Below are 72,089 nucleotides of genomic sequence, written 5' to 3'. Positions count from 1 at the left end.
ATCACCTTATCCAGTATGTATCCACGAGCTGCTCCACTAAACTGCATTGTAATTATCTCATTGAAATTACACATTTGCACTTCAGTGACGAATACGGGAAGACCGTGCGACTACACGGTAACTTGTATTAGAGTACAGGCAAACATCAGTGGAGCAAGAAAGAAAAATTTGTGAAAACCAGTAGAGGCTGGTCGCTTATGAAATATGTTCAAGGTTCTAGTCAAAATTTCAGATTTGTTGGTTCGATGATAATTAGCGTACGCGGATATGATACGTCTTCAAAATTCTAACCTCAGAGAAATATGAAACGAAGTACGTAAGTCATTGGGCTTGAAGCTTGAAGAATTTGAGCAATCGCTCTGAATGTTTGATGACTTTGAACACGCAGTCGAGCTTGGTATTAACAACGTTAAAGTTGGGTGATCTATTTTTGGTGCAAGACAAGAGAAAGATAGTAATTGTGACACGAATGATTTGGTGAAAGGCGCTGCTAAAATTGCACTTAATAAAGCCTGAGGAAATCATCCGTATTATTTTAACGGGGATTCCACTATGTAATGTTGCTACAGCAAATTCTGGATTTAACCTCATCTGTAATTGTTTTCAATTACTTCTCATTTTTTTGCTTCGATATTGCAACAAAAATGACAAGTTAGTTTGACATTACAACGACAATCATTTATGAAATTGTGCAATTTGTTTTAGCTCTTACTTTTCTAGCAAGTATTGGAATTTTGCGTTTATCAAAAACCGTATCGTACATAGCACACCATTCATTGCGACCTCATACTGTCCGTTCCTGTTGTGTTTTCCATTACCATTTACAGTACTTTTTCTAGGTCGTATTGTTCAATATTTGTTCGTTTTACCACAAAATTAAGTAACAGAGTGGTAAGAAGGTGGGATCGCATTAGAAAGGACTAGGGTTCAAATTTCCACGTTTGGGCTCTACGTGCTTCCCTAAGGTGTTTAAGTAAAATAGCTAGGATGCTCCTCCTGTAAAAAATACAGCCTGTTTCCTTACCTATGCTTCCACAGTTCTAGCTTCTGTTCCGTCTCTCATGAAATAGTCGTTGACGTGACATTAAATCTAATCTTCCATCCTTCTTTTCTTGTTAATATTCTTCTATATTACTCGCTTTTGTATCTCAACTTTGATATTTAATGTCCTATTATAATCAGGGATTTGATACAGTACGTGAATATGCTCCTAATATTCCTTAGGTGCACTTTCGATATCCAAAACAACCCAAATATTCCTTCGGATGTAATGATATCATGTACGGCGCAACACGAGTAGATTGCTCCAATTGTTTGTGGGATACTGGAAAGGACGAGGAATTTTGTCTTCTTTTTTTACGCAGGTCACATTGGCATAGTAATGCTCAACTATGAGGAGTGTGGGTGACACAGAAAACTTGTCTCACTCACATACCAATTAAATCACTACTAGATACTTAAAGCGTTGCTGATTTTGGTACTCATCTTGCATGCCTTAAGCAAATAACGGGACAATGACAGCTACTTTGATTTACACGTTCACTTAAATCAGTTTCACAGATTTTCAATGTTACCTTTACCAGCACAGTTCTTGTATGCCCGACTGGATTGTTTTTACCGTGCACACTATTGCAGAAACGGTACTTCGCAGTTAGAAGTATTTAATATGCGCTTCTGATGCCGTTCTTCTTGTGTAAAAGTGTACGGTCCAATTCCACGCACCATTGGCCGACGTTTCCTCACCGCTTCCTCTGATCTTGTGTTCCGCATTATCGTTCCGGGGCCTGTGGTTACACCAGAACAATAGTAATCAAAATTAATAATGTAATGGAAACTAGTAGACATTCATTTGTTAAGAAAAATTGTAAACGCTTTGGGATACTGTTATTTCCGCAGAGTGTGAGAGTCGTAAGCTTGCCTCTGATGTGATCAGACGTACTTTTGTATTTTTGTTTAATGGGAACAATAGATGGAAGAAGGAAGGAGGGGGGAGGGGCTAGATGTGTGCATGCCCGTAGTCGCTGTGATAATAATAAGCGGTTCGCAACAGTTCGTGTCGACGCCTGTGCTATGGTAGCTGCACGATCCGCCTTACAATACGTCAATCCTGGGGGGCATGTATGGGGCGTGGACGTCTAGAAACTCGTCTATGGGTATGATAATGTTCACGTTACCACTGACATCAGCATCGCTGCACAACTGACACAGCACGTCCCATTTGTCTGGTAACTTTCCATAAGGACCATCCCGTCACTAGGAAGACCACAATTTGACCCCATCCAGATCTCTCAGTTGGCTGTCGCAAGCACGAATGCATCTCCGTGGCATGGTCACATGCTTGCTTCATGTGTTTGCACCACACTGAGGGTTCTGGCTTTGAGCGTACCCTACTAAAGGGTGGACAAGATGGCGCTTTGGTAGCTGTGCTAGTACGCTATCTGTCGGAGGACGACGTTGAAACCATTATCAGCAGCTGTACTATCCCCCAGTTGGCGTATGCCGTCATCGGATCAAAACCGACGTAATTTTTTCATGTGAACAAATGCTTTTTTTTTTTTTGCAGTGTAGATGTCACAATATTAAATTGAAATGTAATAAAACTTTTTGGAATTTTGGTTTCTAATCCGGCTGACGCAAGGATGTTTCATAGGAAGGGTTTATATTAATGAAACTAAAGTGACTATTTGGCCAATAATAATGAGACAGAGATGTTTAGATATTTAGGGAAACATGAAACGATTACTTCCGTTATGGACCTCATGGCCTTCAGCGAAGAACTGAACACTTTTGCCGTGGATTGTATCGCTACTGCTTTAGGCACCAGTTAGGTATTCTTTTGTGTGTTTCTAAGGTATATGGAGGACCCGTGTTCAAATGCCGGTACTGCCGTGGATTTTTCCTGGGTGGGAAAACTGAAAAGGAATGCACTCGTACTAGTGATGCCAAGTGAGGGTTTACTTGAATGAGAAGTAGCTGCTCGAAGGTCTGGAAACTGCGGGGAGAGTGGTATGTTGACCGAAAGCACCCCCCCGCCCACGAATGACACGTAGGACCGGTCGGGACTAAATGGCCCGACACAGCCTGACGGACCTGGACGGGTGTTCTTGTTCGCGAACCTGTGACTCAGAGACGTTGGAAACGACGCCGGATACTTTCTCACTCGTTGGAAACATCTCAGAGACAGACATGTTTAATGGTCTGAGGTAATAAAATCACGACACATACAATTATTGTGATCTATTTCATTGAGCATTAATTCAATATAGCTGCCTCTCCGTTATCCTTATTATATTTTAAATCTTGTGCACGGCTGTGTTTCGATAAATTTGTGTAACTCATAAAAAAAGCAGACGTATATAGTGTGATAAATTGTACTGACGTGTGTTTTGTATTCCTCCTGGATAGGCGGTGCGTGAGTCTGTTCCTGTGAACTGCTTGTGTAATATAGGCCCAGAGTTTAGGAAGCGAGTAGGAGCAGGAGAGGTGAAGCACTTCGGTACTGCATGTAACTTTAACACTTTTAATAGAGTCAAAAACACAAGAAAATATCAAATGCATGTATAACTTCGGCTAGGATGAGCAAGAAGGTATGAAGTAGTAGTCCATGTCTAATTCTGCGAAGACAGGATGACTGTTCCGTATAATCTCAAAACTAACAAATACTCGTTGCTGTCCAGACTTTAACAGAACATAACTAATACACAGTCTCAGTAGCAAGCTACCCCACTCGGTAGTAGATGCGATACTTCCAGGCCGTCTGCTGTTGATGAAATGGAGCGAAATCAAGACGGCACTCCCTGAGCTCCACAACGTCGGCCAGAGGGTGCTGTGGTCGGCGTAATTAGTCTTCTCTCGTAGTGCAAACTTATGAGAGCGTGAACCTACGTTGGGGCATCGTAACTATCGACGCCACAGTATGTGAGTTATAATTTCTTTCAGGTGACGAATCTTACCATACTTTTGCATTAATATCCGTTGTAGAACTCAAGAGCATGTGAAAAATTAAATCTGCAGAAGCAATGTATTAATTGTGTACTTGAAGGAAGCAAGATTAGGGTTTAATGTCTCATGGACATCGAGGTCTTAAAGACGGAGCACAAGCTCGGAATATGAGGGCGTGCACAAATGTAATAATTCCGAATTTTTTTGCGTGTGAAAACTCTTAAAGTTTTTTAAGTAAGAGAAACGTTACTAACATTCGACATATTTATTCTTCATATTTAAATATTTGCAACACTCTGCCGCTAGAGGTCTCCGAAACGTGTAACATGTCAGTGTGTAACATAATTATGGCGATGTGTGAGAAACAGCGTGCTGTCTCGAGTTCAGATTTCGAAGAGTTCGTCCACGCATGAAGCACCCTATCCTTCAGTATGACAATGACGGATCACTCACGACCGCTGTGACTTCTGCAACAATCTGACGCCTTGGGTTCACCGTCATCGATCATCCTCTATAAGTCTATACAGTCCCGACTTGGCCCCATCGGATTTTCATCTGTTTCCAAAACATAAATATGGAAGTGGTGCAAGCAAATGTGTGGTTAAAGCACTGCCAATAAACATTGTACAGTGACTGTATCAACAGACTTGTCTCTTGCCGAGAGAAATGTGTTCGTCGCCAGGCTGACTATACTAAGAAATAAATACGTACATCGACATATATACTCCGCAAGCCACTGTACGGTGCATGGTGGAGGCTACCCTTTATCGTAACTAGTCATTTCCTTTCTTGTTCCAGATAGAGCCAGAGAAAACCAACTATCTATATGTTTCCGTATGAGCCCTGATTTCTCGTATCTCATCTTCGTGCTCCCTATGCTCAATGTATATGTGCGGCAGTAAATCGTTCTGTACTCGGCTTCAGATGCCGGTTCTCTAAACTTTTACCGAGGGAGGTGGCGCAGTGTTTAGCACACACGACTCGTATTCGGGAGGACGACGGTTCAATCCCGCGTCCGGTCATCCTGATTTAGGTTTTCCGTGATTTCCCTAAATTGCTTCAGGCAAATGCTGGGATGGTCCCTTTGTAAGGGCACGGCCGACTTCCTTCCCCAACCTTCCCTAATCCGATGAGACCAATCACCTCGCAGTTTAGTCTCCTCCCTCAAATCAATCAGCCAACCATCTAAACTATCTCAGTAGTGTTCTTCGAAGTGAATGTATTCTTCCCTCCAAGGATTCCAACTTCAGCTTCCGACGCATATCGGTAACACTTGCATGCTGATCGAACCTACCGCTTAGAAATCTAGCAGCCCGCCTCTGAATTGCTTCGATATCTTCTTTCAATCCGATCTGGTGCGTTTCCCAAACCCTCGAGCAGTACTCAAGAATAGGTCGCACTAGCGTCCTGTATGCGGTCCTTTAAAAATGAACCATATCTTCCTACAATTCTCCCAGTAAACGGAGGTCGACCACACCACGATCCTCACATGCTCCTTCCATTTCATATCACTTCGCAGCGTTACGCCCAGATATTTAAACGACGTGACCGTGTCAAGCAGGACGCTACTAATGCTGTATTCAAATAATACAGGTTTGTTTTACCTACTCATGCGCATTAACTTACATTTTTCTACATTAACAGCCAACTACCATTTATCACAACAACTAGAAATTTTGCCTAGGTCATCTTGTATCAACCCATAGTCACTTATCTTCGACATCTTCTTGTGCACCACAGCATCATCAGCGAATAACCACAGATTGTTGCCCGCCCTGTCTGCCAGATCATTTCTGTACACACATAAAAAAAAATGCATCACGCCGGTTGTGAGAGTTCCGGAACTCGTGCAAAAATTGGAATAGAGATCAACATAAACATCATTTCCGCCCTTTTTATTGCTCGTGAAAACCACACATTGCATATTGTACCACCATACAGCGAGACCTTCAGAGGTGGTGGTCCAGACCGCTGTACAAACCGCTACTTCTAATACCCAGTAGCAGTTCCTCTTAATGATACGTTCGTCGTGGCATACTATCCACAAGTTTATCAAGGCACTGTTGGTTCAGATTGTCTCACTCCTCAACGGCGATTCGGCGTAGATCCCTCAGAGTGGTTGGTGGGTCACGTCGTCCACAAACAGCCCTTATCAATCTATCCCAGGCATGTTCGACAGGTTTCATGTCTGGAGAACTTGCTGATCACTCTAGTCAAGCGATGACGTTATCCTGGAGGAAGTCATTCACAAGATGTGTACAATAGGGGCGCGAATTGTCGTCCATGAAGACGATTGCCTCGTCAATATGTTGCCGATATGATTGCACTGTCGGTCGGAGGATGGCATTCACGTATCGTACAGCCTTTACGGCGCCTTCCATGACCACCAGCGGCGTTCGTCGGCCCCGCACAATGCCACCCCAAAACAGCAGGGAACCTCCACCTTGCGGCACTCGCTGGGCAGTGTGCCTAAAGCGTTCAACCTGACCGGGTTGCCTCTAAACACGTCTCCGACGACTGTGTGGTTGAAGGCATATGCGACACTCATCGGTGAAGAGAACGTGATGGCAATCACGAGCGGTCCATTCGGCACGTTGTCGGGCCTATCTGTACCACACTGCATGGTGTCGTGATCGTAAAGATGGACCTCGCCATGGAGGTCGGGAGTGAAGTTGCGCATCGTGCATCGTATTGCGCACAGTTTGAGTCCTAACAGGACGTCCTATGGCTGCACGAAAAGCATTTTTCAACATGGTGGCGTAGCTGTCAGGGTTCATCCAAGCTATAATCCGTAGGTAGGTAGCGGTCTTCCACTGCAGTAGTAGCCTTTGGGCGGCTTTAGCGAGGAATGTCATTTACAGTCCTTCTGTATCTCCTCCGAACAACATCGCTTTGATTCACTCTGAGATGCCTGGACACTTCCCTTGTTGAGAGCCCTTCCCTGCACAATGTAACAATGCGGACGCGATCGAACCACGGTATTAACTGTCTAGGCATAGTTGAACTACAAACAACAAGAGCCGTGTACCTCCTTCCTGGTGAAATCACAGGAACCGATCGGCTGTTAGGCCCCTTCCGTGTAATAGGCGCTGCCCATGCATCTTTTTTTACATCTTTGGGGCGGTTTAGTGACGTCTCTGAACAGTCAAATGGACTATGTCTGTGATACAGTATCCACAGTGAACGTCTATTTTCAGGAGTTCTGGGAACCGGGGAGATGCAAAGCATTTTTTGATGTGTTACCCCAGTCTCCGATGAACATTCGCCGTGGAGGTCAGCATATTGGGTTCTGTTACTTAAGAAATCTTCGAGCCAGTCACATATCTATTCCGAATGCACGTACTTTCGTTAACAGTCTTCGGTGGATTACCTCGTCGACTTGAAGAACAAAGATATAGATTGTTAATAATGTTTGTTTTATTTATAAAGCCTTAAGAGCCTTCACATAAAAAATTCGGAGGCGTTACTTTTCAGCACACGCTTGTATTTCAAAAATGGGAAAGCAATCTAGAGTGACCTTCTAAAGAAACGCTCCAAGCATTTGCTTGGAGATATTTAGGATAGTCACACAAACCCTTTATTATGGATGGCCGGATGCGGATCTGATCAGCCGTTCTCCTGTAGGCGAGTAAATTTTGCTAATCACTGCATCATTTCAGTCAGTTTGTTTGCTTGCAAAAACAGAAACACACTTTAATTCATTGTTAAATATTAACTGACAACATTCAGCGTGGAATATTGTGGTTCCCCATTATTTAGTCTTCCCACTTTATATGAAGTTTTTACCAGATATTAATTACACGGGAATGGTTCCTATTTGGTATGTGAATTGCTCCCTGCATTAATTTCGTTCAAGAGCCCACGATGGCTCCTTACTGGGAAGTCGTACCGCCACAGGCGTTTAGCGGGCCTGCTAATGTGATGCATAATGCAGCCGCATCCATTATTTAGGCGGCGCAGCGCCGCGAACGGGCCCGGGGCGACACTGAATGCTATTAAGAATTTAGCTTGTAAATTGTCCGCACTCAGCGCTGGTCACGCCTTCCGGGGTCTTTGGCACTGCCGACCGCTCTTCCAATTTGCTACGCGCCGCCCGCTGCCATGGCAAGCTGTGCCCCACCCGGCCACGTACAAGGGCGCTAGGCAGGGTGTGTCACTCGCCGCAGCGGTCGGCCAGGTGCAGGTAGACAGGGGAAGCGTAGCTACAGACACTGTTCTCTACTGCCTAGGTGGGCGCAAAATTACCCTCTGCGTACAGAGCTCTGTTAATGTCACTGCGTCAGATCCACTCCAGAGACATGTATTTCCGGGCTTCATTAATTTCTCTTTTTCCTTTGTACTTACTAACTAAACTGTTTCCTTTTCCATTCCTTTCGTCTGAAAGACACTGCAGAGTGATTGAAATGATGGACTCGCATTCAGCAGCGTTCCTACCTCTCCTGATATTGGTAAGTTAGGGTTTCCGAGGCTTCTCTAAATTACACCTGATAACTTAAGACAGTGCCACTCAAATAGTAACGGTGAAATGACAGATATGAATGAGAATCGAGTGACGTGGAAAAGAATAAGGATGGGGAGTAAAAGGAACACGTGACAGAGGAAGTTAAACTGCTGGAAAGAATAGATCTGGAGTGATGGAGAGGAACGAATGTGGAGGGAGATACGAAGATAGCAAGCCAGAGAAGAGAGATCTGCGTCTAGAATGAGACGGAATAAGTAAAATGTAGATTCAGATGAATAAGGGGGAGAGAAATGGAATGGAGAGAGGTGGAAAATAAGAGATAGGCAGCAGGATACATAGGAAGTGGAAAAGACACAGGAGAACTGTAATCCAGTACACTCTTCACCTTCAAGTCTCTGATGGTGTCACAGCCAATGGAACGTTACACTCTATACTTCCTATCTTTCTTTTCTTGTATCCCCTCATTATTTCACTCTCACCCTCCCCATCTCCATCCCCCCTCCCAACCTCTCCCTCTCTCGCTCCCTTCCACTTTCTCCATCTTCTACATTTATCTTCTTCTTCTTTCACTTTCTCCCCTCTCTCCCTCTACATCTCTCCATCGCACCCCGCCCCACTCTTTTCTTGCTTGTCTTTTTGTTTCCCTCATTCCCTCTCTTTGGTTTCCAATTCCTACCTCCTATTCTCCATTTCAGTTCCATTCCCTGAATCACCTCTCTCTCTCTCTCTCTCTCTCTCTCTCTCTCTCTCTCTCTCTCTCTCTCCATATGTCACACTTCCCCTCCATTCTCCTCCAGCCATTGTTCTCCATTTTCGAATCCCTTCTCTCCAGCTCACCTCCATTTCTCCTTATTCATTGTTCTCATACTCCATCTCCTTCGTTTCTCTCATTTTCCATCTCTTCTCCCAATTTGGCACCCCCTCCACTTTTCTCTCTTTCTCTCCATCTCTCTTCTCTCTCCTCTGTCTCTCTCATGTACCCATTGTTTTATACAGATATCTAATGAGGATCTAACCTATAGAGTGCATCGGCAGTTCCATTTCTGCTTGTGTTATGAATATCTGCATGTCAATTTTTTCCAGGGATTTAATCAAGTTAAGTGAAAGGAAATAATTATTTATCATTCTTCGTGGTTAATCTGATCATCAAGAAAAAAATTACGATTAAAAGATATTACAATTTTCGAGCATTGATAGGAAATTAGAATAAGCATTACGCATGCTCTTTGTGAGAAAAAACTGAATTCATTTGTATATTTAGAGAAACTGTCGAAATAAACTAAGCTCCCAGAGAATACATTGATCAGCTGTTTGTTGAATTTCAGGAGCTTATGTGTGGCACAGAAGGAAATATGTAGTGGAGCTATTGCTGTAGGAATGTATGTAAATGTTTTACATGGGACGGTACAGCACAATAATTGTTACCTTCGTTACCTGTACCGTGTGGGCAAAGCTGGAGAAATGTTTTCTGCCATTATAAAAGTCACCACTGAAATTTAGCTCCATAGAGATTTAGTTCCATAAGATATTTTACGTCATAAATGTGGCCAGAAACGATAATAAAAGGACGAGCCCATCGGCCATTGACAGAACATACGAGGTCGGATCCATACGATGTGCCTTTAGAGTCCGTCCTCAAATCAAAAATATTCAGAGAATTAGGTACAGATTCACATTAACATCTGGAGCAGTTTCTCCAGTAATATAGACTACTGAAGCTCAGGACTGTCTACACATTTATCCAAAGTAGGAGAACAGACATTAATACTATTCTGGCAACGCGTTATGTTGGCATATGAGTAATATTTTTGTATAACTGTTAACAACACGAAGCGTCGAGATAGTCATAGACCGCAGGACAAAGTCGGTGTCAGGGTGGGGGTGTCTCTCGAGCAGTGTAGATGTTTTAATCGGGCGAAACAGTTCATCGATTGTGGACCTTGCACCTTGGAATGGTTACCTTGTGTTGTTGGAGAAATTACGTTTTCCTGTTCGTTCATCATCTTATCGAGTAACGTATAAGTAGTACCTTCGTCATCCAACAGCAAAATTACCCTGCAGACTGGGTACAAATATGACTCACTTCCATCAGAATTATTTAGTATCAGTTACACATCTCACATCTCGATCTTAAGGGCGATGCCTGTCTCTGGAACTTCCTTGAACATCCACGCAAAATGACCAAGCCGTATGAACTGTTGTGTGAAGAGCCGTTAAGAACTTTGGTTTTCTACTTTTCAGAGATAACATCTTACACTACACTACACTACAAAAGATCGTAGCCTTATCGAGGCTGCTTGAGATGTTATATGCCATTATAACGACAAATAAATTTCTTGTCCCCTGTGAACATAGTAGTTCGTCGTTGTAAATAAAGTTTTGATTTTGATAAACCCACTTCGCGCTACAGCTCATTTTTCTTCTTTCCCTAGTCGGCAAAGTGTATTAACCCTTCAGATACATACTCACGGCTGTCTTAGTAGTTCCAGTGTAGACCTTACATGGAATCTTACATACTCTGCATACCGACAGAGCAAAATGTTCTATGTCACTCATCGAGAGCAGACCTATCGGAAAGATTCAGTGGAACGGGAAGCACCTCTGAAGATGTCCACTGCACCTCTGGACGTAATTTAAGGGAGAAAAGTGTTTCTTGGACCACGACAATATAAGCCGGAAGTTTAACCTGAAACTAACTATGCCTGCTCATGCTCAGGGTATATCTGCTGGCTCTTCTCAAATTTATTGTGAATTATGCAATAATGGGTTCACACGAATAAAACGAAATTAAAAATGATAAACAGAAAAAGGAGTAAATAAATGGACACAAGACGTGGCGTTCCAAACCGAAGGAAGTTAACTGAAACGCAACTGATCCCGATACAGCCAAGATCTCTGTTGAAGCTGAATATGCTTTTGATGGGTTAAATAAAAACAACAAAGAATATTCTGAAATCGGAAAATACTGGAAAGATGTAAACTTCTTCTGAGGGGCATTTCGTTATAATTTTTATGAACGGCAGGATTACATCACACCCAAAATCTAGCTGACATTGATAGCTGGACTCTAATTCTTGTTTCATTACTTAGCATGCTTGGAGAAATACAAGTTAGGTAGATATTGTACTTCTCGTGGTAACTTGTTCGGTAACCATTTCTGCTCCTGTCCAGCTTTCCTGCCACGACAGGTGTCACACCACTGTGTAGCCCACCTCTCCTTATTGTTTTGTTCAAAGTTGTACATAACAGAAACTATTGTGATCCAGCATCTCTATGGGAACAACGTATGATAAGAAACTTCATTTCCAGTGGGATGTCAGATTGATCAGTTACGCAATCGCCTGGAAGAAAAAAAATGTCTATCATCACCTGAAAAAACAATTCCCAGGAAGAATGACAGAAATGATTCAGTAATCGGCATCAGTATGGAATAGTACAACTGTAAAAAGTTATTAAGACTGTAAAGACATATTCCCTCCAATTTCCAGTCTCACTACGGTTTGGGTCTGCACCGACATAGCACACCATCCTTACACCTACTCACACACAGTATCTAATTCCAACGAAACTTCGAGCGACTCCCTCTTCAAGACAATGAAATCTGCCCTCCTCCCCCCTCCCATCCACCCCCAATATTTCTCCAACCTATAGATTTTAATTAATCCCTTCCTGTCCCACTACGCATCAGGACAATCTTCCGTCTGTCTCCATTTTTCCCTATCTCTTCCCTCTCCATATCATAACCTGGCCTACATGAGAGTCCCTTCCTTTGTCCACCATCCACCATAACTCCTATCCACATCTTCATATTTGCGGCGCCTTTGATTCTTAGTTTACACCCACACTCTAATACTTCACATAACGTCTAACTCTCCCTCTTCTAAAATCCTTTCCCATTGCAGGTTCTGCATCGTTAGATGTTCATCTTTGTACGTCATTCTCTATTTTAAATTTATTTTCATATATTAAGAAGAGAAAAGTCGACGGTTTACTTTCTCTTTATATACCACGAATTAAAACCATAGTTTTAATAATTTTAATAACTTTTTGCAAATATTTAAAATGACAACAGGAAGAAACGTCTTTTTAAAACTGAAAAATTTCTTAAATATCTATCTTAGTATTCTGAAGTGTTTCCTGAAATAAATTGCCCAGAGTGTAGCCTTGTACGGACAGTAAAAGGAAAAACCAGCGCAGCGTTTGAATTGTGGTGTCAGCGACAAATGCTGAAAATAACATTGGTAGATCGAGCTACAGATAAATCCTACTAAATAGAATTTGAAGGGAAAAGAGATTTACGGCATAAATACAAGAAAACGCATGGCTACATCCAAAACCATTAAAATATCGTTAATGTATTAATAGACGGGAGCGTGTGAGACGGTAGCCTACAATTTTAGAAGGAGACCACAACTTGAATACAGTAAGTAGATTCAAATACATGTAGCTTACAGTAGTGTTGAGGTGAACGAACCTATGAAGGGTACATAAGCGTGAACAACTGCATTAAAGTAACCTACATACTGGACACTTCAGTAAGAACAATTAAAATTCTAGAATTTTTTATCTGTGTTGTATCGATTCTGTGTGTCAGAAACCCATTAGCTGAAGAGAGGATACTTTTTGTGCCGTTGATAGACCACAATGAAAGAGCTGAAGCATGGCGTACACGTAAGCCCAACTGTGTCCGCTGAGGGTGACCGGAAAGGTCAGTGTTGCGTTAAGCACAGCCAGAGAAGAGCCATCAATCAATGTGGAAACGAGATAGCAAGCATCTGTACACTGCGTTGACGTCAAAGGCAGCAATATCAGCCTGTGAGTGAGTTCTAGAAGGGCAGAGTAGTCGGTCTCCGGAAAAAGTAGTTGTCATATCGTGACATTTCAGGTCGTACGCAGCGTGCTGCTACGACAGTCGATAGCAGATGGCCATACGACGTAGCGAGTGCGCGCCGAACCACGCATTACAGTTAGTGGGGTAACGGGCGACGTCAGTACGGTACGTAGCGCCCAGCCCGAGGTCATTAATGTGTGGTCGGAATACGAAAAATAGGCGACAAGGGGCAATAAACAGTAAAATAAATAAAGTGGTGTGAGAAGGCTGCAAAAGAATCATAGGCCTTAAAAACTTGAATAAGGAAGAGAGGTAAGAAGAATTAAAGCAACATGAGAACCAAGCTGGTACTTTGTTTCTTCGCATTATGTAAAAAATCATGGGAGGTAAACAGATATTAGTCAACGTGTAACTTCTTATCTGTCTAATCTACATTATCTACATGATTACTCTGAAATTCACAGTTAAGTGCCTGGCAGAGGATTTATCGAACCACCTTCAAGCTATTTTCCAGCCGTTCCACTCTAGAACAGCGCGCGGAAAAAGCGAACACTTAAACTCGCAAAAAGCGAACAGTTAAACTCGCTATGTAGATGGGCACAATCAAAATACTTTCACAGTTTTAAGAGAAAGTTAGTGATTTAAATTTCGTAAGACGACTCTGCCGCAAGTAATAGGGCCTCTGTTTTTACATCTGCCACCCCAAATAGCGTATTATATCTGTGGCACTCTCTCCCCTATTTCGCGACAATGCAAATCGAGTTACCCTCCTGTGCACTTTCTCGACGTCCTCCGTCAATTCTATCTGATGCGGATCTCTCAGTGCACAGAAATACTCCAAACGAGGCCCGACAAGTGCAGTGTAATCAGTCTCTTTAGTAACCCTGCTGCACTTTGTAGGTGTTCTGCCAGTAAATCTCCAGTTAATGTGCTCTAACACAGTACATGCTTTAAAATCCTACTTAAAATGGAATCAAAGTGAGCGATATTCGTCTGTATTTTAACGGATTACTCCTATTTCTTATCGTGGGTAAAGGTGTGACTTGAGCAGCTCCCTAGCATTTAGGTACGATTTACTCGATGAGCGAGACTTTATATATGGGTGCTAAGAACGGTGCTGCTGTTTCATCGCAATCTGAAAGGAACCTGACCGGTATACGATCTGGACTGGAGACCTTGTCTGTATTGATTTAAGCTGCTAAGGTATATCAAGGGTACCTGCTTGCTCATGTTGGCGGTTGGTTCTGGAAAATTTACTTCGCCTTATTTAGGGAAGGAATTTTGGAGAATGTGTTTATTAGCTTTGCTTTAGTGGCACTGTCATCAGTGACATTAACATTTTTATCTCGCAACGAAGGCACTGCTTGCGTCTTGCCGATGGTGTACTTTCCGTGCGATGAGAATCTCTTTGTGTTTTCTATGAGATTTCGGAACAGAGTCTTGTTGGGAAAACTATTAGAAGAATCTTTTATTGAAGATGGCGCTAAATTTCGAGCCACTGCAACACTTCGCCAATATTAGGGCTTTTGCATTCTTTAAAATTGGGCATGCTTTGTTTTGTAGCTTCCGCAAACGTGTTCTGAACTATTTTGCGTAACGTGGGGAATCAGTACCATCTCTTATTACTTTATTTCGTGTACATCCTCCTAACGCCATCAATACTATTTCTTTGAATTTAAACCACAACTGGTTTACTCTTACATAGTCAGTCAAGTGGAAACTGTCTCTTAGGATGCCGTCAAGCGAATTTTTATTTGCTTTCTTAAATAAATGTATTTTGGTGGGTTTGGACGTTACCGTCCAAAGCGGAGGGCAAGCACCTAACCGAATTTTGAACTGCCCTCTCGTTAACAAAGTAGGTGCATCATTTCCTACAGCGTCATTCTCTCAATTGTTACCAACAACCTACAGTATTTAGTTGGTCTGATCGTCGAAGATTTGGTCCTTGTGTCAGGATGCAGCGTTCAACCTGACACATGGTAGGAGCCATTGCCGGGTAGGAGGTTTCAGTGTCCGCAGTTCGTTACTTCTGTAGCCACGTGTTCTGCCGTGAATGCACGTCCATGTTCCAACAGCGAGGACGCTGTATCTGTTAACAGGTTCCGGCAGACTTCCAGATGCTGTGATACCCACGTATAGCATGAGTGCAGTACAGCTGTTGTTGTTGTTGTTGTTGTCTTCAGTCCTGAGACTGGTTTGATGCAGCTCTCCATGCTACTCTATCCTGTGCAAGCTTCTTCATCTCCCAGTACCTACTGCAACCTACATCCTTCTGTATCTGTTTAGTGTATTCATCTCTTGGTCTCCCTCTACGATTTTTACCCTCCACGCTGCCCTCCAATACCAAATTGGTGATACCTTATTGCCTCAGAACATGTCCTACCAACCGATCCCTTCATCTAGTCAAGTTGTGCCACAAACTCCTGTTCTCCCCAATCCTATTCAGTACTTCCTCATTAGTTATGTGATCTACCCATCTAATCTTCAGCATTCTTCTGTAGCACCACATTTCGAAAGCTTCTATTCTCTTCTTGTCCAAACTATTTATCGTCCATGTTTCACTCCCATTTCTCTTCTTCAGAAATGCTTTCCTTGCCATTGCCAGTCTACATTTTATATCCTCTCTACTTCGACCATCATCAGTTATTTTGCTCCCCAAATAGCAAAACTCCTTTACTACTTTAATTGTCTCATTTCCTAATCTAATTCCCTCAGCATCACCCTACTTAATTCGACTACATTCCATTATCCTCGTTTTGCTTTTGTTGATGTTCATCTTATATCCTCCATTCAAGACACTATCCATTCCGTTCAACTGCTCTTCCAACTCCTTTGCTGTCTCTGACAGAGTTACAGTGTCATCGTCGAACCTCAAAGTTTTTATTTCTTCTCCATGGATTTTAATACCTACACTTAATTTTTCTTTTGTTTCCTTCGCTGCCTGCTCAATATAGAGATTGAATAACATCGGGGAGAGGCTACAACCCTGTCTCACTCCCTTCCCAACCACTGCTTCCCTTTGATATCCCTCGACTCTTATAACTGCCATCTGGTTTCTGCACAAATTGTAAATAGCTTTTCGCTCCCTGTATTTTACCCCTGCCACCTTCAGAATTTGAATGAGAGTATTCCAGTCAACTTTGCAAAAGCTTTCTCTAAGTCTACAAATGCTAGAAACGTAGGTATGCCTTTCCTTAATATAGCTTCTAAGATAAGTCGTAGGGTCAGTGTTGCCTCACGTGTTCCGATATTTCTACGGAATCCAAACTGATCTTCCCCGAGGTCGACTTCTACTAGTTTCTCCATTCGTCTGTAAATAATTCGCGTTATTATTTTGCAGCCGTGACTGATAGTTCTGTAATTTTCACATCTATCAACACCTGCTTTCTTTGGGATTGGAATTATTATATTCTTCTTGAAGTCTGAGGGTATTTCGCCTGTCTCATATATCTTACTCACCAGATGGTAGAGTTTTGTCAGGACTGGCTCTCCCAAGGCTGTCAGTAGTTCTAATGGAATGTTGTCTACTCCCGGGGCCTTGTTTCGACTCAGGTCTTTCAGTGCTCTGTCAAACTCTTCACGCAGTATCATATCTCCCATTTCATCTTCATCTACATCCTCTTCCATTTCCATAATATTGTCCTCAAGTACATCGCCCTTGAATAGACGCTCTATATTCTCCTTCCATCTTTCTGCTTTCCCTTCTTTGCTTAGAACTGGGTTCCCATCTGAGCTCTTGATATTCCTACAAGTGGCTCTCTTTTCTCTAAAGGTCTCTTTAATTTTCCTGTAGGCAATATCTATCTTACCCCTAGTGAGCTAAGCCTCTACATCCTTACATTTGTCCTCTAGCCATCGCTGCTTAGCCATTTTGCACTTCCTGTTGATCTCATTTTTGAGACGTTTGTATTCCCTTTTGCCTGCTTCATTTACTGCATTTTTATATTTTCTCCTTTCATCAATTAAATTCAATATTTCTTCTGTTATCCAAGGATTTCTACTAGCGCTCGTCTTTTTACCTACTTGATCCTCTGCTGCCTTCACTACTTCATCCCTCAAAGCTATCCATTCTTCTTATACCGTATTTCCTTCCCCAATTCCTGTCAATTGTTCCCTTATGCTCTCCTTGAAACTCTGTACAATCTCTGATTCTTTTAGTTTATCCAGGTCCCATCTCCTTAAATTCCCACCTTTCTTTCTTCAGTTTTGATCTACAGTTCATAAACAATAGATTGTGGTCAGAGTCCACATCTGTCCCTGGAAATGCCTTACAATTTAAAACCTGGTTCCTAAATCTCTGTCTTACCGTTATATAATCTATCTGAAACCTGTCAGTATCTCCAGGCTTCTTCCATGTATACAACCTTCTTTCATAATTCTTGAACCAAGTGTTAGCTATGATTAAGTTGTGCTCTTTGCAAAATTCTCCCAGGCGGCTTCCTCTTTCATTTCTTAGCCCCAATCCATATTCACCCACTACGTTTCCTACTGTGGTAGGCGTGGGCTTCGTATCCATCTTGGCCACAATAATGCGTTCACTATGCTGTTTGTAGTACCTTACCCGCATTCCTATTTTCCTATTCATTATTGAACGTACTGCTGCAATACCCCTATTTTATTATGTGTTTATAACCCTGTAGTCACCTAACCAGAAGTCTTGTTCCTCCTGCCACCGAACTTACTAATTCCCACTATATCTAACATTAACCTATCCATTTCCCTTTTTAAATTTTCTAACCTACCTGCCCGATTAAGGGATCTGACATTCCACGCTCAGATCCGTAGAACGCCAGTTTTCTTTCTCCTGATAACGACGTCCTCTTGAGTAGTCCCCGCCCGGAGATCCGAATGGGGGACTATTTTACCTCCGGAATATTTTACCCAAGAGGACGCCATCATCATTTAACCATTCAGTAAAGCTGCATGCCCTCGGGAAAAATTACGGCTGTAGTTTCCCCTTGCTTTCAGCCGTTCGCAGTAGCAGCACAGCAAGGCCGTTTTTGGTTAGTGTTACAAGGCCAGATTCGTCAATCATCCAGACTGTTGCCCCTGCAGCTACTGAAAAGGCTGCTACCCCTCTTCAGGAACCACACGTTTGTTCACGCTACCATCTCGGATCGTGCAGCTTTCATACTGGGTTGGCTTGGTGCCGATGAACTAAACGGAGCAGATCCACCAGTATCGTCGGTGCGATGCCTTTTGACATTGTACCAGTTTCCTTGGAATTATAGAATAATATGCACTTTGATGAAATTGATATGGAGCACAGTGAATAAAGTAGCATGGAACAGAACGGTGGAGTAATTAATTTTAATTTTGGGGTGTGTGGTTGTTCGTGTTGGATTTTTTCTCTTGATTAATGAATTGAATCATTATTTGTGTGATGTAACAGAGACGAAAAAAGAAGGAACTTAAGGGCTTGACATCTTGTCGACATTGAGATCACTAGAAACGGAGCATACGGATGGTTTAAGGATGGGGAAGGAATGTGATTGCGCCCTTTCAAAGGAACGACCCCAGCATTTTCCTATAGTGGAAAAATCACGAACAGGATGAGCAGCAATTAGCGGCTGCTTTCTCATGACACTGTGGTGTACGGGAATTTGTCGTTGAGTGACTGTAGGAGGAGACAAGATGAGTTACAAGATGAAATTAGACAAAATTTGTGGTTTGTGTAATGAATGGCAGCTTCCTATGTTTCCCGAAAAATGTAAGTTAACGCAGATGAGAAGGAAAAACAACCTCTTAATGTTCGAATACAGCATTGGAATTTACTACTTCACACAGTCAGATCGATTAAATATCTAAGAATAACGTTGCAAAGTGATATGAAATGGGACGATGATGTCAGAGCCTTGATGAGACAAAAAGAAAAAAAAACAGAGTCCGTGAGTTGTTACATCCTTTAGATCCTTTCTATCATTCCGTCAAATCTCCGCATTGACGTATCTTATAGCTCCGATTTCACACATCCGACAAGGACATACACTCCACATCACTGCCATGACTTACGTCACACCGCCTGGCAATAGTTGACTACGGTTTGCTGCCCACCAAATTGACAAAGTGTCCCTTTAAGCGGCGCGGAGTGGCCGGGCGGTCTTGAGGGCCATGTTACGGATTGCACGGGCTCTCCCACCGAAGGTTCGAATCCTCCCTCGGCCATGAGTATGTGTGTTGTTCTTAGCATAAGTTAGAGTAAGTTAGTTTAAGTAGTGTGTAAGCATAAGGTTCCCTTGGTCCCTTAGGAATTCACTCACATTTGAACATTCTTTGTCATTTTGAGGACTGACTAATATTTTTTCGGTGAACTTATTTCATAAATTTTTATATCTGCGTTTTATTTTATGATGTTATTGTCTTGTTTGTCGTTGTTTCACTTGTGCTGAAGGACTGAGACATAGAGCCACGAAGCACTCAAACGTGCTGCAAAATTTGCTTTCACAGTTAAATAGAATACAAACATTAGCATGCGGTTGTTGTAGCAAAATCTGCGATGTTCAACAAAATCTGCTCTTCAGTGCACCATGTACAGAGCAAAAGAAAATGAAAGAAACAGAAATTATGTCAAGCTGTATGAAATAGATTTAATGTGATACTACCGCTTAAAAATAACTGGAGACAGAATAGTACAAATAAGCATTTATGATAGCACAAGGAAGTTGGAAACATACACCACTTTTTGTTTGCAAGCACAAAACTAAAATATTCCAAATTTGTGGTTAGATCTTCCATCTCTTCTGGAGAGCTCTTGTCATTCTTTGCTGCACGTTTTGATTAGCAAAGCGCTAACTACTCTTTGTATTGTTTCGCCACGGAGTATAAAAGTGGAAGAAATTAAAATTTTTTAAGTTCATGCTAGCACATCCGCACGCGACACCAGGTGGAGGTGCTGACATACTAGCGGGAAAAAAAAGCAGTCAACGTTGTAAGTCGGTTGCAGATGTGAGCACATATTCCTGCATCGGTGCCAACCGCAAGAGCAATTTTCACATTCACTAGAACGTCCGCTGACAGAGAGAGAGAGAGAGAGAGAGAGAGAGAGAGAGAGAGTCAGAGATACCTTCGTTAGCTCTTGTTACGTGGAGCAGCAAGCTATACCTCAGACGCAATAACATATATCAGAGATTTGACAATGCAATTAATTAACTGCATCAAATAGAATGAGCACCACTGACCACTAGTAAAGAAGCAGGCCACTATCGTTCGTTAAGAGCAGAGGATCAAGTCATTGCCTCCCGTCTTTTCCTATAAACACCGCAGTTCTCCAGGTCTGAATTCGGTTGGTCATTAGGGTCGATGGCGGTCGTATGGTGTAGTGACGTTTATGTATTTGATGTTACAGCACTTCTCGTGAACACAATGCTAGTTGTTCCCGAGATTACAGCCTCCAAGTTACCACAGCCTGCTGCTCATTGGACTTCACCATGGCCACCTACCATATACACTATGTGGTCGAAAGTATCCGGACACCTGTTTTTCGAATTAGGTGCATTGTGCTGCCACCTACTGCCAGGTACTCCATATCAGCGACCGCGGCAGTCATTAGACATCGTCAGAAAGCAAAATCGGGCGATCCGCGGAACTCACAGATTTCGAACGTGGTCAGGTGACTGTGTGTCACTTGTGCCATACGCATGTACGCGAGATTTTCACACTCCCAAACATTCTCATGTCCACTGATTCCGATGTGATAGTAAAGTGGAGCGTGCAGCGACACGTGCAGCACGAAAGCGTACAGGCCGACCTCGTCTGTTGACTGGCAGAGACCGCCGACAGTTGAAGAGGCTCGTAATGTGTAATAGGCAGACATCTATCCAGACCATCACACAGGAATTCCAAACTGCATCAGGATCCACTGCAAGTAGTATGAGAGATAAGTGGGAGGTGAGAAAATTTGGATTTCGTGGTCGAGCGGCTGCTCATAAGTCACACATCATGCCGGTAAATGCCAAACGACGCCTCGCTTGGTGTAAGGAGCGTAAACATTGGACGACTGAACAGTACAAAAATGTTGTTGGGGTGACAAATCACGATACACAATGTGGCGATCCGACGGCTGGTGAACGTCATCTGCCAGCTTGTGTAGTGCCAACAGTAAAATTCGGAGGCGGTGGTGTTTTTGTGTGGTCTGTTTTTCATGGAAGGGGCCTTCATTCCTTGTTTTGCGTGGCATTATCACAGCACAGACCTACATTGGTGCTTTAAGTCCCTTCTTGCATCCCACTATTGAAGAGCAATTCGGGGATAGAGACTGCATCTTTCAACACGATCGAGAACCTGTTCATAATGCATGGCCATTGGTGGAATGGTTACACGACAATAACATCCCTGTAATGGACTGGCCTGCACAGAGTCCTGACCTGAATCCCACAGAAGACCTTTCGGATGTTTTGGAACGCTGACTTCGTGCTAGACCTCACGACAAACATCCATACCTCCCCTCAGTGCAGCACTCCGTGAAGAATGCGTTGCCATTACCCAAGAATCCTTCCAGTACCTGACTGAATGTATGCCTGCGAGAGGGGTAGCGGTCATCAAGGCTAAGGCTGGGCCAACACCATATTGAATTCCAGCATTATCGATGGTGGGCGCCACGAACTTGTAAGTCATTTTCAGTCAGGTGTCCGGGTACTTTTGATCACATAATTTAGCTCATGGGGGACTCGGGGTCTTCCAACACCTATACATCTAGCAGTGCTTATCGCACTAACATCATCGTCACTGCAGGCTGATAGACACCTATCTGCTCCCTCTGTTCCTGATCATCACCGCAGGCTCCTCCAAGTGCAAAGAGAATCCTGTCCAATGGGACCACGATATACCAACTACATGACTTGCGACTGCACGGTACATCCCGATGGATCTGCGTGGACACCGTCATCTTCCAGTGGGATAGAGGACACTCTAAGGCAGTGTGAGGACATGAGGACATAATATCAAGCTAAGGCTTCACCTGCCAATCGGCAACCCGAATGACTACAGCTGTATTGCTGGATCAGCAGCCTTGCCGTTCCCAGGCCGACAACAAGTGTCAGTGGACTTTCACTGTGTCACTGGCATGCCGTGTCAGCCGAGCCTTACGAGAAGACACAGAACTGTAAATATGAATGAATAAATATTGAATTAATGATTATGTTTTATTGGCACCAAAAGACGCTCTACAGGTTCCACAACGTCATTCTGACAATAAAGACGGGTCTCCACTTGGCATCGCTGCACTGTATTTGTACTCAGAATTCCACGTTAATTAATATCTCCACTGATTTCGCATCCTTAAAAAAACACGAATCAATTCGTTTCCGTTAAAGCCATACATGCCTTTACACAACAGAAGCAGAGATTTTGAAAGTCGTGAAAAATGTTAGCAGTTCCTGTGTGAGGTACGCAGCTAGGTGATTATTTACTTCTTTGTATAAATATGCTCGAGATGTGTTCGAGAATAACTGAAATCAGATAATGCAATTAGTTGTCTCGCTACATGACTAGAGAAAAGGTAACGTCTGGATACAAATTCGTAAATGAACTTGCGGGCGTGGAAGTGGTTGAATCAAACGGGAAGTGAAACCTGGTGTGTGGATGAGGCTTGCGCCCGCGTGCTGGGTCGGGCCAGCAGGGTTCGGCGTGGCGGCCGGCCGGCGGGCCTAATAGAACGCAGCCCAACGCATCCCAGCCCAGCCAGCCGCCAGGATAGGCAAATGAAGACGCATCGCTCCCACGGGCTGCGGGAAGCCGACACGGCAAGGCCCGCCACCCAACCTACGTCCTTGCGTAGCGGGTTGCCGTCGTTGCTCTCGCAGGCGTTTCGCTTTTCCTCTCTCTCTCTCTCTCTCTCTCTCTCTCTCTCTCTCTCTCTATTTACAATATAGCTTCATGAACAAATAAACTTTTAGGTACATCAGGCTACATATTTTCAATCTGGGATTTAAATTTAAAATAGTTTCTATTCCGTGCTTCTGACCAATGTTGTTGGGAGGCTTCCCTTGGTTGTAATGGTAGATTTGTACCTGGCATAGAAGCTGTGCATTGGTGGCCAATTTAGCCCGCAATGTTGCGTGGAAACATTGTCGACTACACGATTTCCGTCAGATGTTTGCCAGACATTGTTTCCGGGCTTTGTTTCGGGAAAGAAGCATCTGCACGGGAAACACTATGGCCGCGAAATGGACGAAAGCGAGTTAGTATGAGTGAGTACGAATCTCCTGGATTTGCATTCCAGAATGAAAAAACTTAGGACTAAAAAAATAAATCGAGCTTTGCGAATGGGATGGTTTTTAAATAGCAAACTGCTTCCGAAATTTTAACTCAGAACCTGCTGGTGTATACATGTCATTCCATGAGTACTGAAAAGCGATATTGAACATATTTTTTTAAAAGAAACTCTTCAGACAACTACCAGTACCAGTACGAATACGCAAGACTTTACACAGGTTTTAACAAACAAATTGCAGATATCCTTCGGTGCTACCTACCTATGATTCAGACAGAAATCTGATATACCTCCTTAAAATGTAGCCCTACTACGCATCGACATACCTATTGGTTTTCAAAGCTTTATCGGAAGGGTTCAAGGAACTGATGAAAACAGTTTACAGTTTTACTGTGGTTCACCATGCAGTGATTAAACTATGAATTCCGTGAGTGCGTTACATCTACTGCAAGAGTTATGGGACGTATACGAAGACTTGCAAAAAAAAAAAAAAAAAAAAATCGGCTAATACCTTCCATGAACCCGGAAACACACGTGATTAAGCTTCGCAATAGGTTTTCAGAATATCTGTACACAACACAACACAATTAAATAGTCACTTTTTCGAGACCTCGTAACTCTCTGCCAAATTTTAAATTTGGGTTTATGGTACCTACAACCTCTGTAAGAGTGGAGAAGTATGGCGCCCTGCGAAGCCATCTTAGATTCGAACAGCAAGTTATCGACACAGGTGCAGACCGGCCGGAGTTCAGAAGTTCAGGAGAGGTTTAATGTGGTTTAATGATACCGCATTGCTTCCACATTTCATTACAGCTCTACCTAACTCAAATGTGAACGTTTCGCACAATGGGAAATTCGTCATAACCCCTCTTACTCACACTTCACCCGTTCTCTTGACGCCTCCGATCCGCAACGACCAGCGTTGAAATCACTCGGCTTTCTTACTGATGGCCGAGGAGGCCGTTACAGGCTCACAGATGCTCAGATATGGCATAAAGGGCTTCAAGGAAACCACCCCTTATCTCTGGACGTTCATTTACTCGCACTTGCGGTCAAAAACGACAATTCTTAGTGTCTTGGGCAAGAGGAAAACATTTTTGACACCAATGACACCTTTTCGTAATGAAATGTAGGCCAGAAACCTTAATAAACGATATCTCATCTTTTGAGTGCAGCGCGAATGTAATTTTTTCTGCTGTGGCATATAGGGTGGAACCTATAGGGCTTGTTCAAACCAGAATTTCCACGTGGGTGACACGACCACGTCAGCGTTGGGCAGATTTGTGTCGAAATTTGATGCCAATGTGACGTCTTTAACACCTGACGCCTCACATGAACTTCTGAAATCTCGCCCTTTTTTACATGTGTCGCCAACTTGCTGTTTGGAGCTTCGGCAAGCCCGAGGGTGACGCCCCTGATCGCCACGCTTTTGCTTGGATTCCAGAAGGCTTGCTCTACTGAGAATACTATTTATACATATACTCACTAAATATTACTAGCCTTAAATAATGAAATGTCACAAGTTTGGGTTTTTATAATCTCTCCAATGCATTTGACTGTATAGATCACGTTACACTCTTAGGATAACTCAGTTTTTATAGAATCGATGGCTTCATACACAACTGGCTTCCAAACAGAATGCAAAATGGTGGGCTGAATAACTGAAACAATAGTGAAAGGATAGAACATTTTAGTGACTGGGGTGAAATAACAATGAGTGTCCATTCCTATCCCTTACATATATGAATGGCCTTCCACTTAACATTCAACAAGCAAAATTGGTACGGTCTGCAGACAATACTAGTTGTATGATAAATCCTATTAGAGTGAAAGGTGCAGAAGATACTGTTAATGACGTTTTTCAGAGAATCATTCAGTGGTTCTCTAAAACTGGACTCGAAATAAATTTTGAATATTACACTACATTCAGTTCTGTACAACGAATAGAGTCATAAGAACAATGGATGTAACACATGGTCAGGGATCAGTAAATACGGTAGAATGTTACAAATTTTTGGGTATTGCCTATATACTGATGATAACTGAACCGCAAAAATCATATTACCAAACTTCTCAAGCGATTAAGTTCAGCTACTTTTGCCCGTCCTATAATTGCTGGTCTTGGAAACAAACGAATCGATCTCCTGGCTTATTATACATACTTCTACTCAATAACGTCTTATGAAATAATTTCTGGAGTAACTCATCAATTATAAATAAAGTAATATTTACTTCAACAAAGCGAGCAGTAAAAATAACATGTGTCCACCACCTGCCGTCGTATAGATACCTTTTCAAGCAGTTAGGCACTGTAACTGCGTCGTCACAAGGTAAATATTTGCTGATGAAATTCATCATCAATAATCCATCACAATTAGAGAACAACAGTTATGTCCATACCGACAACACTAAAAGGAAAGTTTGATCTGTGTTACTCTTTACTAAACCTGTCAGTAGATCAGAAAGGAGGTCAATATGAAACAACAAAAACTTTGATCGGTTGCCCAATAAGATAAAATGTCTGACAGGTAGGAAAGCAAGTTTTAAAAAGAACCTAAGATAATATCTCCTGCACAATTCACTGTATTGCATCAACAAATTTCTGTTTGAAAATTGGTAGCCTGAAAAAAGACCTTGTTCCTAAGTGTAGTTACATGAGTAGGAATACAGGATAATGAGTTCATTCAAATCAAATGTATGTGAAATATTATGGGACTTAACTGCTAAGGTCATCAGCCCCTAAGCTTTCTCACTACTTAATCTAAATTATCCTAGGGACAAACACATACACCCATGCCGAGGGAGGACTCGAACATCCACCGGGACCAGCCGCACAGTCCATGACTGCAGAGCCTTAGACCTCTCGGCTAATCCCGCGCGGCTAACGTGTTCATTAATGTTGACACTAATTATATATATATATATATATATATATATATATATATATATATATATATATATATATATCCGTATACTGACTCGGTGCTTATCATTTCGATAAAAGAATCTTTCAAACGCTCTATGGAACATGACAGACGGCCTGTACGCACCTGAAGACAAATGCTGCAAATGGAAATTCCCTCCCAAATATTCCCAACAGGAATTCCCCTGAATCGGTACTACCTAGTCTTGGCTGCTAAGTCACTGATTCTTTAGTGGGTCATTGCCAGAACAGTCCGCTCTACCTGAAGGAGTAGGAAAGGAGAGGCAGTTAATGAACAGTGGGTGTTACAAACACTAAGTTAATAAATTAGGTCCCAGAAGTTCTCAGACTTTCTGTGCCTATCTTTGAAGGTGTGAATTTGTCTCGTTAGAGAGTCTCGAGAAGACATATTCAGATTCTCCAGGATCTCGTACAGCTTCTCGAGAAATATAGACTTGTCCTGCCATTTCTCGACGGGGTATGCAAATCAACTTTAGAGTAGAAACTATTCCCTAAAAATACGAGTGTCGGGTTGAGCCAAACCCACTTACGTTGTTGTTGCGGTCTTTAGCGCGAAGATTGGTTAGATGAATTTTTCTACGGCAGTCTGTCCTGTGCAAGTACCTTTATCTCTTCAGAACTATTGCGCCGTTAAAGTTGAACCTGCTTACTGTACTCAAGTCTGTTCCCCTTTATAATTTTATCCCCCTCCACCCCCTCTACTTCCTTCTATTATGAAAATGAAGAATTTTTGATGCCTGAAGATGTGTCATATCACCCAATCCCTTTTTTTAATCAAGCTGTGCCACAAAATTTCTTCAGTTCTTTCTCAATGTTCATCTAATCTTGAACATTCTTTTGTAGTACAACATTTAAAAATATTCTGTCCCTTCTTGTCTGCAGGGTTTACCGTCTACGTTTCACTTCCGCACAAATTTACATTACAAGAGAACACCTTAAAAATAAATTAAATATTAGCAAATATCTCTTTTTCAGAAATGTTCATGTTGTTGTCAGTCTGCCCCATGTGTTCTCCGACTATCATGTTACTTTGCTTCTAAATAGCTGAGCTGATCGACTACTCTTAGAGTCTTATTTCCTAATCGAATACCGACAGCATATCTTTATTTACTTAGAGTTCATTCCAATATCTTTGTTTTTACTGTCCATAAATACTATCGATCCGCTCAACTGCTCTTCCAGGTCTTTTGCAGTCTCCAACGGAATTACAGTCCGATCCACAAAACTCGGAGTTTTATTCCTTCTCCCTGAAGTATAAACTCCCTAAATTACACATTTCTCCGTGGTTTCATTTAGGGGTGCTTCCTTAATTTATAGACTGAATAACATCGCGGAGAGTCTACAATTGTGTCTCACTCCCTTCTCAACTACTGCTTCCCTTTCGTTCTCTTCGACTCATGACCGTAGCGTGATTTCAAAAATGGTTCAGATGGCTTTGAGCACTATTGGACTCAATTTCTGAGGTCATTAGTCCCCTAGAACTTAGAACTAGTTAAACCTAACTAACCTAAGGACATCACACACATCCATGCCCGAGGCAGGATTCGAACCTGCGACCGTAGCGGTCTCGCGGTTCCAGACAGCAGCACCTAGAACCGCACGGCCACTTCGGCCGGCGCGTGATTTCACTACATGTTGTACATAAATTTCGTTCCATGTATTTTACCCATTATACCTTCAAATTTTTGAAGAGTATTTTTCAGTCAACGTTGTCAAAAGCTTTCTCTAAATCTACTATGATACAAACGTACGTTTGCCTTTCCTGTACCTATATTTTAAGATAAATCGTAGGGTCAGTTTTGCCTCCCGTGTCTGTAAATTTCTCCAGATCACCAACTAATGTTCCACGAGATCTACTTTTACCAGGTTTTCTGTTCTTCTGTAAATAATTCAAGTCAGTATTTTGCAACCATGCGTTATTAAACTGATTGTTCGCTAACACGCACACCTGTAGGCACCTACCTTCTTTGGAATAGAAATTTCCCATACTGATACAAGCTTCTATAGCGTTACATTTGTGCTCTAGCCATACCTACTTAGTCGTATTTCGTTGTCAACCTTATTTTTTATACCTCTACATTCTTTTTTCTGCTTCATTTGCTACGTTTGTATATTTCCTCTGTCTGTTATTTTATTCAGCATTTCGTGTGTTATCAAAGGTTTCCATCACGGCCTGGTCTTTTTGTCTGTTTGATTCTCTGGTGCCGTTAATATTTCATTTGTCAAAGTACTCATTGTCTTCTATTAGACTTCGATCACCTGTTAAGCCAATGTGAAACTCTCGACTACCTCTGGTTCGTTTAACTCACCCAAATCATATCTCTTCAATTACCAATCTTTCCGCATTTTTTTATTTTTAATCAGCAGTTCGTAAGCAATCAAGTATGCCCAGAGTTCACATTAGCCCCTGGAAATGTTTTATGCTGTATAGCAGTATAAAATCATTATAAACCAACCGCAGAATGTCTGTTTTGTTATGAGTTCATATTTATGGTTTAACGAGGAACAAGCATCAATTTTTCTGAACTGACATGACATAACGTGCTGTGATATTCAATAAACCTTACAATATTTCAGAGTATTCATTTCCTAGATCACAACACGTCTCCCGGAAAGCAGTTTACAAGTCTGACTATGTGTCTGTGGATTGAGAACGCCCAACGGTGAGATTGCAGACGAATCTCCTTACAAAGTTGAAACCAAAATCCTAGAAATATTATTCAGTTTTAAAGTGCAGTCACATCCATCCATTTTCAATCACAATCACCAACCCATTCGTAGTCATGCGTGAAGAACTTAAAATTTGCAACTTTTTTAATGGTAAAATGTGTCTATTAAAAACCTGACCGGATAGTGGGGTGGATTAAAACCTTTCCCCTTGTAGTTTAATGACAAGTTAAACATCTCACAAAATTTTAAAAGAGTACCACAGTCGCCTCTTTGTTAATTAAAACAGAGGGCAGATCAGTTGATAAACTAACCTCGGTCGTCTTATCTGAATATCAAACACATTAATTTTATTTGGTGGTGTACTGTGATCTACACGCCACAACCACAACGCACTGGGGGGTGTTCTCGCAGCAGAAGGAAAGGATGAGTCATCGGAACGTGTTCTTCTCAAAGGCTAGTGGAAAGTACTTCTCCAAGTTGCTAGTGACTAATAGTCGGTTTTAATAAACGCAGCGTATTGTCTGTCACGTCGAACTTTCTTTCTTCCACCGTCCTCTTACCCTGTACGTCAACGGAGAGTACATGTAAGGAAATGAGTATATGTAAGGAAACAATTCAATGAGCTCCATGAATTAGAAGACTCCGTTTCTTGGCTGCCACATCCGCCAATTCATTTCCCTGGATCCCTTTACCTCCTTCCCCAGCCTACGCGGGCGGAGGTCAGAGTCCTGGATTTCTGGATACATTTGTCTTCTGGCTGAATAGTTTGAATACTTTTATAAGCACTCTTGAAATCAAGGCAACTTACGAATTTATGCGCACGGAAGTACTCCATCTGCTCCAGTAACCTCAGATTTACAAGTAACTATGAGTCATAGTAAACTCGTTTTGTAAACGTATCGTGATGACACACCACTGACAGCCATAATAGTCAGCCTACCACGTAGTTGTGGTGCGAATTTAAATATTCACACACGCAGTCATTGGCGACCTGTTGTTTTAGTTCGTTGTGAATGTTCCTTCTCATAATCTCGTGGTCCATTGAACCTTGTTTATTTCTATCTTTTGTCAAGAACTGCATTAGACATCTTCACAGTGCTCCAGCTTCCGATGAGTTTTATCCACTGACTTCAGTCAGCAAAGTCTCCCTGCAAGCAATAGCACTTCGGAAAAAGTCCAGAAAAAACAGAAGTCAACAAGGTTCATGGACCACAACCACATATTCTGGAACATTCGCCAGGACCTAAATATTCATTAAAACAATGTAATGTCAAGTATCAACAATAGCTTTGTTATTGTTGAATGTTGTCAGTTGCTTTACAGTGCTGTGTTTTTGGATCACGAATTTTTAGCGTTCGTTGCCTCGGCAGGGAGCATTTAAATCGATTGTTCCTCCGAGAGAGCACAGTCCCCTTGCTCTTGGCTAAGTTGTCAGCATAAGAACTCGGGGATGCGGCTTGTGTTCCCTGTTCGTCTCTCCAGCAGCTGACTGCAGGCAGTACCTTATTCCCTCTACGCCTCATACTCCTCTCTAACAATGCTAAAGCTCCTGTTAAGGATTTTGCACCTCAAATTAAGGAAAACAGTCTGCTTAAAAAGGATACCAGAGAAGCGAATACGATCGACAGAACATGAATATCACGAAAGCTACAGGTGTAAGTGTTTCAGCTCATTAAATTCCAGTGTTTTCAAACAAGAGTGTTTGCTCAATAAAATCCTTGTAAGTATGTGACTGCAGCATTGTGTAATGAAGCTAACAACGTTTCGGCACTATTATATCACATTTCATCAAGGTCAATACTTCCGAAAATTGGAAGCTACTTCATACAGGGTGAATGATGTAAAACGTACGCTCATTTTCTGCTAAATACTTCGAGCCGGGGAACTGCAGAGGAGCATACTTCATCATTTAAATAGATCGAAAGTAATGGTGCGCTATGATGATGTGGGGAGCAAAACCAGACTATTAAATTTAGATTACGGAAGATTCCTTTCCATCTTCATATCTGGCATGCCAGATATCTGATTCGAGAACTTAGCTACGTATTTCTCGTTCACATGGGAAAGCACTTCCTGGCTATCGGCAGCTTTAAGGATAATTGAGATGCTGGCGCCCCTTTCCTTACTGTTGGATACTTACGGCCCTCATTACCATGAACACAAGGGCCGCTGGTCGGGGGTCGCCAGTCCCTATTCAGCGCTATCCAGATCGTCATGGCGCTCTACCCGACCCGGGGTCTCGGACGACCTCGCTTAAGATCAGTATCTGGAACCGAAGGCAGTGATCAGGGCGTAGTGGGACCCTGCTGCTATCGATCACTTACCCCTGTGAGATTTAGCCCATCACCGATGGGCTTACAAGAAAAAATATTTCTATATGCGGCGTGAATTATCTAATTCATTGCACCTTAACACGTATTTTAGCTTAACTCGTGAGTTCGTTGCTAGCCTTTGAATGCAGTCGTTCTTTCTCATAACACCCTGAAAAATATTGAAAATGAAGCACTTTCGCGAAGATCAGCATAACAGCCACACCTTAAAGAAGACTTTAGTATTTAGAGGTGACAATTAAATACTTATGACTAAGTCACTCTGTAATCTTTATATTACTAATGTTTTGTCGCAGAAAGTTTTTGGAGGGTACTCTTAATTTTATCTTAGTGGCTCTTACGGCGCACCCTGTAATTACTCTCTGCGTATTTGTTATATTACGCACTGTCTTTTTCCTCCTTAATTTATTTTGTAACGGTTAATTTCCTTCGTCGCTTCTCTCGGACACACTGAGCGCCGGACCGAGCGGGGTGGCGCAGTGGTTAGACACTGGACTCGCATTCGGGAGGACGACGGTTCAATCCCGCGTCCGGCCATCCTGATTTAGGTTTTCCGTGATTTCCCTAAATCACTCCAGGCAAATGCCGGGATGGTTCCTCTGAAAGGGCACGGCCGACTTCCTTCCCAATCCTTCCCTAATCCGATGAGACCAATGACCACGCTGTCTGGTCTCCTTCCCCAAACCAACCAACCAACCAACCACTGAGCGCCGGAAGTTTGAAAACACTATGCCAACTGGGCTGTTTGGTGGCCTGGTCTTCCTACTTCAGGAATAGCAGGTCTCCACCATGGACATTTGTTGACTTTTCGTCACTGGCCAGTCTTTATATTTTTCTATCCAAGCACGCGTTCATTCCGTATAGTTTAATTCCGTGGTCTTATTTCAACTCCCTGTTTTTAGGTCCTAACACGCGGCTCGCAGTGCTTATATACACTGCTTGCTGCTGCTACCCATTGGAATTTTTGGTGTTTCATCGTGTACTTCCTAATGTAGGCGGTTCTGGCAATTAGCAGGCCATCCAATCGTTGGGAGACAGTTATATTATTAAAATATGTCATATTAGTTATGTGAGTCTTTGTTCCTCTGTTCTTCTGGTTAATTACCTTATTAATAACCACTATTATAACTTCTAATTTATGTTATATTTTTTCATACATGAAGACACCTGAGGATGCGATCAAATCATCGCGAAACGGGTTTTGCATGATACTACTAACAGCTAATGCGTCTACCTAAAGTTGATTAGAGTATTTTAATAGTTCCTTTTTTAATTTTAAGATGGTTCTGTCACGTATGTAAGCTGTGAATGTCCAAAGCGTAAAACCATATTTCTTTATTACTGCATCTCGCACATTAAAAGCGATTACCCAACAGAAGAAATCACAATACTCGAACACTGGGGAATGTCTGACGTAAGCGAAGAAAATGTCGCCTTGGGAAAGGCTGATGGTAAACCCAAAATTTTTGAAAGAATCCTACGGAAATTTAATTCACGTACTAAAGGGATCGCTTACGTTCGAGCTTCTATTGAGAACTGCTCCTCGCGGTAAGACCTTAATAACTTGGATTAACACAAGAACAATGTTACGATGAAGAACTGTTTCAGTTCTACACGGCTTCGTTCAGTCTGTATGAGAGTGTCACAAAAATGCTCAGCAAACTACCGGGAAAGATCCTCTGAGATAGATGGCGTATACTGCGGATTGATTTACTCTAAAAATTCTGACACCCAGCATTCTGAAACGCCACCAATATACCCTGAGAAGCCAAAACATTTTGACCAGCATGTTAGTCCACTTTGGAACATAACAGAGCAGTGATTCTGCATGGCACGAATTCAACCGACCATAATATTTTTTCGAAGGCAGGTGGCACCAGTTGCCTACGCACTGGTTAGGTTAGGCAATTCCGTCAAATGACGAGATGGTGGTATTTGGGTTCAGAGATGACGCCCGAAGCCGGCCGGGGTGGCCGAGCGGTTCTAGGCGCTAGAGTCTGGAATCGCGCGGCCGTTACGGTCGCAGGTTCGAATCCTGCCTCGGGCATGGATGTGTGTGATGTCCTTAGGTTAGTTAGGTTTAAGTAGTTCTAAGTTCTAGGGGACTAATGATCTCAGAAGTTAAGTCCCATAGTGCTCAGAGCCATTTGAACTTTTTTTTTTTTTAACTGATAGTGTCCTCAAAACATTTGTAATACTATACGTGCAAGGCCACAATGAACTCTTCAGGCCTTGTGCTTTCTTTAAGGCCAGTGAGCTTAGGGAACTGGATTGTCTTTGTCAGACACCACCCGTTTTTTTGACACCCGATAGCGTCCCTGACGATGCCATAGACCAGGCTAATTCAGTGACCAATACATTAACGTGAAAACGTGAATTCACTATCAAGCTCCACAAATCACTGCAGCACGATTCGGCCTTTTGATACGGAAGTTGTGCTGAAAGATACCATCGGGGAAGACATCAGTTATGAATACATGAAATGTATTCGCTGTTGTGAATATGGACAACCGTCAACTGTATAATGGAACGACGACAATGAAAATTTATGCTGGACTCACGTTCAGATCCATATGCTATCAAGCATATATCTACAACCTGAACTCGTTCATCCATTATGCATATTCCCATACGGAGTAGACATTATAGCTGAAAGTCGCTTGTGCGTTGTCGGCGGGTAAACACGACATTGAAGTGGTTGTGTTGTCCAGAAGTACGATGCAATGTCATTCGGACGTGCATGCACAGCGATGTCGTATTTATATGCCGAGGCCGACACATGGAAGTTCAACTACTGACAGAGGTCTAGCACGGACCTTATTTATGGTGTGGCAAATATTCTAATGCGTCAGAGCGGAACCGATTTACACTGAGGAAAAAAAAAGTTCAAAATTTGGACACCACGTGCAAGAATGGCTCTATGAATTCAAGAAAGATGTGTAGAAATGATTCCATACGTAATCGATTAGGAAAGAGGTGTTGGCAGAAAAGCTACCCAAGTGAGAAAGGCATAATGTTGATTTTATTATTAACCTCTGTTTACACAGTTTGTTTAACATGGGCACTATATACGTCCACGAGAAACTGTACAGCGCCAGATTTGCACCTGCTGGTCAAAATTGGAACTAATTCTTTTGTAGCGTAAATCTGTTCCGCATTAACTCATTAGCATATGTACCAGAGTTAGTTGCAATATGGTAATTACAGTCCACACTGGACCTCCTTGAGTAGCTGCAATTTAATTATAACCACCAGTACAAATATTAATCTTTACGATGGTGGGCGTCCTCCACACATTCACTCTGCAATACGACCAAAGTAAGGGTGACTTCACCGATACCTTGGTAGTAGAAGTCTGTATTATGATCAGGAAACGTTTCACACTAAAGTCCCCTCGTCGTTTTTGTACAAATACCTGCCTCACAATTGTTTCTTCATGCAAAGGTGCCACCTCAGGAAAACGTGCGAGGCGAGGAAAAATTTGACATCACAAAGAAGTGACATTTGCGTGAGTGTTGTGCAGGATGAGCGGATGCGTTGTCATGGAGAAAAACACTCGCTTGGACAGCTTCTCGCGACGCATCGTCCTGAAAGCCTCGCGTAACATCGTCAGGAGATTTTTGCAGTTTGCTGCCAGATGCATACGCAAAACATCTTGGCAGTCGTAACAAAATTCTACATCGCATTTACCGGATAAAGGTTGGGCCTTCCCTTTTTCGTTGACGAAAAATCGATTTCTTTCTACTTATTTCTTCGCTCCTGCACGGGTTCCGTATGATTGGGCACAGAAGGATGACACCCTTGCGGCCTGACACAAATATCACGATCGTTGTCATGTTCAAAACGTTGCAAAGACTTCTAAATGTGAACCGTGTCTGTTTTTGAATTTTTCCACTATCGCCCCCGTGTGATACGCCGTTGTTCTAGCACGAGGGCATCGACTGGCCTTTTATTTCCGGCTTTCTGCAGAGAGACTGTCTATCAGTTCTTTCTTCGTCATTCCGATTTGTCTGACCACACACTTAGCGTCTACAGCACATATCCGTTGCGGTATATGATGTCGCAGTGTTGCCATGGACTTCCACCAATTCAGTATAGACTGTTGCAGCGTTGTCCGCTACAAACACGGACCATGAATTGCCGCAAAATACCCAACCTTATCATACGTGTGTCAGGACTGCAGATATGAACCTGAAAAAATGGTACAAAGACTACACTGCGCTACATGGTAACGTACGGAGTGCAGACGTAGATTTAGCAAAATAAACATGCTGAGTGAGAAAAAACAGTGTGTCGCGGTGTCGCATTACAGCTGATAGACAGCTTTCTGATATCATGTCATACAATCAGTCTGCAGAATATGTGCATACTGCTCTACAAGCATGTTACCAGTCTCTGACAGTGACATCATGCAGATATATTGTACAAACAATCCGGCAGACATTTGATTACTTTTCTCTGCATAGTAGAAATGCGTTGCGCAACGCAATGTGATACAGACAACCCATTTCCAAGTAACAAAAGACCGTAGTCGTTGAAGACAATAGCTTCAGAGAGTCAAAGCACATTTTACAGCGGTGCATAGCGTAGGAATAGGTAGCATCATTACTGCACGAAATACATTTCCCTGTGCAACCACAAAAAGCGTTTGAGCAGCACAATAGGAATACATTTGTTGCTGTGGTTGCTGTTCGTGGAAACGCTGAGAGAGAATAATACTCGGTCCCATAATATGTAAGAGATAGATATTGACAGTACATGGACAGACGAATGAGAAACCGGTATAGACGGATAGAATAAATTCAGTACTGAACACATAACACAACTGAAGCGAGAGGCAGGAGGTTTCACTAAAGAACAAACACAGATTGTACACAGATCAGCAAAGGTTTAGCATCACACTTTTATTTCGAAATTCGTCTCAAAGAAAACAAATTAGCTGACGCATGCTTGTATATTCATTTGCAACGTGTGAGAATCACCAAATAACAAAAGAACTAGAATAAACATTCGTGTAACGACAAAATCGTCTTGTTTCCTACATGAAAATTTTATCAGCATTGACGACCGACGTTAATAGGTAGTACGACGTACCCCTGCTTGGGTGCAGGCTTCAATCCGTCGTGGCATACCGTCGATGAGAGCATCAAGCCACCGGACTAAGTTGTCCGACTCTTCAGCGATGATTCAGTGTAAGTTGTGCAGCGTAGGTGATGGTTGTCGACATCCAAAAACAGCCCGTTTCAATCGATCGCACACATGTTCGATGGGGTTCATGTCCGGGGAACAAGCAGGCCACTCCATTCTGGTGACCCTAGCACGCTGAAGGACCGTGTTTACGAGGAGAGCACGATGAGCACACGAGTTATCATCTATCAAGATGAATTTTTCACTATAATGTTGCGTTACGCTCCCACAATTAGTTGCAGAATATCGTCCCTCAACATTAGAACTGTGAGTTTCCCTCCAATAATCACAAGAGGCATACGGTGATGTCATAGAAACCCACCCCAGATCTACACTCCAGCATCACCTTGTTTCTCATATGGGACGCAATGTTGGAGGCGTTCGATATTAGCACGTTGTCTGCAAGGATAAACCGCCGTCTCGATAGGCCATGATGCTGACGTTGTTGAGTCACAGCAAGTGCTGATACATGTTTCTCGTTCTGAAACGAGGCATTACACGAGTTTCTCACGAGCAAACGACATTAAAATGTGATTTCTGATTGAGAAACGTAGTGCATAATTTTTCCTAATGTAAAGCGTGTATCTGAGGTAACTCCTAAGTGTTTTGTGCAGTTGCCCTGGAACGCTAGTCACTGGCAGATGCCAGTATACAGGGTGTTACAAAAAGGTACGGCCAAGCCTTCAGGAAACATTCCTCACACACAAAGAAAGAAAATATTTTATGTGGACATGTGTCCGGAAACGCTTACTTTCCATGTTAGAGCTCATTTTATTACTTCTCTTCAAATCACATCAATCATGGAATGGAAACACACAGCAACAGAAAGTACCAGCGTGACTTCAAACACTTTGTTACAGGAAATGTTGAAAATGTCCCCAGTTAGCGAGGATACGTGCATCCACCCTCCGTCGCATGGAATCCCTGATGCAGCCCTGGAGAATGGCGTATTGTATCACAGTCGTCCACAATACGAGCACGAAGAGTCTCTACATTTGGTACCGGGGTTGCGTAGACAAGGGCTTTCAAATGCCCCCATAAATGAAAGTCAAGAGGGTTGAGGTCAGGAGAGCGTGGAGGCCATGGAATTGGTCCGCCTCTAGCAATCCATCGGTCACCGAATCTGCTGTTGAGAAGCGTACGAACACTTCGACTGAATTGTGCAGGAGCTCCATCATACATGAACCACATGTTGTGTCGTACTTGTAGAGCCACATGTTCTAGCAGCACAGGTAGAGTATCCCGTATGAAATCATGATAACGTGCTCCATTGAGCGTAAGTGGAAGAAACTAAAATGAGCTCTAACATGGAAATTAAGCGTTTCCGGACACATGTCCACATAACATCTTTTCTTTATTTATGTGTGAGGAATGTTTCCTGAAAATTTGGCCGTACCTTTTTCTAACACCCTGTATAGTAAACTTCAAGCAAAATGTGACTTTACTTTAAACTTTGTGGTGGGTTAAAACTGGTGCTTTCGCCTTTCGCGAATGATTACTCTATCGACTGAGCTACTCACGCAAGACTCCGACCCGTGCTCACAGCTTTACCTGCGTCAGCAACTCTCTCCTTCGTTCCTTCTTACACATAACTTGTCCCTAACATCGTGTGGGTGCAAGGATCCTGCGGAGAAGTGACTTAGCCGCAGCCTCTGGGATCATTTCCAAAATTAATTCTCCCTCTGCGGCGAAGTGTGAGCCGATATGAAACTTCTTGACAGATTAAAACAGCCAAGGGACTCGAACGTGGTTTTTTTTGTTGTTCGCAGACAATCGTACAAGTTTACACTCCACTGCAGAGTGAAAATCCATTCTTGACACTTGTCACATGCAACTTCCAAGGTTCCGCAATTTTAATGGCCAGCAGTGAACAAATCCTGTTGATGAGAATGACTTTCCTGCAACAGGTTTCGAAACTGGTGCTTCTTGGACGAACATCGTCGTATCACAATCTCTTAGCAATTTTAGTCAGGCACCTGAATTATGAAAGCAGTGCCGGGAAAGTTTGCCAGTGATACCTGCTTACTGCTTTTTACATGCGGGGTAGGAGCATGAAGCCACCGCGTATCCCACTTTCCTGGTGAATGGCGATAATCCGCTCAGAGGACTGCTATGTTTGGGGGGATGGGCGGTACCAACACTCATGCTCATAAATTAAGGATAATGCTGATACATGGTGAAACAATGCTCTGGTGGGCGGTATGCGGGCTTAAATCACGTCTGGGTATGACCGTGCATAGCATTTGACCTCCGGTCCTCACACGGTGGTATTGGCAGCGGTCCACAGGTCAGAGTACGGTGCAACGAGTAAGGGTGCAGACGTGTTAATGGTGACTGTGTGTAGCAAATGGCTCAGAGAACACATATTGATGACCTTATGAGGGATAGAATATTAGGGCGACTGGAGGCTGGTCAAACGGCTCAGAGAACACATATTGATGACGTTATGAGGGATAGAATACTAGGGCGGCTGGAGGCTGGTCAAACACTGCATGTCGTAGCACGGGCCGTCCATATGCCACAAAGTGTGATCTCAAGATTATGGCAACGATTCCAGCAGACAAGAAACGTGTCCAGGCGCTACAGTACGGGACGTCCACAGTGAACAACACCACAAGAAGACCGGTATCTCACCATCAGTGCCCGCAGACGGCCACGGAGTACTGCAGGTAGCCTTCCTATGGACCTTACCGCAGCCACTGGAACAGTTGTCACCAGACACACACTCTACGGACGGAGAATTGAAAGGTATATTCCACTGACCCCAGGTCACAGGAGACCCCGTGAAGCCTGGTGTCAAGAACACATTATCAAAGGAACATTAGTCCCAGGTTATGTTCACGGACGAGTCCAGGTATAGTCTGAACAGTGATTGTCACCGTCTTTTAATCTCGCGTGAACCAGGAACCAGATACAGAGCCCTTAATGTCCTTGAAACGGACCTGTGTGGAGGTCGTGGTTTGATGGTGTGGGGTGGGATTATGATTGGTGCACGTACACCCCTGCGTGTCCTTGACAGAGGACGTCATTTTCCACCATTATGTCCGCCTTTTCAGGTGTGCAGTGGGTCCCACCTTCCTGCTGATGGATGATAACGCACTGCCCTACCGAGCTGCCATCGTGCAGGAGTACTTTGAAACAGAAGATATCAGGCGAGTGGAGAGGCCTGGCTGTTCTCCAGACCTTAGCTCCATCGAGCACGTCTGGAATGCTCTCGGTCGACGTATCGCTTCACGTCTTCTAACCCCTGCGACACTTCAGGAGCTCCGACAGACACTGGTGCAAGAATGGGAGGCTATAACCCAAGCAGCTGCTCGACCACCTAATCCAGAGTACGCCAACCCGTTGAGCGGCAAGGTTATCATATCCCATAGTACATGCGCAGGAAACAGTGGCGTTTTGTAGGACATGTGTTTCGGGACGGTTTTCTCAACTTATCACCAATACTGTGGACTTAACAGATCTGTGTCGTGTGTGTTCCCTATGTGCCTATGCTATTAGCGCCAGTTTTCTGTAGTGTCATGTTGTGTGGCACCACATTCTTCGATTATCCTTAATTTATTAGTATCAGTGTAGAATTCGGGAGAGACTGGTGTTGGAACATACACTACCGAAGGCATCGATAAATATATCTTTGGTCAGGATATTGTTGTCATATTCGGCTGTAACATTTATAGCAGATGAAGTTAAGTAGCAGCTCCGTATATTGCAAGCCGTCGCTCGCTGTAATCATAAATAAATGTCTGAGTGAAGCTACTTATGTATCTCCACAGTAAAATAAAAACAGTGAATAGCAGATGGAGTATGAATGAGAACAGTGGTGTTTTATGTTTACAAAATAATGATAAATTTTATTAAAGCTTTAGTAACTACAGTTAACTGATAAATCGTACACAAAAATGACAAACACTAATCAGATAAGGAGTGGGGTTAGAAAGGCAAAGCATGCGCTGGGGTGGAAGCAATACAAATTTTCTCCTGAATTAATCCCTTTCAAAACTCAGTCTGACTGGATCGGTCCCTGGAGCAGCTGTAATGCTCTGTCACGTCCATGAAAATGTGCGGACTTTGCAGTCTGGCGCTCCGATTATTAGAATGCGTGAAACTTTCGTATCAAAGTCCTGAAATCCAGGCAGATTTCAGTGAGAGGTGCACCCGTTCACATGTTTGTCCAAACCAATTTGACTCACACGCATGATGGTGCGTGCCGGAATTGTCAAACGTCAGACAGCCGACTCAGGACGAATGATTTTACCCTCGTGACACACGGTACGTCAGAGATGATATGCATTTCCACTGTCGGTGCAGTTGGAAACTACCAGAGATTCTTAGTCCAAGGTACGGATCACACATCTCATCCAGTTTGGAAAGACCTGAAGTTCTCTACGTGGGGAGGACCAGAAGACAAAGACCCCAAAGAAGTCACAACCAATCTCCACCAAGCCCACTACGGTAGCCGAATTAGTAAAACGAAACCGTCCCCATATTGCAGAAACCAAACGAACTATCCTCTAATCTATCTTGACTGTTCTGTTAACCTGGTAGCCAATCCATACACAGCACCAATGTTCCGATGCTGGGGGAACAAGCCTCAACTTTGCGTATCCTGAGAGGGGCCAATCAGTGACTTCAAGTATCTCTTGTCTGAAAAAAGAAGATTTTAGACTAGGGAGGCATCGTTCTCAAAGTATGGCCATGTTTTCACAAAAACATCTACCTAGATCGTATCACTGTACCTCACTCATGGAGAGATCTAATCGTTCCTGGCTGACTATTTCCAATTTCCCAGACAATCATACCCATCAAATATATCTTTTTTCCGGCCACTAAAAGAACCAGGCAACTTCCTGGCATCATGGGGGGAGGGGGGGGGGGGGAGGGGAGGGGTTACAATCATACCTCCACTAGACACATAGACACATATGCGAACTGCTCTGTCTGTATCATCCTAGCTTCTAACATGAGAATGCATGGAGTTTTATGACCTTCCCACCATTTACACAAAATCTCAGCTTAAGCGGACTCTCTTAACTGACCTCCCCCCCCCCTCCCCTCTCGTTTCAGTCATCTGGCCATCTTCCATGTTGAATGGCTCATGGCCTTGGTCAGAAGTCCCTCTGCATATGAGAACCACTGAACACTATTTCCCAGAACCACTCACACTGCCAGATCGCTGCACTCAGTATTTATGGCCCCCAAATTCATCTTACTTCCTGGTCTTTATCGCCTCAGCTGTAGCTTTCTCGTATACGCTTTCTACAAGTGATACATGCAGTTACAAGAACATTCTACCCACAATTTTCCCATGTAGAAAAGAATTATTAACCACACACAGGAAATGTAGTTCTAGAGAACATTGAAGTCATGCTAATCTGACTGACCTCAATGCTAATCTGACTGACAATGTTGTTAATGTGAGAAATTGACGTGCCACCTCTGAGTATCTTTAACTGGTAAGTCCACTGCAATTTTGGAAGCTACTGCTGCATTTTCTTAATTTGTAACTGAGAATCTGTCAACTTAATTCTCGCAACTTACACTAATAAACTACTGTGTTTTTATGGTTACCTAATTGTACCTGTAGACAGGGAACTGCAAGTGTGGAGTGCTGTGCCACATGTGTGCAATTGTCATAAGGCCATACATTCTCCTCACTACCAATCCATGCGGTCTGAGCCGTTGCAGGGTGTTGGAGTGGAAACTGCAGACATGTCACATTTAGATGGCAAAGCATCCACTCAAAGAACATCGAACAGAGTGTATGTGCCTCGGTTTCACATTTTTATCATCAAATTTTTAAATATTATTTGATTATTTTTGACGCATTGAAGACGTAATAAAATTTTCATCTCGTAGGAACTATCGGCATATAGAAAGATTCAGACAATTTCAGAGTTTTTCGTCACTCAGATTGCCATGTAATAGTGACTCATTTAGTTTCATAATAGAGAAAAGCCTTTTATGCACATTTTTGATCAAAATATTGTAACACGTTAGCAACCTCATTATGGAGAGTTGGAAACCCTTCCCTAGAAAAACAACGTAGAACTTCTTAACAGTTTTAATGTAAAAGATTTGTCTTGTAAGTGGGAGCTACCCTACAATCTACCAGTTCCATCTGCACATGCTCAGGGACGCTTTCAAGTGTAATGACAATTTGTCTAGAAATAGATGTAAAGCTTACAATGTCCTCAAAACGTTCAGAAAACTATCCTTCTAATTCAATCAACACCGTAATGAATACAACAAAGTTCATATTTTCCTTAAGGTCATGACCTTAGAAAAATGGGAAGTGTTTCATGTCCAAATTTATCCCATAAAGGTTTTTTTTAATGCGTCTACATCAAAATCGGAAATAAGTTCTTTCTCACCTTGCAACATCTTACAGTAGTCAGTGTCTAGTCTAGTCCGCTTATAAGGCGAGATTTGCAATCCATCTTGGGTGTTCTAACTTTTGTTTCTACTTTTCTTTTTGCTTCAGTAATTCAATAACAGCACCTTTCAAATCGTAAAATCTTTCAAGGCATGCTGCTTCACTTAACCAACGTACTTTATAGTAAAATGTAGGATCACTTCCATCAAAACCTGCTGCAACTAACAGTTTAATAGTGGATGCGACTTCAGAAAATATACAATTCGTACCACCAATTTTGTCTCTCCTCTATGCCTACAAATTAAGCACAAAATGCTTCTTGATGTACAGAGCAATAATCTCTATAAACCTTCTGTCGTTAGCAATTTCTTGCTCTTTCATCGTCAACTATATCTTGGAAATGTCGTTCCGTAGCAATACCTGTCGGTTATGTAAATTACATAATAGATACTAAGAATTCTCATCCTTCGGTGATTCTCATTCATTTTTAAAGGCTTAGGACGACAGATCGCTGGAGTGCCTCTTTTTGTGCAAACAGTCACTGGGCCTGCCAACTTACTTTATACCACGAACAAGTTACGAAAGATAAACAGCGCTTTCACCGAGATTCTGTCAAACCGAAGAAAGTCCTGCCGACAGGAAACTACTGCACGCTCTGCAACATGAAATGTCGTTCTTCACCTGCACCGAGTACTTCCGAGAAGAACCGAGCGAACCCGAGACGTACCGAGTAGTGCCGTCATAGGCGGAGACGCAGACTCCAGGCGTGCAGCATATTGTTCATGCATGCAGTGTTGTGCTCCGTGGTCGCTTCTGCTGCAGATTAAAGTGCAGATGTTTCAGCCGTAGATTAAAGTGCAGATGATTTGAGATTACGTATGTAGGGAAAAAGTACTGTTTGATGAAACAATGGATTGTTTTCCAGTGAAAGTGAAGAAAGTGCTTGATTTGGCATGTCACATAAAATTTTGTTGTGTGTAGATTTTATCTGCTAATAAAAAAAAATTAACGAGTAACTTTAATCTACAACAAAATTTAAACGTATCAGTTAACTCATTAACATAAATATCACATGTAACATAAGTGAAACTCTAGTTTTAGGCTAAATTAAATATTTTGTAGCCATTGTTACAATTCTGCTGTTTAGTTTAATCTATACATAAAAGCAGTTCAAACAATACACCAACATACCACAGAGAAAATATTGTATTCTCGCGGGTACAAAGGTACACTGTTATCGCCACCACTCTCTCTCTCTCTCTCTCTCTTGCTTGTTCATTTAATTTTTTAAATTTGCTTCTTTACTTTATATGACGATTAGAAGGATGTGTTGATTCATGACTACTAATCTACAAGTGTGGGGTTCAACACTACGTTGGTGCAATGATTTTCTTTTTTTAGTTTACCGTTTCTTTCACTTCTAGCAACGAATTATCAACGTCAAAAATTCAAGGTTACATCAGGGTACAGAATCCACAGTACATTGTATAAGTCAGTTCTACAGTTATATTAGCGTCCTCTCTTAGTGCTGTATGATATTGATCTCATACGCTTGCGAAATATGCAAAAAATGGAACATACGAGTGTTTTGTATGCTGCCTACTTTGCAGGTGCCTTCTTTAATTGTACTTGCAACATGCTGATATACATACCCGGAATTAAATTCCTTTTCAATTTTGGTGTACCATTTTTTCTAAGCTTTCAATGTCTAATGTAAAAATCTGAGTGTGTATTAACATTTTTGGATTAGAGGAGACCACTCACCGAAAGACAGAAGCGACGAGTCGTCGATAGGCACAAATAGAAACAAAGAAAAATTCCTTGCTTTCAGAGCTAGGATACACACAGAAGACACACACAGACGTACATGTGCATACACATACACATGAACACATACGTACGCCTATGCCCCTACATGGTGACAGCTAGCCGAACTCTAGCTCGAAAAAGGATAACTCCGAAAGCTAGTAAGTTCTTTTCTTTTTCTATGCGCCTATCAACGACTAATGCTTTTGCCTTTCAGTCAGTGATCTCCTTCAGTTCAAAAGTCCTTACATTCTACCAGATCATTCCTTCAACACATCTGCGTATGCAGAGTGAGGCAACTAATACATACAGAATCAGTAAATATATGGAGGTGCGGTTTTCACCAAGTTACAGCGGACAATATGGCGAATTTCCTGACGTTCTCAAGTCATTGTTATTGCCTGTAGTTGCCGAATTCGACGTTATTTTTTTCTAATAGAATGATATACTTCTCTCTGTGGAATCTTCTAAAACAACTTCGATGACATAAAATTTATGGGATTTGGTCAAATATCGAGACAACAGCATCTCAAAACAATATCCCACCATCAGGAGAAGAGGTTCCACAAATGTCTGCGCTATTAGATCAGTTGTAAGCTAACATGTAACTTACATACGGTTCACTTCTTTATTACCAACGCTCTCGTAACAAGTGTCCAAAATGTAGACCTTGAACATTGATATACACTATGAAGTGGTTCTGGAGACACAATACTGGACGTGAATTTTATCTGGGTTTAACGACAGCGCAGACTCGTATTAGAACGCATTTCATGCCTTCGGGAGCCGTCGGTGTTTCCTAACAGACCTCGTGTTTTAATTTTCGCCACAGATAAAAGTATAGCGGTGCTAACTTTTGTGAGTGCACAGAGCATTTTGTGTTTCCCGATCAACCGTTGCTCTCCAAATGTTCTCTTAAGATGAGCCATACTTACATGAGCGGCATGAGAGGACGTCCCCAACTCGAGCACACAGAAATGCCGCAACACGACGTTGCGTGGACTCGACTAATGTCTGAAGTAGTACTGGATGGAACTCACACCATGAATCCTGCACAGCTGTCCATAAATCCGTAAGAGCACAAAGGGGTGGAGATCTCTTCTTTTCATGTCTGCGGAGTTTGTTGGTCAGGCCGGCCGGTGTGGCCGTGCGGTTCTAGGCGCTTCAGTCTGGAACCGCGTGACCTCTACGGTCGCAGGTTCGAATCCTTCCTCGGGCATGGATATGTGTGATGTCCTTAGGTTAGTTAGGCTTAAGTAGTTCTAATTTCTAGGGGACTGATGACCACAGATGTTAAGTCCCATAGTGCTCAGAGCCATTTGGTGGTCAGCGGAAGTGTTTAAACTCAGAAGAGTGTTTCTGGAGCCACTATGTAGCAATTATGGGCGTGTGGGGTGTCGCATTGTCTTGCTGGAATTGCCCAAGTTCGTAGGAATGCACAATGGGCATGAATGGATGCAGGTGATAAGACGTGATGCTTACTTACGTATCACCTGTCAGAGTCGTTTCTAGACGTATCAGGGATCCCATATCTCTCCAAACGCACGCGCTCCAGACCATTACAGAGCCTCCACCAGCTTCAACAGTCCCCTGCTGACATGCATGGTCCATAGGTTCACGAGTTTGTGTCCATGCCCGAACACATCCATGCGCTCGATACAATTTGAAACTACTCGTCGGGTCAGGCAACATGTTTCCGGTCATTAACAGTCCAACGTTGTGTTGACGGGCCCAGGCGAGACTTAAAGCTTTGTGTCGTGCAATCATCAAGGGAACACTAGTGAGCCTTCAGCTCCGAAGCCCTTATGCATGATGTTTCGTTGAATGGTTCGCATGCTGATACTTTTTGATGGTCCAGCTCTAAAATCTGCAGCAGTTTGCGGAAAGGTTACACTTTTGTCACGTTGAACGATTCTCTTTAGTCGTCGTTGGTCCGTTCTTGCAGGATAATTTCCCGGCCGTAGCTATGTCGGAGATTTGATGTTTTACCGTATTCCTAATATTCAGAGTACACTAGTAAAATGGCCGTAGGGGAAAAATCCCAAGTTCGTCGCCACCTCTGAGATGCTGTGTCCCATCGGTCGTGCACCGACTATGACACCACGTTCAAACTCACTTGAATCTTGATAAACTGCCATTGTAGCAGAAGTAACCGATCTAACAACTGCGCCAGACACTTGTTATCTTATACACTCCTGGAAATGGAAAAAAGAACACATTGACACCGGTGTGTCAGACCCACCATACTTGCTCCGGACACTGCGAGAGGGCTGTACAAGCAATGATCACACGCACGGCACAGCGGACACACCAGGAACCGCGGTGTTGGCCGTCGAATGACGCTAGCTGCGCAGCATTTGTGCACCGCCGCCGTCAGTGTCAGCCAGTTTGCCGTGGCATACGGAGCTCCATCGCAGTCTTTAACACTGGTAGCATGCCGCGACAGCGTGGACGTGAACCGTATGTGCAGTTGACGGACTTTGAGCGAGGGCGTATAGTGGGTATGCGGGAGGCCGGGTGGACGTACCGCCGAATTGCTCAACACGTGGGGCGTGAGGTCTCCACAGTACATCGATGTTGTCGCCAGTGGTCGGTGGAAGGTGCACGTGCCCGTCGACCTGGGACCGGACCGCAGCGACGCACGGGTGCACGCCAAGACCGTAGGATCCTACGCAGTGCCGTAGGGGACCGCACCGCCACTTCCCAGCAAATTAGGGACACTGTTGCTCCTGGGGTATCGGCGAGGACCATTCGCAACCGTCTCCATGAAGCTGGGCTACGGTCCCGCACACCGTTAAGCCGTCTTCCGCTCACGCCCCAACATCGTGCAGCCCGCCTCCAGTGGTGTCGCGACAGGCGTGAATGGAGGGACGAATGGAGACGTGTCGTCTTCAGCGATGAGAGTCGCTTCTGCCTTGGTGCCAATGATGGTCGTATGCGTGTTTGGCGCCGTGCAGGTGAGCGCCACAATCAGGACTGCATATGACCGCGGCACACAGGGCCAACACCTGGCATCATGGTGTGGGGAGCGATCTCCTACACTGGCCGTACACCACTGGTGATCGTCGAGGGGACACTGAATAGTGCACGGTACATCCAAACCGTCATCGAACCCATCGTTCTACCATTCCTAGACCGGCAAGGGAACTTGCTGTTCCAACAGGACAATGCACGTCCGCATGTATCCCGTGCCACCCAACGTGCTCTAGAAGGTGTAAGTCAACTACCCTGGCCAGCAAGATCTCCGGATCTGTCCCCCATTGAGCATGTTTGGGACTGGATGAAGCGTCGTCTCACGCGGTCTGCACGTCCAGCACGAACGCTGGTCCAACTGAGGCGCCAGGTGGAAATGGCATGGCAAGCCGTTCCACAGGACTACATCCAGCATCTCTACGATCGTCTTCATGGGAGAATAGCAGCCTGCATTGCTGCGAAAGGTGGATATACACTGTACTAGTGCCGACATTCTGCATGCTCTGTTGCCTGTGTCTATGTGCCTGTGGTTCTGTCAGTGTGATCATGTGATGTATCTGACCCCAGGAATGTGTCAATAAAGTTTCCCCTTCCTGGGACAATGAATTCACGGTGTTCTTATTTCAATTTCCAGGAGTGTATAAGGGTTACCGACCGCACCGCCATATTGTGCCTGTTTACATATCTCTGTTTTTGAATAGGCATACCTATACCAGTTTCTTTGGCGCTATATATGTTCAACCATTCTGGATATTTTTTGAGTAGCCTGTCCTAGCTGTCCGAAACCTGTGTAGTAATCTCATGTTACTAGCAATGTGGTGGCCTGTTTTTGAATAGTTTTCAGTCGCAAACGGGGCACTATTGTTACCTCATTGGTTCATCACAGCGTGGCGAGTGTGGGCTGCAAACGGAACAGTAATCCATTCTTCAGCCAAAACAGTTTTTAAGACACAAAGACGGAATAAAAGGTTTCAATGGATGAAATATATGTTTTTAAACACAAAAACGACCATTTGCTTTGTGGTATTTCAAATAACGCATAGGAGAACGCTTTGTTTGTGGTAATAGGTACAATGTTGGAGGGCGGTTGGCGGATGAACATGCGATTTGGGATACATGTAGCTAGGATGGAGACCACGTCAAGCTAAGGAGAACGAAAGTAATGAAAGGGATGGTGAGGGAGGGGAGCCCAAATATTGGAGGAAGGAGCGGGTTCAGTGTCACATGTGTGGGCGCATATCGTTGCCAGGGAGCGGTTAGTCTCAGGCCCGAATCCCTGGATGTAGGGGTATCTGCCCTGGGCGGCAATTTCAGAGCGAGCCAAATTCATCTTCTTGAAGAAAAATTTTGTTTCACAAAGAGTCTAGCATCCTGCGCAAGACGATCTATCGATTATTCATATGATTTTGAAAATTATCTCCGATGATTTTTGAACATAATTAACACATTCTATGTTGATTTCTGAACGAATCGGAGGTTGATTTTTGAATGCCTTCGTAGTGTACGTGAGGTCTCTGCCAGAGGAATCCCCGCCGCGCCTAGAAATAAAAAATTTTCCCGCAGACAAAAGAGAACGGAGCTATTGGAGCTAAGTCGAATAAACCCGAACGTGTGAATACTCATCGCTGTTTGTTTGTGGTTAATTGGGTGTGCGAATGATTAGCGTTGTTACAATTATTAACGAAGTCCTTAGATTCAGATTACCAGATTGGAAATAAACGGCTAACAGGAATAATAGGGAAAAAAGATTACATATTATCTTCTCAGAGTATCCAAGAACAAGAAATTTTGACAGAAAATTTTTTGCCATCTACCAGTTGTACTATACCCGGTTAGCAGCTTTAAGTTCTACTCTCGGAATAAGGCGGAAAACGCATTGCACGAGCAGGTAATAACCCCTGACGGGAGAGTACACCCGGGGTAATTGTACCTGTGGTTGTGGCAGAGTTTGTTAAGTTAATTGGTGCATAAGGTTTGTCAACGGCAGGAATAGTTACAGAATTAGTGATGACAAGATTGTTAGAACGAGGAAGGAGAAGAATCAGGGACATCACACAAAATGTGTGGAAGAATATGACGATTCGAAACCTCTATAAAAATTTCGAGAAACTGGGCATATGAATGAAATGTGAAACTATTTCCTGACATAAAACTTTTTGCTTATGGTAACCCTAGTAGGCATTTGATACTGGTACTTCGTGAATTATGTGTTGTCGTGTTATTTATGTAAATGAGGTATGTGAAAACGACCATTTGTGCCAAAACAATCTCGGTAATTTGGCGTGTGCTACAAATACTGCAAAAATAGAAAAGCCTATATCATTTTGTATGGAAGAATTTCACAAAATAGATGCAATCAGATCGAGAAATCACGTCAATCTTAGGTACTATTCATATTATAACTTTTTCAGTATTAGACAGCCACATTTTGATTTTTCATGTGGCAAAACGTTTGACGAATTTTGATGAGCTAATAGTTGAAATGAAATGATCTTGTCGCAGTGATTGCCGGGAGGCCTCTTTTCGGGGAAGTTGGTCCACCGGGTTGCAAGTATTTCATGTTACGCCACATTGGTCGACTGGCGCGTCGGTAATGATGAGGACAACACACCTAGTCCACTATCAGAGACAAATCTCCAATGTGGCCGGAAATCAAAAAATGGTTCAAATGGTTCTGAGCACTATGGGACTCAACTGCTGTGGTCATAAGTCCCCTAGAACGTAGAACTACTTAAACCTAACTAACCTAAGGACATCACACACATCCATGCCCGAGGCAGGATTCGAACCTGCGACCGTAGCGGTCGTGCGGTTCCAGACTGTAGCGCCTTTAACCGCTCGGCCACTCCGGCCGGCGGCCGGAAATCGAACCAGAGGCTGCTGCATGGTAAACTCAGCTAAACAGGCAGACGAGTAATACAGTGTTTCGCAGAAAGGAAAGTACGGCTTGTAAAGCTCTAGCAAGATTAGAGAGCGAAAAAAATACTGAGAACTAAGGACTGAAGAAATATGTAGGTCTTGCTTCTCTCTTGTATTTACTTGTTTTATGTTTCCTATATTTAATTTTATGTCACACAAAAGAGGAACGGATTAGAAAATTTTCTGAACAATTCTTAGTCTCCCGGTCACAAATAATCCCATCCAATTTTAATTGTGAGGTTTTTCTTTTCTTTTCATTTTTCTTCTCTTTAAAGGAGGGGGGGGGGATAGGATGTCCAATCGGCGGGCTGGGAGAAGGAGAGGCCCCACAGGACACTTTAATTTCCACTCTCTTGATTATAGGCTTGATGGATTCTATTACAAAATATAGACATTTGAATTGCACTGAGCAAAATACAGTGACGTACGATAAAAGAATGCTGTGTGAAGAGGCGTGGCACTGCAGTTTGGCACACTTACGACCGAATGACATGTCCTACATTTCATCTAACATATATGTTTTATACATCATGCTCTTCAGAAAGAAGTGCGCTATAAAATGAACATATTTTTTAAAAATCGATTTTTTAGATTTTTGATGTACTATCTCAAACGCTCGGCAGGGGGTAGGGGGTTTGGGGGGTGGTGGGAAGGTGTCGCTACTATCAAGTTTTTGCCCCGGTTCGGAAATATCGTAATCAGGGGCTGAGTAGTCTATTAAAAGTGCTTTGGGAGAGGATATGGAGAATATGTAGGTGTAGAATTTGTGGAATGTGTATGAGCATACTCTGTAGTAAACCAGGAGTTGTGATTAGGGAGCGAAATGGCTTTGATATTCCACTCTCCACAAAATGGAATTAAAAACATATAATAAGAATGATAAAAAACGCACCGGGATTGTTTTTCTATTTTACATTAAAAATCGAAGATGAACAACAAAAGACGAAATTATACACATTTTAAAAAACACTTCGCAGAATGGTGATATTCTTCTGATAAAAAACACTGAAGAGCTACACTTTCACTTAAACTCTGAAGGACTTGCTCTGGGTGAGAAGTATTTCAGGAGGAGAGAATACGTTCCATAGCGTTCAGGGACGTGTGTAGAAAAGGAGACGAACGTAGTGGTTGAGGTAGATTGTGGGAATACAGAAGATGAGACAGACAGAGGATGTGGAGGAGTTTTCTGTATAGGTGGGCAGTGGAAAGAAGAGGAAAGGGAAGGTGATGCATGGAAGGGGAATAGGAGAGAGAAGCCCCGACGGGAAGTGGGACCAACGGGAAGAGTTAAAAGTCGAGGGAGAAATCTCTGGGAGAGAGAGTTGGCTCACGTTTTGTAGGAGTGTGAGTAGGTATAGGCATGGTTGGATGTGTTTGTAAAGATTTGGCAGCATACCATGTCGTTATCAGAGGGGAGCAATGGAATTACTATCTGTAAACTAATCCGGCGTGGGTGAGGAGGGGTGGAGATTTAATGAGATGGTAGAGGATCCATGTGGAGGAAGGTAGATGCAGAAAAGAGACGGAGTAGATGGTGTTCAAGGATCTGGAGGGGCTTACAGCACCATTGCGGGCCGGATATCGATGCAATATTCGCCTTGCTGTAGTGGCTGGGCCAGATGAGGGTTTTATAGATGTGGACAGTAATGGAGGGGTGTAATCTCCAAGTTAGATCGATTAGTAATTTCAGTATGTGATGTTCCCATGTTGGATGCCAGTCGAGTGTTAGCCCAAGATATTTATTATAGTAGTTAATTGGATAAGGCAGTTGTAAATGATAAGGTAAAACTCATGGATATGGAAGGTGCGGATAATGCATCCTATAGTTATTGCCTGTATTTTAGAGGGGTTGATCATGAGAAGATACAGGTTACACCAGGAGGCAAACTATTTAGGTGATTTTGGAGAGACCTTAAGGATTTCTGGAACATAGGGTAGAGGGCAAGTAACACGGTGTCATGAGTATACAGAAGAATCTGGATTGGTGGAGGTGTTTTGGATGTATCAGCAGGGTGGAGGAGATAAAGGAGAGGAGAGGGGTCAGAGCCTTGAGGCAGTGGGATGGAAGCTACGTTAATTCGTATTGTTAATCATGACGAAGGATTTGTAATTAAACAGGAAGGAGGCAATAAGGGCGGTTGTCTTTCTCATTCAAGGACTTCCCATCATTATAGGACTAATAACAGTAAGATTCCATAATAGCAGATTCAAGAAACATGACGTTTCAAATAAAGTTCTTCAGCGTAGCTTTTCCAACAAACAATGTTCAAGCGGCAACTAGAAGATTTGTGCATCCATTTAATATGGCACGCTACAGCTTGAAAGCAGCAAAACTCTTTCATAGGTCCGATACAAAATCCATTTTTCAGTGTGGTCGCTATACAGACTCTCAATATTGTGAGCATACTGCAGAGACATAGCTCATGCTTAAGGAAGCAAGCTGCCACGAGGTCGACGAGAAAGACAAAAAAATGGTTCAAATGGCTCTGAGCACTATGGGACTCAACTGCTGAGGTCATTAGTCCCCTAGAACTTAGAACTAGTTAAACCTAACTAACCTAAGGACATCACAAACATCCATGCCCGAGGCAGGATTCGAACCTGCGACCGTAGCGGTCCTGCGGTTCTAGACTGCAGCGCCTTTAACCGCACGGCCACTTCGGCCGGCTGACGAGAAAGACAGGCCGCGGCGCGTACGTCACGAAGACAGTCGTGAGCTCGTTCGCTCGTTCAGCTCAGCAGACAAAATGAGTTTCTAAACCCGTTAACTCGCAGCTGGGCGTTTAAGTACTAACAAGAATTGCATCTTCCACAGGAATCTGCTGTTATGAAGTCTTACTAATTAACAGTACTAAAGCAATATTTAATTTAAGATCAAATGGTATAACGGCTTATTTATAGCATTTAGTCTCTTTTGCTTAACAGTACTCATTACATGCTGGAAGTTATGCCTTATGCAACTGATAATGATTTTAGCATGAATTTACACTACTGGCCATTAATTTTGATACACCAAAAAGAAATGCAGATGATAAACGGGCATTCATTGGACAAATAATTATACTAGATCTGACATGTGATTACATTTTCACGCAATTAGCTTGCACAGATTCTGAGAAGTCAGTGCCCAGAACAACCACCTCTGGCCGTAATAACGGCCTTGATACGCCTGGGCATTGAGTCAAACACAGCTTGGATGGCGTGTACATGTACAGCTGCCCATGCAGCCTCAACACGACACTACAGTTCATCAAGAGTAGAGACTGGCGTATTGTGACGAGCCAGTTGCTCGGCCACCATTGACCAGACGTTTTCAGTTGGTGAGAGATCTGGAGAATGCGCTGGCCAGGGCAGCAGTCGAACATTTTCTGTATCCAGAAAGGCCCGTACGGACGTGCAACATGCGGTCGTGCACTACCCTTCTGAAATGTAGGGTTTCGCAGGGGTCGAATGAAGGGTAGAGCCACGGGTCGTAATACATCTGAAATGTAACGTCCGCTGTTCAAAGTGCCGTCAATGCGAACAAGAGGTGCCCGAGACGTGTAACCAATGGCACCCCATACCATCACGCCGGGTGATACACCAGTATGGCGACGACGAGTACACGCTTCCAGTGTGCGTTCACCGCGATGTCGCCAAACGCAGATGCGACCATCATGATGCTGTAAACAGAACCTGGATTCATCCGAAAAAAATGACGTTTTGCCATTCGTGCAAGCAGGTTCATCGTTAGGTACACCATCGCAGACTCTCCTGTTTGTGATGCAGCGTCATCTCGATTGCTAGTGATACGAGGCCGCTGGGATCCAGCGCGGCCTTCCGTATTACTCTCCTGAACCCACCGATTCCATATTCTGCTAACAGTCAATGGATCTCGACCAACGCGAGCAGCAATGTCGTGATACGATAAACCGCAATCGCGATAGGCTACAATCCGTCCTTTATCAAAGTCGGAAACGTGATGGTACGCATTTCTCCTCCTACACGAGGCATCACAACAACGTTTCACCAGGGAACGCCGGTCAACTGCTGTTTGTGTATGAGAAATCGGTTGGAAACTTTCCTCATGTCAGCACGTTGTAGGTGTCGCCACAGGCGCCAACCTTGTGTGAATGCTCTGAAAAGCTAATCATTTGCATATCACAGGATCTTCTTCCTGTCGGTTAAATATCGCGTCTGTAGTACGTCATCCTCGTGGTGTACCAATTTTAATGGCCAGTAGTGTATTTTATTGTACGCCAGTGCAGCCGTAACAAATTATAAATAGGCCCAAGATCATTATAGGGCTAATAACATAAGATTCCATAATAGTGGATTCCAGTAGAAGATTCAGTTTTCGTTTTGTACGGACAAGCCTGGTTAACAGATGTATAAACGTAGTTTGTCTGCTGATCTGAGCGAGCGCAGGACCACCTTCGTGACTTACGCGCCGCGGCCTGTCTTTCTCGTAGGCCTCGGCTGCCACGCTTATGACGTCACGAACGTTGGCCAGTCGGCCACCGCAGGTACAAGACAGGGGCAGGCCCTCCCGAGGGCCGGGTATCGGCAGCGCGTCGTTCAGCGTTGCGTGTCGGCCCCGCCAACGCAGAGCATACCGGCCGCGTGACGGCGCTCGATGTTCGTGAATACGTAACGCTGCGGCCGCGTCTGGGCGGCTGGGAGGCTGGGCAACGCGTCACTGTGGTGTGCGGACCGCGTTGGCGGTGCGACGGTCAACACGCGGCGCGGCGTCACTCATCGCTCATGCCGCTATTCCTGGCGCGTCGCTAGCCATCAGTTCCTACCCGACAGGCGTAGCGCTCTGTCAGCTTCTTTCCGTCTCCCTCCTACAGATGTGGCCGCCGTTCTGGTATGGCCGTTTTCGCTATGAAATCGGTCGTATTGAGCTGATGCTGACTACCTTTTCTTTCTGCGACGGCCGGTTCTAGGCGCTACAGTCGGGAACCGCGCGACTGCTACGGTCGCAGATTCGAATCCTGCCTTGGGTATGGATGTGTGTGATGTCCTTAGGTTAGTTAGGTTTCAGAAGTTCTAAGTCCTAGGGGACTGATGTCCTCAGAAGTTAAGTACCATAGTGCTCAGACCCATTTGAACCATTTTTGAAGCATGAAACGATTACATCCATTACGGACTTCATGGCCTTCATGGAAGAATTGAAGACTTTTGTCGTCGATTGTATCGCTACTGCTTTTGGCACCAGTTAGGTAGTCTTGAGAGTGTGTCTAAAGTGTATGGAGGACCCGGGTTCAAATCCCAGTGCAGCCATGGACTTTTCCTAGGTGAGAGAACTGAAATGGGGTGCACTCATACTCATGATAGGTTAGTTAGGTTTAAGTAGTTCTAAGATCTAGGGGACTGATAACCTCAGAAGTAAAGTCCCATAGTGCTCAGAGCCATTTGAACCACTGTTTTCTTTCTGCTATTGACAATAGGAAAATGGTTCAAATGGCTCAGAGCACTATGGGACTTAACATCTGTGGTCATCAGTCCACTAGAACTTAGAACTACTTAAACCTAACTAACCAAAGGACATCACACACATCCATGCCCGAGGCAGGATTCGAACTTGCGACCGTAGCAGTCGCGCGGTTCCGGACTGAGCGCCTAGAACCGCTAGACCACCGCGGCCGGCTGACAATAGGAGCTCCAGTTATTTTCCTCCTACGATTTTTGGTTATTCTGGAAAAGATGAAACCGTCCGTTTAATCAGAGGTACCAAAGTCAGATCTTATTTTAGCTTTATACAAGACGTTTAAAAAATCTCATGATTTTACCTTACGTCTCCTCCTACAGTCCCGTCAGTCTCACCTCCGTGTTAAGCGAGGTTTTGAGTCCAGATTATCTCGGCGTATCCAGCACAACCTACAACAATGACCACCCAATCCATACAAATTTCTCCTCCAACAATCCACTTCTGTACTTCCCTTATCTTCTGTCCCACCAAATTAACAACCAAAAGTGAGCCATTTCCCTTGAATCTCGGACAAGCATTTCACCACGTAAAATGTAAATGTCGTGTGACCAGGGCCTCCCGTAGGGTAGACCCTTCGCTGGGTGCAAGTTCAGATGTTCAAATGTGTGTGAAATCTTATGGGGCTTAACTGCTAAGGTCGTCAGTCCCTAAGGTTACACACTACTTAACCTAAATTATCCTAAGGACAAACACACACACCCATGCCCGAGGGAAGACTCGAACCTCCGCCGGGACCAACCGCACAGCCCATGACTGCAGCGCCGTATACCGCTCGGCTAAACCCGTGCGGCCCGGGTGCAAGTGTTTCGAATTGACGCCACTTTGGCGACTTGCGCGTCGATGGGGACGAAATGATGATGGTTAGGACCACAAAACACCCAGACCCTGTGCGGAGAAAATCTCCGACCAAGCTGGGAATCAAATCCGGGACCTTAGGATTGACATGCTGTGGCGCTGACCACTCAGCTACCGGGGGTGAACATTTGTCCATGTATGGCCCACTTTTCAAGCTTCAGACCTATGTCTTTCTTACAAATTAGGTATGCCTTCCCTCTAATCGCCCGTTGATGTCACCATTAATAAGACCAACTCCCGTATCCTCTATCTCACTGGAGGTGTTACCCAAGGCTGTGTTTTTTCTCTTGTATGTCCTCTAGACTGCCAATTTGTTAAAAGCCCCGTCCTCCCTCCTACTGTTCGTCTCTTCCATTATGCCGGTGACTCCACGTTCCTCGCCCTCTATACTACCCTCCAGAAACCCCAAAGACCCCTCCACCTCCATCTCAATTATTTCACCTCCTGGTGCAACCGGTGGCTCGTCAGAATCAATCCTACCTAAACCCAGCTTGAACCATTTGCAGCTTCCTTCCACACGACTTTTATCTTACGATTTACGATTATCCTATCCAGATAAATAACATACTAAAATACCTCGGACTAACACTTGGCCGGCCGGAGTGGCCGAGCGGTTCTAGGCGCTACGGTCTGGAACCGCGCGACCGCTACGGTCACAGGTTCGAATCCTGCCTCGGGCATGGATGTGTGTGAAGTCCTTAGGTTACTTAGGTTTAAGTAGTTCTAAGTTCTAGGGAACTGATGACCGCAGAAGTTTAGTCCCATAGTGCCCAGAGCCATACGAACCATTTTTGAACTAACACTTGATCGCTAACTAACATGGAAGCCCCATCTACTAACCATTCAACAAAAAGCCTACTGAAACTACTAACCAGCTGACCATGGGGATTGCATCCTTCCATACTCTTCTACAACTATAAACCCATCCTCTGCTATGCTAATGCGGCATGGACTGCTTCTCTCCTCTCATTGCGCCCTACAGATCCTCGAACACCATGCAGTCCACCTACCCTTGCGGATCCTCTTACCCTCCCCCATCCACATCCTCTACCAGCCTACAAAATTCCCCACCCTTCTCTTCCATCTTGAACGTTTCCGATTGTCCTGCGTAACCCCTAAACTCGACAATCCCCAGTCCCTAGTTTCTCCCCACCCCATACTGATCCTGGTACTCTGCCACGCCTCTTACACCACATTACCTTACCACTAAAACCGCCCTGACACATAATCGACCTACCAGATCTAAAAGAACCCACCCTATTTTTCCCTGTCAACGATCCCTTCCTCTCCACTCCCCTGCAGCCACATTCTAAGACTTCCTCTTCACTCTCCCAAACACTCTCGCCATGCAAACAACCTCTTATGCACTATCCCTACAGCTACCTCACTACCCCTCCCTTTGGCAGTCTACACCCACTTATCAGTTCACTCTTCTATGTTTCCTTCTTAATCAGTCAATACATCGACTTTTATCTTTTAACTTTATCAACTGTCCATCTCTCTTCTACACTTCTGAAACATTCATTTGCCATTCCACCTTTGTCAATATTTTAATTAATCAGTAAATCAGCCACTTATATTTTAAATTATGCAACTGAAAATCTGTCTTTTTATTTGTCAAACATTAATTTTGTGAACCATTGTGTCCAGTTTTAGAAAATGTTAAAAATAAAATTTTTGGAATTATGTGGCTAAGGAGTGGTGAGTTGTATACATTAAAGGCCCCCCCCACCCCGATACGAGGCGAAGGGGATGAAATGAAAAAAAAGGAAAAAACAATATTCTTAATGTAATGTGAGGGACTGGTACTTTTCTCTCATAATTTTGTTTTTCTTTGCGGTGTCATGAAAGTTGTGGACAAGAGCTGCACTCCGGACAGGGTTCTATAAGAGGCAAACGAAAAATATCCCCTCGAAGGTCGTGCAGTTCAGAATAGGTATTCCAGTCGTGCAAAATAGCCATGAACATTGAGAGAATCATCCCACTGACGCATCATGTTGTAGATACCGGGTCCTGCTTCGTGTAGAAGTCAGAAAATCCCTACTGTACGTCCTCTTCTGGCAGGAATCGTCGACCCTTCAAGGCCTTTTCTAAGGGTTGAAGCCGTGGTAGTGGCACAGGGCGTGATCAAGACTACAGGGCGAGCGCTCGAGTGTCTTGCACTTGAGTTAGCGTAAATTCTGCGTTACGACATTTGCGATTTGGGAACGTGCGTTTTCATGAAGCAGCAGCAACCCTTGACCCACCATTGCACAACGGTGGTTTCTGGCAGACACGCTGTCCCATACACATTCTCCACTTACTGATCGCTGTCTACGTTTATCCAAATCTTAACACTATGCCGTCCGGCGACACCACAGTGGTGTCATGCGCGAAATAGCGGTAAACGGCCGGCGACACCGCAGTGGTGTCGTGTGCATAGTATCGATCAGTGGCAGGCGACACCACAGTGGTGTCGTGTGCATAGTATCGATCAGTGGCAGGCGACACCAGAGTGGTGTCGTGTGCATAGTATCGATCAGTGGCAGGCGACACTGCAGTGGTGTCGTGTGCATAGTATCGCTCAGTGGCCAGCGACACCAGAGTGGTGTCGTGTGCATAGTATCGATCAGTGGCTGGCGACACCGCAGTGGTGTCGTGTGCATAGTATCGATCAGTGGCAGGCGACACCGCAGTGGTGTCGTGTGCATAGTATCGATCAGTGGCAGGCGACACCGCAGTGGTGTCGTGTGCATAGTATCGATCAGTGGCAGGCGACACCGCAGTGGTGTCGTGTGCATAGTATCGATCAGTGGCCGGCGACACCAGAGTGGTGTCGTGTGCATAGTATCGCTCAGTGGCTGGCGACACCGCAGTGGTGTCGTGTGCATAGTATCGATCAGTGGCAGGCGACACCGCAGTGGTGTCGTGTGCATAGTATCGATCAGTGGCAGGCGACACCGCAGTGGTGTCGTGTGCATAGTATCGATCAGTGGCAGGCGACACCAGAGTGGTGTCGTGTGCATAGTATCGATCAGTGGCAGGCGACACCGCAGTGGTGTCGTGTGCATAGTATCGCTCAGTGGCTGGCGACACCGCAGTGGTGTCGTGTGCATAGTATCGATCAGTGGCAGGCGACACCGCAGTGGTGTCGTGTGCATAGTATCGATCAGTGGCAGGCGACACCGCAGTGGTGTCGTGTGCATAGTATCGATCAGTGGCAGGCGACACCAGAGTGGTGTCGTGTGCATAGTATCGATCAGTGGCAGGCGACACCGCAGTGGTGTCGTGTGCATAGTATCGATCAGTGTCAGGCGACACCGCAGTGGTGTCGTGTGCATAGTATCGATCAGTGGCAGGCGACACCGCAGTGGTGTCGTGTGCACAGTATCGATCAGTGGCAGGCGACACCAGAGTGGTGTCGTGTGCATAGTATCGATCAGTGGCAGGCGACACCGCAGTGGTGTCGTGTGCATAGTATCGCTCAGTGGCTGGCGACACCGCAGTGGTGTCGTGTGCATAGTATCGATCAGTGGCAGGCGACACCGCAGTGGTGTCGTGTGCATAGTATCGATCAGTGGCAGGCGACACCGCAGTGGTGTCGTGTGCATAGTATCGCTCAGTGGCCAGCGACACCAGAGTGGTGTCGTGTGCATAGTATCGCTCAGTGGCTGGCGACACCGCAGTGGTGTCGTGTGCATAGTATCGATCAGTGGCAGGCGACACCGCAGTGGTGTCGTGTGCATAGTATCGCTCAGTGGCTGGCGACACCGCAGTGGTGTCGTGTGCATAGTATCGATCAGTGGCAGGCGACACCGCAGTGGTGTCGTGTGCATAGTATCGATCAGTGGCAGGCGACACCAGAGTGGTGTCGTGTGCATAGTATCGATCAGTGGCAGGCGACACCGCAGTGGTGTCGTGTGCATAGTATCGCTCAGTGGCCGGCGACACCAGAGTGGTGTCGTGTGCATAGTATTGCTCAGTGGCTGGCGACACCGCAGTGGTGTCGTGTGCATAGTATCGCTCAGTGGCAGGCGACACCGCAGTGGTGTCGTGTGCATAGTATCGATCCGTGGCAGGCGACACCGCAGTGGTGTCGTGTGCATAGTATCGCTCACTGGCTGGCGACACCGCAGTGGTGTCATGTGCATAGTATCGCTCAGTGGCCGGCGACATCGCAGAGGTGTCGTGTGCATAGTATCGATCAGTGGCAGGCGACACCGCAGTGGTGTCGTGTGCATAGTATCGATCAGTGGCAGGCGACACCGCAGTGGTGTCGTGTGCATAGTATCGCTCAGTGGCTGGCGACACCGCAGTGGTGTCGTGTGCATAGTATCGATCAGTGGCAGGTGACACCGCAGTGGTGTCATGTGCATAGTATCGCTCAGTGGCCAGCGACACCAGAGTGGCGTCGTGTGCATAGTATCGATCAGTGGCAGGCGACACCGCAGTGGTGTCGTGTGCATAGTATCGATCAGTGGCAGGCGACACCAGAGTGGTGTCGTGTGCATAGTATCGATCAGTGGCAGGCGACACCGCAGTGGTGTCGTGTGCATAGTATCGCTCAGTGGCTGGCGACACTGCAGTGGTGTCGTGTGCATAGTATCGCTCAGTGGCTGGCGACACCGCAGTGGTGTCGTGTGCATAGTATCGATCAGTGGCAGGCGACACCGCAGTGGTGTCGTGTGCATAGTATCGCTCAGTGGCTGGCGACACCGCAGTGGTGTCGTGTGCATAGTATCGATCAGTGGCAGGCGACGCCGCAGAGGTGTCGTGTGCATAGTATCGCTCAGTGGCAGGCGACACCGCAGTGGTGTCGTGTGCATAGTATCGCTCAGTGGCCAGCGACACCAGAGTGGTGTCGTGTGCATAGTATCGCGCAGTGGCTGGCGACAGCACTTAAGTATCTTTCGCATTCTTTTGGTGTCTTCTTCAGGTAACAATAAGTTACACACGTCGTCAAGTTGTTTGTTTTTATAAGTACTTGTGCCTTTTCATCATGGCAGGGGAAAGAGACAATAGGATTATTTACAATGAATGCGCGGACGTCTTGTCTGACGTTCCGGACGACTTGGCCTATTCAGAAGAAGACAATGGGTATCAAGAAAATGAAAGTGAAGCGGAATTGTAGGAAGATAGTGAAATACGTCCATGAAGAATTTTGCGAACGCTACGGTTGCGAACTGATTCGGCTGAATCAGACGAAGAAGACAGTGCACATTGGTCAGACTATGATTTACCGAGGACCAATAATAAATTTGAAGGATCCCCGGGTCCAAACATATTGCCCAAAGATACACAGAGCGTCGAGGATATCGTAGAATTATATATTGGGAACAATCTATTTGAATATATTAGCAACGAAACCAACAAGTACTACAGTCAAAATTGCAACAGAAGGAAACTGGATTTAAAAAAAAATTTCCGAATTTGTCGACGTTACGGGACCCGAACTTATAAAATGGTTTGGGCTATCCTTATGGATTGTAAAAGAAGCAAGGATCAATGATTTTTGGTCAACGAATCGGTTGATAAACACACCGATATTTCTCAAAACGGTCCCGCAACTGACTCAGACAAATATTACCTTTTGTACATTCTTCCGACAGCAAAAATAAACCGGATAATGCCGACCGGCTTGTCAAAGTGCAATTCGTAATTGATTACTTTTCCAAAAAGTTTAAAGAAACGTTTAATATAAGTCAAAACATCTCAGCTGATGAAGGAATGATACCGTGGCGTGGACGATTAAATTTTAAAGTTTACAATCCGTCGTAAATTACGAAATAGGGCATACTCATTTGGATGCTGTGTGATTCGCTTTCGGGATACATTTTCTCATTCAAACTATGTTGCGGCGGTGGACAGCCTTTAGCATAAACAGTGATGGAACTATTGACACCTTCTGATGGAAAGTGGCACCACCTCTGCGTGGATAATTACTATAACAGTGTAGAACTTGCAGAGAAGTTACTTCAAAAGAAAATTCGAGTTTGTGGAACGATACGGCAAAATAGAGGATTTCCGGAATATTAAAGCTCGCAAAGTCAATGTGTTTGAAGCGTGTCATCAACGGAAAGGTGACAAGCGACCGGTGACAAGCCAAGTAATCAGAATTAGCGCTGCCGGCGCCAAGCAAATATATTTGTACGAGACGAGGGGACGCAAAGTATTAATTATTCGCATGTCGGGATGAGTCACAGTGACCAACGTAGGAATCAAAAATGAAAATCATAAATAAATCAAGAAATGATGGTGCAGATGGTCTATTGTAATTAATTTCCTTGCCTGGTGCCCTGGTAATTAGGTATTGAACGTCGTTGGCGAGTAGATAAGTTTTGTGACTGCTGATCGAGATGGCATTAAACGTGTTGCAACAAATAATTTTACAGTACGTGGAATAATATGCATCGGACTTTGTGCAGTAAATTTAGATAGCAAAGTTTCGTTTTATCTGAGGTGTGCAAATTTTGCATGTAACAGCGCGCGGTTGGCGCCCAAATTGACGCGTCACCAAACTGATCTCCTTCCAACTTCGATTACACTGAAAAAAAAAGACATCTTTATAAGTATCAAGGGCAGCAATAATACCCTTTAAACGAAAGGGAGAAAAAAGCAGAGATTATAATTACTCTTCTCCCACTCCTTAAATATAATTAGAGCGATGCTTACATGCTAAGCTGCTGCAAGTGAGAAGGCTAACACAGAAGATGTGGTGACAAAAAACAGTAAGCGAATCGTGACTCTCATATTTACAAAAGAAAGTCGTAATTCACATCAGCGATTCTCTGTAGGAATGTAATAGCAATATCTGAGTCTGTCTTTGAAATATTTACTTTGAGTCGCCATAGTTCACGATTCAGCAGTTACACCAAGCACGTCATAAATACACGTACCACATTAATCCCTTGCCTACATGTCAGTGCTTATATACACGAATACGTTGCATATACGTCGCAGCGATGCCCTCAAACGGAAACTTTTTGATCACGCCATGCATATGAAAAAAATGTTGAATTTCGTAATAGGACTGTTGTGCCGGCTACCGCGGTAGTCTGCACCGACGCAAATAAGGAAGGAGAGACGATAGGCCGCGAAAGGAATCGAAAATGATCTGTATACAACCCGTGCAGATTAATATAACACTTTGTTTCCGAAAAAAAAAATAAAGACTTACCTTGTCGTTATGAGATGGCTTGATGTGCTCCCTGTGCCCCCTACAGGCAATTACTTTTACGCACTATTACTGCTCGGAAAACGCTGGGTAGGTATCGTCTTCCTATTACTTAGTACTGATGCTCTTGAAGTCTGTGTCCGAAGCTCTTGGTCTAGTGGCTAGCTTTGCTGCCTCTGGATCGGGGGTCCCGGGTTCCATGCCCGGCCAGGTTGTGGATTTTCTCTGCCAGAGGACTGGGTGTTTGTGTTGTCCTCATCATTTCATTATCATCATCATCATCATCATCCGTAGCAGTGGCTAGACTGAACTTTGTAAATTGGACTGTGTAAAAAACTGGGAAATTGCACGGGCGCTGATGACCACGCAGTTGAGCACCCCACAAACCAGACATCATCATCATCATCATCATCATCAAAGTCTGTGGCCAAACTGGCCCCATCAAGTGATGGAGAGGGATAAACGTATCAGTTTAAGGTACACAAACGAGTCGAAAGATATAACCGAAAATCTACTGGTGCTGTTGTTACTAAGATTATGGTGTACGCGACTTTCAGATGTGGCAGTACAGACCAAAACACGGAAAAAAATCCAGTAAACATGGGCTCTAAAATACATACCTGAGGGGCTATGAGCGCTTGTTTATCTTCGTTACTGTGAAGCACATTTTCTCGACGGAAATGGTATGCATTTTAGATCCCATGTTTACTGGATATTTTCGTTGTTTTAGTTCATACCACCATCGCTGAACGTTGCCTGTTCTGCAATCATAGCAACAACAGTACCGGTACATGTACTCCACTGTCAGAGGTATCAGAACGATTTTAGATTCGTTCGCTTCCCAACGAGGGTCTCTTCCCTCAAACTGATGCATTTACGCTTCTCCATCATCTCTGAAACTTTGTAAAATCATCAACGAGTCACCCTGTATATGCACACACAGTCTACATACGCCGGCACCTGTAACTTCGCCGCTTTGTAGTGTCGTTGGATGATGCTTCCGAACACGGGTTACTACCCTCATTTTGTTTCTCCAGACAACTTCTATATCCCCTCCAAGTTTCTCGGTGTAATTTTCTAACACTATATAAGGTAAACGTCGTCTTGGCGCTCTACGAGTTTTGTGACGTCACTTCATGTTATTTCGTGTTTAGGGGCCATTTCGCCACGTGAAGCACAAAATAATTTCTGCAATACTTTGGCAACGTGCCACGTAAAGCAGAACCAATGGCAAGCAAGAACGATTCATACGCCAATAAGCAGAAAGCGTAGACAACGGTATTTTTCGTGTTCAATCGAAGAACATACACTCCTGGAAATTGAAATAAGAACACCGTGAATTCATTGTCCCAGGAAGGGGAAACTTTATTGACACATTCCTGGGGTCAGATACATCACATGATCACACTGACAGAACCACAGGCACATAGACACAGGCAACAGAGCATGCACAATGTCGGCACTAGTATAGTGTATATCCACCTTTCGCAGCAATGCAGGCTGCTATTCTCCCATGGAGACGATCGTAGAGATGCTGGATGTAGTCCTGTGGAACGGCTTGCCATGCCATTTCCACCTGGCGCCTCAGTTGGACCAGCGTTCGTGCTGGACGTGCAGACCGCGTGAGACGACGCTTCATCCAGTCCCAAACATGCTCAATGGGGGACAGATCCGGAGATCTTGCTGGCCAGGGTAGTTGACTTACACCTTCTAGAGCACGTTGGGTGGCACGGGATACATGCGGACGTGCATTGTCCTGTTGGAACAGCAAGTTCCCTTTCCGGTCTAGGAATGGTAGAGCGATGGGTTCGATGACGGTTTGGATGTACCGTGCACTATTCAGTGTCCCCTCGACGATCACCAGTGGTGTACGGCCAGTGTAGGAGATCGCTCCCCACGCCATGATGCCGGGTGTTGGCCCTGTGTGCCTCGGTCGTATGCAGTCCTGATTGTGGCGCTCACCTGCACGGCGCCAAACACGCATACGACCATCATTGGCACCAAGGCAGAAGCGACTCTCATCCCTGAAGACGACACGTCTCCATTCGTCCCTCCATTCACGCCTGTCGCGACACCACTGGAGGCGGGCTGCACGATGTTGGGGCGTGAGCGGAAGACGGCCTAACGGTGTGCGGGACCGTAGCCCAGCTTCATGGAGACGGTTGCGAATGGTCCTCGCCGATACCCCAGGAGCAACAGTGTCCCTAATTTGCTGGGAAGTGGCGGTGCGGTCCCCTACGGCACTGCGTAGGATCATACGGTCTTGGCGTGCATCCGTGCGTCGCTGCGGTCCGGTCCCAGGTCGACGGGCACGTGCACCTTCCGCCGACCACTGGCGACAACATCGATGTACTGTGGAGACCTCACGCCCCACGTGTTGAGCAATTCGGCGGTACGTCCACCCGGCCTCCCGCATGCCCACTATACGCCCTCGCTCAAAGTCCGTCAACTGCACATACGGTTCACGTCCACGCTGTCGCGGCATGCTACCAGTGTTAAAGACTGCGATGGAGCTCCGTATGCCACGGCAAACTGGCTGACACTGACGGCGGCGGTGCACAAATGCTGCGCAGCTAGCGCCATTCGACGGCCAACACCGCGGTTCCTGGTGTGTCCGCTGTGCCGTGCGTGTGATCATTGCTTGTACAGCCCTCTCGCAGTGTCCGGAGCAAGTATGGTGGGTCTGACACACCGGTGTCAATGTGTTCTTTTTTCCATTTCCAGGAGTGTATTACACGCTACACCCTGTGGATATACAGTGTGGTGTTTCTAAGTAGTAGTAGATGAAATGTCTCGAGAACGAATTGTTACTGAAACAATTTGTTGTAATAACATGACGGGAAATGTCATATTGGTGGTTAAAGCATTTTTGCGTTTAGTTGTTTTCGCGTTATAACTCACATGTTATGCCATTTTAATGCAACGGCCCGTTGAAGATCATTGAAAGACGTATCGTTCTGGTTAGTATTTGCTATAATTAAATGTAAGCGTATAAAACCTTCGGAAAAGTGCAACACACAATAAAAAGTCACTAACAGCTGTGTATCAGCATACAGTAGTTGGTTGAGGCCCCAGGGACGAGCGAAAGAGGATTAGTGTTTTCTAAATGGTTGTGCGACTTTTCTTAAGAAAGGAATAGAAATAGTTTCTGTAATATTTGATGTTACGTAAATATAAGTGCATTCTGTGTCAGAAATAAGTTTGTTCGATTTGGCGAAATTTTATAAGCTCATGTCCTTACTGAGAGGTCATGTATCTTTCCTTTTGATCTTATAAGTTTACTACTGTATTGAAGCTTTTATTTATGTATACCACAGAAAGAACAACATAACCAGTATACGGTCAATGGAGAAAATGTGTGTTCAATGGAGCTAATCGTGGCAATTCTACTGGCGTCCCTCTTCGTGAATGAACTGGTCTGCGAGCCACATAAAGCCGATAACTGCCGCTGGAGACCTCTGTGTGTCGACGGCGTTGTGTTTCGTCACGTTGAATATCTCATCAGTGTTCAGGTCAACGTTACCAGCCTTTTCCAGTGCGCCAATGGCATTCGTCAGACGCAGTTTGTTTGGTGTTTCGGCAGATATTTCTAGTTTTGTTTTTGTGAAATGTAGCTTAGTCAGCCCAAACAAATACCTAGTTATTGTAAAGAAATTTCCAAAAATTCTCCAAATTAATCTTAAACAATCGTTTAAACTTTTTTTGAAGATGAGTGAAAATGATTCAAGGCTGCCTTAGCTGTATACATGTTCTTTTATGAGGCAACACATCCGGTTCCCACCATTATAGCTGATAATAATTCTTCACTTTATAAGGCTAGAGAGAATGTACGATGTCCTAACACTGAAGTTGTATACGGAATAATTGCGTAACCTCTTGGGAGGTCGATCACCGAATAGCTAACCTCGGAATTAACGTCGAAAGCACTAAAACTCATGCTCCAATAAAATACTCAATGCTGTGTATAATAGAGTCAAGAACTTAAAGTTGACTCCTTACTAAATGGGTGGGTGAAACCATAGGTCACATAGATCATCAATAAAACTATACTAAGACAGTGGTAAAGGAATTACGAAGTCCAAAGTGGTTCTTGCACCATACTATTGAGAGCTCCTCTTTTGCGGTATCGATTACAGTGGGCTGTTTGACAGTCGTCACACTGTAGAGAGGTCACAGGGAAATACTATTACGTATTATCTTTCATTGTGTGGTGTCGCTATTTGCTTACAGGGCGTTGTGTTTCTGCATACGCCTTTTTTGTATCTGATTGACGTGACCCCACTCACCGACGGTTTAAATTGTCACGTAAAGCGGTCTATCATTTCACTCGTACCTTACAAAGGTCGAGTTGTTCACTTATCAAGATACTGGCAGTTGTTGAGGAAGTTACCCAGCTGCATTCCCTTAATTTTTTTGAAGAGTTTTAATCTGTTAGGAAATTCCATGAAATATAATACTTTTACGTTTCACCAGTGCCTGACAGGTAAGACCGTGATAATATCACACAGAACTGTCTGTCTCTGAAAGGAGACGCAGGGGCTAGCTTCGTCTTGTATGCGGAGAGGAAGCGGGAGCTTTGTGAGTCGACTTCAAAGCGCAGAGCGGCCCGTGAATACAAAATTTTGCTAATCTCAGCCTCTTTAAAGCAGACCCACTTCCCTCTGGACACAGCGTCCATCTTACCCGTCTGTCATTTTCCTTTCACACGGTAACAAACTTACGCCTATTCGGCAATTTATATCGAAGAAAATCAAGCGTACCAGCAAAGTATACTGGCGTGAGACTTTGTTAATTTAAACTATTAGCGCTGACTGTTATTTAGGTAAGACTCATGGTATAAATCACTTTTGTTAAAAAAGTGAACAGAACTTTTCGCTAACACCTGCCTTATTAGTATTTTTTGTAGTAGAAGGAGAGAATATTACTGTTTAACGTCCCGTCGACGTGGAGGTTACTAGAGACAGAGCACGAGGGTGAGTGGGTGATGAAGGGAGGAAAATTACGGCTTCCGCCTTAAGCGGAAAACCTAATTCTGGATAATCTGCAACGGATCTGATCCGATGTCTTCCCGTACAATAATCAAGTATCATACCCCGGCTCCTCCTCGCTCGATGCTTGGCTTTTGGATCCAACTTCGCTGACAGTTAGGAAGAGATAGTTCACAACCGAACGCTTCTAATAATTACAATTTAGAGGTCTCCCCCATTAGAAAATCGGCAGGAATTTCTGGATATGCTAAAGAACTATTGCGCGATGCATTAGACGACAGACACCAAATCATACACTTGGTATCTTGGTATCAGTTTCTAATGGTTTTGAAGTAAAAGTATGAAATAAAAACGTAGCTTGGTACTTATAATGTGGTATCAACTGCAAATTGTCAGCCCCCGGTAAATGAGTGGTCAGCTCGACAGAATTTTAATCCTAAGGGCCCGGGTTCGATTCCCGACTGGGTCGGCGATTTTCTCCGTTCAGGGACTGGGTGCTGTGTTGTCCTAATCATCATAATTTCATCCCATCGACGCGCAAGTCGCCGAAGTGGCGTCAAATCGAAAGACTTGCACCCGGCGAACGGTCTACCCGACGGGAGGCCCTAGTCACACGACATTTTTTTTAACTGCAAATTTCTAAGTTACACCTTTGTAACGCCCTCACAAATGACGTTTGATGTCTGAGCACATCATCAAGCCTCTTAATAATTGACATTATGGTCAGTTAGCTAAAACAACTTGAGAAATCAAAGCCAGTCGTTTATAAAGTAATGATTTTAAAACGGAAAGCTCCAGGATGGAGTTGGAGTGATGCACACTATCTGATCAAAAAGACCCGAACCGCTCTGTAATGGCTATAACTGACCACTGCATGTCATGAGAGGCGCACTCGCGTATATAAAATGAGGCAGTGAGTATTGCGTTATCAGTAGAGAAGAAGAAAAAGCAAAATGTGTTGGTCAGTAAAGTTTAGAGACTTTGAACGTGGGCTCGCCATTTGATGTCACCTAACAAATGCATCAGGGACGTTTCAGTCCTTTTAAAGCTGCCCAGCTCGACTGTTGGTGATGTGATTGTGAAGTGAAAACGCGAAGGAACATACACATTAAAGTGAAATCGGGCAAACCTCACGTACTGACGGACAGGAATCTCCGAGCTCTTCGGAGGCTGGCTGTAAATAAATATCGTGAATTTCTAAGCGCTACCAACAGTCCAAGTTGCTCAATGACAGTGCACAGAGTTAAAAAAGAACAGGGTGCCATGGCTCGTAGGCTCCTTATAACCAACATGATTCATTAGTCAATGCTAAACGACGTTTGAGGTTGCGTAAAGATCGACACCACTTGGCAGTGGATAATCGGAAAGGCGTGATTTGGAGCGATAAATTATGCTGTTCACTGTGGCAGTCCGATGGAAGGGTTTGGGTTAGGGTACTGCCTGTAGAACGTTACCTGCCATTTTGGGTAGTGCAGTCATTGAAGTATGGAGGAGATGATGTTACGCCATGGCGATGTTTTCCGTGCTTAGTATGTGGTTTCCTTATTATAGTTAAGAAAACGCTAAATGAAGGATACGAAGACTCTTTGCAGCATTTTGTACTGCGTACAGTAGCGGAATAGTTCGGAGACGATGACCGTATCAGCAAGATAGCAAGACAATGCACCCTCAGTTCCATCGAGCTACATTACTTGCCAGTAACACATAGTGCGAAAGTTATTTTCGTCCCAAAGTTTTGCGCACCTGTGTACCTATCAGGTATCTGTCACATGTACGAGGGGCATTCGGTAAGTAATGGAACACATTCTTTTCTGAAAGAAAAGGTCTCCATTACACCAAATTATTCCCCACAGTTTTGACTACAAAACCCTATTTTTCCATAAAATCTCGGTTCAGTTCGATGGCCTTGGCCCATGTTGCTGGGAGGGACTGTACGCCCGCATGGTCGCCTTCGTAGCCAACGTCTTGCCGCATCTATTACGTCCCCATGACCCACGTTCTACTTCCTGCAGAGTCCATCCTTCATTGGGGCAAGAAGATGGATGCGGGAAGGTGCGACATCCGGACGATAGGGTGGATGAGGAACTACAGTCAAATGATGTTTTGTGAGGTTCTCTTAGTTGAGTACACTTATGTGGGACCAGCGTATTCGTCGCCACAAAAATGACAACGCAAGAACTCGTTTCTTCAGTTTTCTGAGGATGCCACATTTCAGGGTTGATCGTTCCACCATGAGGCATGACATCAAACAGAATACCATCTTCAGAGTCCCAGAAGCCAAGCGCCATTACTTTAACGGCTGATGGTAAAGGAGTTTTGTTCGGAGATCTGGTGTGACGCCACTCTATGGATTGCCGTTTTGTTTCCGATTCGAAGTGATGAAACCATATATCATCGCCCTTGACGAAGTTCTGTAAGTAGGCTGTTTAGGTTTTTATATTGGTAACGCCACGTAGCGCTGGCTGTGCAGTGTGCAGTCTGTGGCTGAGTGGCTTTGTTGTAATATTCGCTATTGTAGTGTTGGGCTGTTGGCTGTTAACAGCGCGTAGCGTTGGGCAGTTGGAGGTGAGCCGCCAGCAGTGGTGGATGTGGGGAAGTGAGATGGCGGATTTTTGAGAGCGTATGATCTGGACGTGTGCCCATCAGAAACAGTACATTTGTAAGAATGGATGTCGTGAACTGCTATATATATTATGACTTTTGAGCACTATTAAGGTAAATACATTGTTTTTTCTCTATCAAAATCTTTCATTTGCTAACTATGCCTATCAGTAGTTAGTGCCTTCAGTAGTTTGAATCATTTGTTTAGCTGGCAGTAGTGGCGCTCGCTGTATTGCAGTAGTTCGAGTAACGAAGATTATTGTGAGGTAAGTGATTTGTGAAAGGTATAGGTTAATGTTAGTCAGGGCCATTCTTTTGTAGGGATTATTGAAAGTCAGAATGCGTTGCGCTAAAAAATATTGTGTGTCAGTT

The sequence above is a fragment of the Schistocerca americana genome, chromosome 7 (genome assembly GCF_021461395.2).
Source record: "Schistocerca americana isolate TAMUIC-IGC-003095 chromosome 7, iqSchAmer2.1, whole genome shotgun sequence".
NCBI classification, from domain to species: Eukaryota; Metazoa; Arthropoda; class Insecta; order Orthoptera; family Acrididae; genus Schistocerca; species Schistocerca americana.
This window is presented reverse-complemented; position numbering follows the sequence as displayed.